Source organism: Nicotiana tabacum, chromosome 19 (genome assembly GCF_000715075.1).
Source record: "Nicotiana tabacum cultivar K326 chromosome 19, ASM71507v2, whole genome shotgun sequence".
Classification (NCBI taxonomy): domain Eukaryota; kingdom Viridiplantae; phylum Streptophyta; class Magnoliopsida; order Solanales; family Solanaceae; genus Nicotiana; species Nicotiana tabacum.
The window spans coordinates 37,146,781-37,207,728 of record NC_134098.1 but is presented as its reverse complement, the minus strand read 5'-3'; the positions used below and the strand labels follow the sequence as shown (position 1 = coordinate 37,207,728).

Sequence of the window (60,948 nt, the reverse complement as noted above, 5' to 3'; positions counted from 1 at the left end):
AGAGCTCAAAATACCACGAATAACATCAAAACCAAGAATCGACGATCAAAACCAATCTCTTAATTTCAAGAATATCAAACTTGCAACCAAGCGTCCGATTTTCAAGCCAAACTAATCTGTATTCCAACCGAACTTTGCACACAAGTGCCAAATGATATAACGAACCTACACCAAATTCCAAAATAACATCTAAGCTTGATATTATCAAGGTCAACCCTCGATCAAACTTATGAACCCTCCCAACCCACAAATTTTCAACTTTCGGCAAATAGATCCAATACATCCTAGGAACCTCCAAATCCAAATCGGAACATGCACCTAAGTCCAAAATACAATACGAAACCTATTGGAATCGTTAAATTACCAATCTGAGATCGTTTACATAAATTTTAAATCATGGTCAACTCTTACAACTTAATCTTCCAAAAAATGACACTAAGTATTCCAAATCACCCCCGAACCATCCTGAAACAAAATCAATCATCCTCGTAAGTTACAAAATAACAAATAAATATACAAAAAATATCAAATGGGGGAACGAGACTCAAATATATAAAATAACCGGTTGGATAGTTACATACGTAAAATAAGTGTATGACAAGAAATGAACAAAACAGTTAGTAATGGATAGTTACATACGTAAAATAAGTGTATGACAAGAAATGAACAAAACAGTTAGTAAGCACTATCAAGTCATGTTTTTATTTGCAAAAGAGGTACATATTCAAAGTTTCAAACCTAAATTGCAAAAGACACATGTTCAAACTCTTGAAAATTGTGTCTTTTGAAAATGATTGTTTTTGTGACCCTTAGTTATTTATATAAAAAAATATCAAAAGGGCTTTGATTATTCTTTAACCAGTACTCTAGTCTCTATCACTTGAACACATATTGCGAGTAAATGAAGAATATTAAGTTGAATTAGCATCATTAAAAGGTGCCAATGTAGGTAGATATATAAATTAATAATAAAAGGAAAAGAAAAAAATTTAATGCACGGGATGCTTCCGGTAGCGATACTTTAACTACGTTTGTGCACATTCTTTCATCATTTTGTGTATTTGTTTGTACACGTACAATTTCATTTTTTGTTGCGGTTAAACATCAATTAGGTCGAACACTTGCTTATACAATAAATTCCTTAAAGATTGTGTCTACTAGAATACACACCTATTTACGCAGGTTCTATCTTATGTAAGATGACACCTATTCACCCCTCAAATCAATTCTTTTCGTCCTCTTATTTATTCGTAAAACGGTACAGTTGAATTTGTAATGTGGTTTATAAACACGTAAATTAAATTGATCTGAGAAATAATATAATAAAGGACAAAAGTGAGTAAAATAAGAATAATTGAAGAAAAGACAAGCCTGTACTTTTGAATTGATCTCTCTGGAGACAAGAACAATGCCAAAAACTTAATATTAGCATGATAGAGTTTTTTTGCAGAATAAGAGAATAGTATTAGCCTTTTTTCATACAAGTAATTCGCCTCCTTCAATTAATACAAATTTTTCTATTTATAGCTAAATTAGGGGAGATAACACCCTCAAATCATGCTCCTTTTTAAGGCGAATAAAGACCCCTCTTGATAGCTGCATAATGATTGAGATTAAATGCCATGATTCTCTGTAACGGTTGCTCCTTTAATGCTGCCGTCTTCAACTGGTGCCCTGATTTCGAATCCTCTTCTCCGATTTTACTGCCTTCAGAGCTTATCCTACACCAGTCATATGTTTGTATCCGGTGTCAGCTATTTACTGACTTACCTCCTATCTGGTTTATTGCCATATGTCAACTCGAAGAACATCCACTTGTCATCTGTTAATTTTACCCAATACGGATAGTCCCCATACTTTTCGGTGACTCAACTTGATGTGACTAGAAAGTATATTAGACCTTCTCTGTTATTGGTGGGAAAGTTCTTGAATGGTTTCTAACACTTGAAAGGACGCACGTCTCTTTGCATTTAATAAACTAAACACGTGTTGTCCTACGATTCAATAAGTATTTTCGCAGTTACCTAGGTAATGATATCATTGCATTGTGCCACCTATAAACTTCTCCCCTTTTCAATACTTTCTTTTGTTTTTAAAACTTTCTTCTCCGAGTCTTCTTAAAGCTTTCCTGCAACCCCCATTTTCTCAGTAAACAAATTTGCACTTTTCATCATCATGTCTTCTGTTATTTCTTCCACCGATAACACATATTCTACCCCCAAACAACATGACTTAATTTTAACTTTTTCATCCATCAGCACTGGGACTTGTGTAGGTGGCGGCCCATCATATAAGAACAAATTTAAGAAACATGATGATGGACCTCCCTCTACAAACACAATCATCACTTCTTAGTCGTCTTGAAAAAGATCTTTATAATCAAGGAATCATGTATTCCTATTGTAAAAGAAGATTCTGAATACCCTTCTTCTATTCGCCCAGCCAGTATTCCTATTGTAAAAGAAGATTGTGACTGGAAGAACATTGAGGTTTAGCCTCTCGTGAAGTGGAGAGGATAACATTCAGCAGACTAGGGTATGTTTATATTTAGACATACCCTTTTACTTTAAGACTTGGCAAGGAAATAGACCCAATCATCTTGAATTTTTGCTGTAACTACCAAGTTTGTTTAGCTCAAGTGGGATCAGAAATATGGCGCACGGTGGATTACCTTCGATACCTGTGTTCCCGGGTTGTTACTCTTGCACATATGATCAATCTATAAGCCCCTAAAATTTTTCGTGGGGGCATGATCAAACTCAGCAAATGCGGTCAGCATGCCATCATCATCAGTGTTGATGATAAATACGATCATGACTGGATAAAGAGCTTTGTTGTTGTCGCTCTCGGGGATATTTTACCGGGGTCAACATCTCCCATCCCCGAAGCTTGAAACTAAACTCGTAACCTCTCTCTAATTTCTCTTTTTTACTATTTTGATGGTATTTTATTTCTTAGTTAACCTTTTCCTTCCTTATATTCTAGCCACCCTTTGGGTTCCTCCATCAGTTTAGAACCTAACCCAATGGGTTTATAAAAATTTGGATACTTCTATACCGAATTTCTGTATGTGAAGGAAATTTCAATCAGGAAGAATGGGAAGGGCAAGAACGATGATGAGGAAAAAACATCCCCTTTCCTTTCTTAACTTTTATCTCTATACAGTATTTATTTATTGACTCCTCATATCAACATAACAGGCCTTCCGAAAGGATCTTCTGTCTATCCTACCGTTGAGGTTTCACATGATCCAAATGTGGCACAATAACGGCTTCAAGAGTCCCTTAATCGAAAGAGGGCTAGTGATGTCGCTCTTGCTTCCGGTGAAGGAGCATCTTTCCTCAGTCTCTAGCCCAAAGGCAAAAAATCAAAAAGAAAGCATACATCTAAGACTGAGGAAGGAGAAACCCCCAGTCATAGAAGAGATCCCAGAAAGATCGGCCACAATGGTCCTTGATGAAGATGAAATCGAGGATGATAATGAAATGGTTTCTCTTCAGAGAAGAAGAAAAAGAAGAACTCTCACAACTCAACCGGAGGACATATAAGGACTCTTTCAAGAATTCGAATTGGTTGAGAATGCTGAATCCCATTTCGAGGCTTCGATTGTCGCCTCCGGTCAGAAGGGTTCTTCTTTTGATACTCCTACAACTTTAATTCCATTACCAGCTCCTTCCTCGCCGCCGGTCTCCACCGAACAAGAGCATGATGTGCGTTCCCGCCGATCACTCGATCAGGGGAACATAGAAAATGCCTTCCCGACATCCATCCAGGACCCTAATGCTAAACACAGTATTACATTTTCAGTTTCTGATGAATGCCACTTACTCTCCAAATCGGTTGGGGTAGCCAACTACTTGAAGCCTCTGGCTTCAGATAAAAATTGGAGGAAAATGGATTCTCTCTCTACTGAATGTTTGATCAACAACAGTATGCATCTTGCTACTCAGGTATCATTTCATCTTTCTCTCCTCCATTTATATTGTTAAACACTGTCTTTGATAACTTCGATTTTTGACTTCACAAGCTAACCTCCTTGCCTCTAAGGGCTTACAAAAGATGATCCTAGATAAATAAGCACTTAGAGCTGAGCAGGATCAACTTGATGAGCGTCTCCCAGTTCTAGAGCCAGAGCTTGCTAACATGGGTGAACTTGAAGCCTGGTTAGAGCAAACTGAGCAAGAAAAGATGGCACATAGTTAAGAGTCCACTCAGTTACATGCTGAGCTCGCTGAATTTAAGATCAAGTGGGCAGAGCTGCAGGTGTAACGATCCGATCAGTTATTTTGAGGTTAAAGGTTCCGTTTAGTGGTCCGAGGTCTTGAGTAGCTTCCTATTGTCTTATGACTTGCGTTCATGCTCGGATTGGATTTTAGGATGATTCAAAATGAATTTGGATGAGTGATTCTCACTTTAGAAGTTTAAGTTGAAAATATTGACCGAGGTTTGACTTTTGTGACCACCGTAGCGGTGTTTTGATGGATCTAATTGGTTCGTATCGTGATTTTGGACTTGGGCGTATGCTCGAAATCGATTTCGAAGGTACGTAGGTTGATATGTGTTGTTTTGTCAAAAGTTGGCAATTTAAAGGCTTAGAATTTTTATAAGTTTGATCGTAGGTTGACTTCATAGCTATCATGTTTGGATTTCTATTTCGGGACTTGTAATAAGTTCGTTTTATCATTTGGAAATTGTCCGCAAAGTTTGGCATCATTCCGAGTTGATTTGATAGGAATCGGACGTGCGGTTGTATTTTTAGAAGTTCTTGAGTTTCATGTTGAATTCATGTATTTTGAGGTCTGATTCGTGATTTCGGATGTTATCTTGATGATTTGATCGCGCGAGCGAGTTCGTGTTATGTTTTTAGACTTGTTTTGGTGTTTGGTTTGGAGCCCCGAGGGCTCTGGGTAAGTTTCATACGTGTTCCGAAGTATTTGAGAGAGTTATAATGTTGCTGGTGTGAATAGGTGTTGCAGACCTAGCAAATGCGAGGTGGGAGATCACATTTGCGATGTTTGGCTTAGTCTGTTGGGTTCGCATTTATGAACCGTGTGTTCGTATTTGCAAAGGTGGTCTGGGTTCAGCAGTGATCGCATTTGTGATCAGCTTGATCGCTTTTGCGAAGGTCCAAAGTTCGCATTTGCGATGACAGCAAGAATGGGAAGAGTTTCTCTTTTGCGATAATTACTTCGCATTTGCAAACTCCATGTCGCATTTGTGACACCTGCGACTAGACAAAAAGCTGAGGGGCGGGGTTTTTAGTCTCATTTTCATATTTTGGAACCCTTGACTCGGTGGGAGGCGATTTGGAGAGGGGATTTTCATCTACAAACTTTGGGTAAGTGATTCTAATTTATTTCTTATCATATTCCATCAATATATCTTAGATTTTAACATCAAAATCATGTGAATCAAAGTGAAAATTTGTGAAACTTTATCAAGTTTTAGAAAAATAAGAATTTGAGTGTTAAGAGTCGATTTGGACTCAAATTTTGAAACTGATCACATATATGAAATCGTGGGGTCATGGGTAGTCGGAATCTACCATTGGACCCGGGTTTTGATCTGGCGAGCTCGGGGTTGACTTTTGTTGACTTTTGAGCAATTGTATAAAGATCATAGCTTTAATTATTGGAATTGGTTTCTCTTTCATTATTTGATGTTATTGAGTCGATTTTCGTTAGATTTGAGCCGAGCGGAGGTGAAATGTCAAGGAAAAGCTACTTTAGAGTGTTGATTGAGGGCTTTTAAGGTAAGTTTCTTGATTAACATTATGTGGGGGAACTACTCCGCTGGGATTTGTTTGTTGTACTATTTGAACTACGTGAAAGACGTGTACCTGAGATGACGAGTGTGTACACTGCTTATATGTAGAAATTTGACCGTTTAGACTCTTAGGTTTCTTATTCACATTAAAATGAAGTTGCCTTAGCATGCTCTTTCCTTCATTGCTACATTTACCCGTACATGTCTTATTTGAAGTTGATTGATTCATATCTTACCCTTTATTGTCAAATATACCCTTATATGCCTTAATCGAAGTTGTTGCCTCTATTATTGCCATGTTGTCTCTTCCGTAGTTGATTATCCTTAATTGAAGTTATTGTTATCTCTTTCATTGTTCACTTATCCTTTTTTGATATCATTGTTATATGTTACCTCTTCCATTGTTGAAGTTACTCTTATTGGAAATCATTGTTACACGTTACCATTTCTATTGTTGAGTTATTCCTGGTTGTTGTCGTTGTTACATGTTATCTCTCTCATTGTTGAGTTATTCTTATTTGAAGCCATTATTACTTGATGTATCATTCATTGTGAGCTAATTCTTCTATTTCATTGTGTTTTCGTAATTCTTGTACTTTTTTACTTGCTGTACTTTCGTGTTATTGTTGTTATTGTTGTACTCAATGTTATTGAGCCGGGGGCTATGTGTGGTTGTGGTATTGGAATTATCTTGTGGAAATGTTGTGGCATATGGGCACATAAGGTTCGAGTGTTATATTGTGTTATTATGTTTCTGGCACACATGATATTGTTGAGAGGATTGTCGGGGAGTTCGCACGTGAGTTGTCCGTGCTATTGTTCTTATTGATATTTACACATGCGGCGTGACAAGGCGGGCTATATATATGTGGGTTTGTGCATGTGGCGAGACAAGGCGAAAATATTATTATGCGCGTGTGGCGAAACAAGGCAGGCATTTACTTTATTGTTGTGCACGTGGAAAGCCAAGGGGGTTATGTCAGGGATGATTTACGATGACTTGTGATAGCCTGGGGGCATTGTTATTGATGATATTTGTGTAGTGGTGTGTCTACCTTATGTGAGTTATGCATTTTATGTTTTGTTGTGTTGTTTTCTATGTGCCATTCGTTGTCTCTGCTCTTACATGTTGACTCGAGTTGTGATAGAACACTTGCACAAGCATACACATAATTAATCAGCCATATCGGTTTAAGATGATGAATCCTGATGTCTATTAATCATTTACATATATTCTCGTTTACTTGCCTTCTGTGTGAGAGTTGTACTATTGACACGTGAATTGTCCATGCGGTTATGAGTTATTGTTATTGCTGGCATATGAGTTGTCCGTGCAGATATGAGATATTGTCACTCCCTTAGCACGTGAGTTGTCCGTGCAGATATGAGGTATTAATAGTATTGACACATGAGTTGTCCGTAGAACACATGAGTTGTCCATGCGGTTGTGATTTGTAATGTGGGCACAAGATGCCAAGTGATTATGGTTCGTGAATTGTGACCCGTGATTTGTGATTATGAGGTATGGTACCTCGAGGAAATTCTTGAATAAATCTTGTGTGAAAGCGGTTGTTTTTATTTAGTTGTTACTTGATTTTACCGGACATAAACTGTATTCAGCTTACTCTACGGTGTTATTACCTGATGTGCCTTGTTGCTAATTGTTGCTTCTAGTTTTCTATTGCAAGTATTGTTTTGTTATTTTTACCATGCTTAGCTTTATATTGATATTGTTCCTTGTTAGTTTCACATTCATACTTGTACAAGTTATTAAGATTAGTAGGTGTCTTGACTATCCCTCGTCACTACTCCACTGAGGTTAGTCTTGATACTTACTGGGTACCGCCGTGGTGTACTCATGCTACGCCTTTTGCATATTTTTGTGCTGATCCTGGTACTTCGGAGTTTGTTGATCATTAGCTAGCTGATCGGGCATTGCTGTGGAGACTCAAGGTAATAAAACTTAGCAATCAATCTTTTAGTTGATCAACATATTCATTTCTGCTAGCTAAGATAGCTCTTTAATTTCTATCATGTAATTTACACAAATTGCATTTTATTCTAATAATAAAAATAATTTCCTTATTAAATGCACTACTATTACCAATGGGGTTGATAACCAAGTGTTCTAGAAGAACCAAATCATCTTTTATTGGATGGTCTTCTTCGTTTCCGACACAAAGCAAGAAGTCACTGAATGTTGGATTTGTTCTTACTTTTATATTTCTTGTCATTTGAATATTTTTCATTTGAGGTCATAAGTATAATTTTGACAAGCTAGCTTTTACAGTTTTCGCTTTGGTCAATTTTGGAACAGATGATCGTACTTGACAGAAATCACCTCCCAAACTCTTACTTTTCCACCAAACGGTTCATCGATACCCAATATATCTCTAAAACTATGGGCGATTATTTCAATCATTTGGCACTTAGCCAAAAGAGCTTCATCCCATATTATCACTTTTGAATTTCTTATAAATTTTGCACTATTGCTCTGATTTGATATATTTGTGATGGTTATTTTAGTTATTAGAAGAGGTATATCAAATCTAAAGTGAGTTGTACGACCTCATAATAAAATCGTCGCTGGTACACTACTTGTTCTTGTTGCTAACAATATCATGCCTCTTGATATGACATTTGCAAGTAATACATGACATATGAATATTTTTATTTTGATTCCGCCGAAGGCATCTACAAAGGATAATCCCGCTATACCACAGTCGATTTTCTATATATAGTCTTGAAAACTTATTCTTGTTCAGAATTTAGCTTTGATTGTGCTTCCTCAAACACTTGTATGACCTTCTTAATATGATACTAATCTTTTTTACTTTGTGATCTATTTTTTTAAATCTCTAACACTCTTTTTATGGAATAAATTTATGTACCCTGTGATTTTTTTTAAACTTGAAAAATAATTTTACTCATATGATGAATTTAAAAAATAATTTAATTGGTTTCTTGCTAAATAATTAATTGAAAGATTTGATTATTTGGTTTTAACATAAAATATAATTTATTTTCTATTGATTTAGATTCTTAAAATTAGTTCATCTCATGTTTGAATATTTAACCGTTATTATAATTTTATCCACCGTAAATTTTATTTTTAAAGAGTAAAAACATCGATGACATTCCACTTTTAGATCTTTATGATTGCAAAATCATTAGTGGTATTGGCTCTTACCAACCTTTTTATTTCTTTTCTCACACATTTATATTCTTAAAAATTTTCTTAGTTGTTCTTTAATAATTGGGTATAGTTTTATATATTACACGAAAAATTAATAATAAAAAAATATTATTTGGATAGGAAAACAGTTCAAATATAATATAATAATATATTATCTTGGGGATTGTTTTCTTAATTTCAAAGATTTATGCAATCTGTTTAGCATTACTTTTATTTTTCTTGGTATTGAATATTATAAAGTGGTAGTGTATTACCAATATGGAGGATTCTTATGAAATTGATTTTATTAAACATTCCTACATATTTTTAATAAGAATTCAATAGACAAGATTGTATTAAACATTCCTACATATTTTTAGTTGTTCTATAATAAGAATTTACTTAGTTGTTTATTTTTATATATTACACGAAAAATTAATAATAAAAAATTATTATTTGAGTAGAAAAACAGTTCAAATATAATATAATAATATATTATCTTGGGGATTGTTTTCTTAATTTCAAAGACTTATGCAATCCGTTTACCATTACTTTTAATTTTTTTGGTATTGAATATTATAGAGTGGTAATGTATTACCAATATGGAGGATTCTTATAAAATTGATTTTATTAAACATTCCTACATATTTTTAATAAGAATTCAATAGACAAAATTATATTAATTTTAAAATTTTAAATATTAAAAAAAAACATTTAATTTATTATAGTCCAAAAAAATAAGTTATTACAGCTATGTCATTTTCCTAAGAGTTCTTCTGTTTAATATTTTAGGGTTATTTTGGTCTATCAATATTATATTCGTGCTTTTATAATAATATATAGGCTCTCCTGTTTTTAAATGGATTTGGACAATATAATACGTTTTCAAATTAAATAAGTAATGGAATTTCTTCAAAAGTATATCCTAAGAGTAATAGGATTACAAGGATAATATCTATGCCCGAAAATAATTATACTAATAGGATTCCTAAAGATAATCATGTAGAAATCCTAACGTGTAGTATTATGTCCTAAAACTAATAGGATTACAAGGCTAATGTCTAGAATTCTGATTATGTCCTGTTATTGTGAGTTATTATGCTTAATATTAAAAGGTTATTTTTGTAATCCAACATTTTATTCATGATTTTATAATAACTAGTATCTATAAACGTGCTTTGCACGTTAATAATGACACGTGATGATTCAAACATTTATTTCTATGAAGGAACAAAACAAATTAATTAATTGGAAACATTTCATGTATAATGATACAATAATCTTTTACATTAGCATAATACATGAATTTAAAATAAAAGGACATCATCAAAATTTACACAAATGATAAATTTTGTCGTGTTAGTTAGATAATTATGTATTATAGTGTAAAAGTATTTAATGTGATGGCATCTTAACGAATACTTCTTTGTGGACAATATAATTTTTGTGTATGTTTCCTCCTAATGCTTTGGTTGCTCAACCTTAACCAAAATTGTTGTTGTTGTTCTCGATATCCCTCTTGAAAGTGCAATATACGTTTGTTGGTGCAAGAAAATATATTGCGGTAAATATAGTTTAATATTCAGGATGTTTGTCCTTGTGCTTTATTTGTTATATTTGCAAAAAATAAACATACTAAAAATTATTTTCACACAAATTTAAAAGGATATTCCTTAGTTTCGGAAGACGAAAGTTCAATTCAGGGATTAGAATATACTTAGAAGCACATTGACTAGTATCATATTTTTTGCATGTATGACGTTATTGTCAAAACTTCTATATATCATATGTGTGCTATTACATAAGCTATTCTGTGTATCTAAGTTTTTCAGTAGCATGACGGGCATAATATTTTTCAAAATTAACCTATATACAATAGAAGTTCAATTTTAACTTAGTCTATTATATATACGGTGACACTAACATATGTAAGAAATAATAAACTTGACAACAAATATGTATGGTAGAAGGCCATTTGGTATTAAAGTATTTAAGTATTCTTGTTGGTAGTAATTATTGGTATCATTTTCTACTGAGTCAGAAACTGAAAAATATTTTATTTTTATTATAATAAATTAATCTTTTATTTAGTTGATCAACATATCCATTTCTTCTAGCTAAAATATCTTTTTAATTCTATCATGTGATTTGCACAAATTGCGTTTTAATCTAATGATAGAAATATTTCTCTTATTAAATGTATTATTATTACAATTGGGATTGATAACCAAGTATTCAAGAAAAATCAAATCATCTTTTATTGAATGCTCTTCTTCGTTTCCGACACAAAGCAAAAAGACATCGAATACTGGATGTGTTCTTACTTTATATTTTTTGTTAGTTGAATCTTTTTCATTTGAGGCAGAAGTATAACTTTGGCAAGTTAGCTTTTACAGTCTCTGCTTTTGTCGATATTGGAACTACTGGTAGTACTTAATAGAAATCACCTCACAAACCATTAATTTTCCACCAAACAGTTCATTAATAAGTGCCCCGGACAATTATTTCGATCGTTTGACACTTTGCCATAAGTGCTTCATCCCATATTATCAATTTTGCTTTTCTTATAAATTTAGCACCATTGCTCTGCTTTGATATATTTGTGATGGTTATTTAAGTTGTTTGAAGAGGTATATCAAATCTAAAGTGGGTGGCCTCACAATAAAATCGTTGTTGGTACACCACTTGCTATTATTGCTAACAGTTTCATGCCTCTTAATATGATATTGCAAGTAATGCATGACATAGAAATATTATTTCGATTCCGTATGAGGCATCTACAAAGAATAATCCCATTATACCAGAGTCGACTCTTTATAATATAATCTTGAAAGCTTATTCTTGATTAGGATTTAGCTTTGATTGTGCTTCCTTAGTCACTTGTATAGCACTTTGATTCTTAATAATATACTAACCTTTTTACTTTGTGTTCTAACGCTCTTTTTATGTAATACATTTATGTATCCTAAGATTTTTTTTAACTTTGAATAAGAATTTAACTCATATGATGAATTAAAAAATAATTGAATTGGATTCTCTTGCTAAATATTTAATTAAAAGATTTAATTATTTGGTTTTAACATAGAAAATAATTTATTCTATGTTGATTCAGATCTTAATATTAGTCCATCTCTTATTTTGAATATTTAATCTTAATTATAATTTTATCCACTATAAATTTTATTTTCAAAGAGTAAAAGATTGATATGACATTTCACTTTTAGATCTTTATGTTTGAAGAATCATTAGTGGTATTGACTCTTACCAACCATTTTTTTTCTCTTTCTCACACATTTATATTCTTAAATATTTTTTTAGTTGTTGTTTAATAATTGGGTATTTTTTAATATTACACGAAAAATTGATTAAAAATATTGTTTGAGTAGGAAAATAGTTTAAATATAATACTACCTCCGTTTCAATTTATGTGAACCTATTTTCTTTTTAGTCCGTGCCAAAAAGAATGACCATTTTTCCTATTTGGAAATAATTTATCATTATACAATGATTTATAGCCACACAAAATATGTGCCTTATTTTACACCATAAGTTCAAAAGTCTTCTCTCTTTTCTTAAACTCCGTGCCCAATCAAATAGGTTCACATAAATTGAAACGGAGGGAGTATAAAAATATATTATTATGGGAGTATTTTTTTTCTCAATTTCAACTCTTTATGCAGTCCATTTAATATTATTTTTTTGGTATTAGACATTATGGAGTGATAATATATTGCCAATACGGAGGATTCTTATGAAATTAATTTTATTAAACATTCCTACATATTTTTAATAAGAATTTAATAGACAAAATTTTATTAATTTTAAAATTTTAAATATTAAAAATTAGCAAAGAAGGTATTGTAGTCCAAAAATAGGTTATTACAGTTATGAAGCCCTATGAGTTCTTCCGCTTAATATTTTAGGGCTATTTTGGTATATTAATATTGTATTTATGCTTTTATAATAAAATAGACTCTCCTTTTTCTAAATAGATTTGGACAATATAATACATTCTCAAATTAAATTAGTAATAGGACATTATAATACATTCTCGAATTAAATTAGTAATAGAAATTTTTAAGAAGTATATCCTAAAAGTAATGTGATTACATGACTAAAGATATTTACTTGTTCAATTTTATATGAATTAAACCGCCCGAAACTAATTATACTAATAGGATTCCTAAAGGTAATCATATAAGATTTCTAATGTGTAGTATTATGTCCTAAAACTAATAGGATTATAAGACTAATATCTAGAATTCCGGTTATATCCTTTTATTATAAGTTATCATGTTTAATATTATAAGGTTATTTTTGTAAACTGACATTGTATTCATGCTTTTATAATAATATAGATATATAGATAACAAACAAACGCTCATGTCCTAGCAGTCCTGTACCTTGAGGCTAACGTCCTGCTTCACAACAAATTACACGTAGTGCCTAGCAAACTCGCCCTTTAATTAAGCAGTAGTATTTCATTAAATGTTTGAAACATTTGGAGGAAAAACACCTAAAACATTTTAGCTAAATTATCTAAAAGTGAAAAAAGGAGTATAATTTTGAAATGCTAAAACTAAATCTTAAAAGAGGAAAAAAATTGATCAATCTACCATCTCAAACATTGTACTCCAACTTGTACAACAATACAAAGATTACCTCTAGAATACTAGTAGAAAAATCATAGACTTTGTTGGGGCTTGGTGCGAGTAGACTGTGCTGATAATAAGGCCATCGTATGCATATCTGGGCGAATAAGTCTGGTTGATGGACGAATAAAGGGTTAAAAAAACAAGGGCAATGAACAGTTTCTAAGGATCCTAAATGAATGGCAGCCAACAAAAGATAGAAGCTCACGAGATATGTCAAAGATTAGTGTTCTTCAAAGTGCATCATGAGAAGGTAACAATGAATGACATGACAGTTGCAAACATATCAAAATCTACCCTACCAATGTACAAAATACAGTATAAACATTTAACTTGTCCCAGTCTGAAAACACACCAATTTGCACATTATCTGGATCAAGTTCAATCATGCATCACTGTATTTTCACAAACAAAAATCACAACAGTAATCCAAACACATTGCAACATCACAGCCCCGATTGACAGGGTCTTCATCATCTTATCCAAAAGATGTTTATTTATCCTACAAATGCTGAAAATTAAAGTGCATTAAGGAGCGCCTCTTACCATCCATGTTGCTCGATAGCAATAGAATGATAAGAGGCAGCCTTAACGCTAGCCAAGGATGAACTGCCCCATTGATAGCCAAGGATGACTGCCTTCAAGCAACCAAATGCTGGTAAGATCAAATTCCGATGAATTTGCATTAGGTTGCAGCAAGGACGAGGTTAGGAACAACTTGTGACACCTAACCCCGTTCTCAGCCAAGGCTATCAAACTTTGAGGTTGCAGCAGCTATCTGCTGCTGAAACCCACTTACCGGCCATGAGAATACCATGTCCAGTATTCATCATGTCAGGTATTGGCTGGACCGAAGGCCTCAGGTCCTGAAATGGAAAAGGATCAAGATTTCTCCTAGAGTACATGTTAGTGACCTCTGATGAATGGCAGAGCCTGCTGCCAGTTGTTTCTTTAGGTGAGCTCAAATTGCTACTATCAGACTGCAGCACTTCAGAATTCTGGGATCCAATGGGGTAAAAACTGTAAACGTCACCCGTCTTAACTGTATCTGTGGTTTTTCCACCTTTCATAGTTCCATTCATTTTCCTCGTGTTCAAGAAGCGGCCACCACAGCCCCTAGGTCGGCGCATTGCATGGAGATGGCGAGAGAGGTGCAAGTATGGCTGTAAGCATTAAGCAGTGGAAAATTCAGCAACCACATTGTTTACACATGCTTTTGACGAAAATCTGAATGTCATCTGTGAATGCAAACTTAGCAACCCCAACATTGACAAGGAATGTGGTCAAGAGTTAGAGTACTACTTGAAAAATCCATAGCTTGTGAAATTTTGAAGACTGAACACAGAATAAATATCTGACCCATTTCGCAAAGAATTTTTGCTTCCGTGCTACTGCCCACAGGCTTATGAATAGAGAGGTAACTGTTGGCTAAAATTTTGTATCAGAAGCCAGGACTGCTGCTCTTCATTTAAAAACTTCCTTTCATATAATTGTATCATGCATATTATGCGTGGTGGTCTTGCAAGTTAAAATAGTTGATGAAGATTAAATAAAATATCATGATTATATGTAGATCCACTGTCCATGATCGTAGAAATAAAACATTACCTTGCGTGGTTTAAGAGCTTTTTTCTCCATTTCCTTAGCCCGGGACTTACGACGCCTCAGTATCCCATGATACTGCTTGGCGTTTACGAATATCGGGCCTTCATCAGAGGCCAAATTCAACGGCAGCATAACACGGCCCTGGAATGTTTGAGAAGTGAACTCTATGAATATCAGAGCCTCAAAATTATTCAGTATGAAGGAGTCTGATACAATATGCATGACTAAGGGAGATCTACAGAAATGAAGCACAAATGGGAGTTAAAAATAAATTACACTACAATTGCCAACTACGTTGCCTAGGTACATGATCAATTACATTTTATCAGAAGACGTGTTTTCCGTTACTGCATATCTACCAGTAATTGTGCATTAACTCGAAACAAATTTCAGGTTCCACCTTTTAATTTGTTATTCCATAATTGTGCCAACTATTTGAAACTGCTACTGCTGTAAGATGATTCTCTGAATTAATCCAGGAAAATAAGTTCAATCAGTTGACAAGTTACCCTTCCAATGTTTTCAAGAACGGTGAAAACTTTCCTCCAGAGATATTTATCCTTTACCACTTCTCCCACTATACTTGACGCAATGGGTGAATAATCCCAGTCTCTTCTTCTTTACTCCTTTGCTAATTAGTATAAGAATACCTTCATTACAAGGTTATGATGCAAAATAAAATACCATTTGAACAGAATGACACAACATATTATACTCCTTTAATTATAGAGAAATGATAATATAGCAAATGAACTTGGTTGTCATTTATTCTACTTTGATATTTATTCAGAATCAAACATAGTGACAACATAATATACTGTGAAGATAGCAGATAAAAGCAATACAATTCCATCTGAATCAAACTGGCTTACCAGCTGAATGTTCAGTATCTGTGACACACCATATATAACATGACCATTTTCCTAGTGTTCTACCAAAACAATTGAAAACTTATAATTAACTTAAGTAGAGCTCGCCGGGGCAATGAGGAAGAGGTCACCAACAAATAAGGATAATATTTTCTGGATAAAGAAAATACTTTGATCAAAACGACAGTTCTCGTCAAGATGGTGGCCCGGGAATTGTCATTAGCGAATAATTAGAGGATCTCACCCATAGTTCCAAAGAAATAGCTATGCCCTATCAGTTGTGACAATTTGGAAGCAAACATTTTGAGAATGAATTTGGAAGCAAAATTTTCTTTCCAAATTCAACTCAACGGGCGACAAATGTGATTCCAATAATGTTTCTTTGCAAAATAAAATTATCAATCTTTCAATTTTTGATGCCTTTTATCTAATAAAGTATTTCGCCAAACGCTGTACTACCCCAACTAAAACAGGTACTCTTTACTTCAATACAAAAGGTAAGTACGTTTTCATACAGTAAGGCAAATGAATCAAGTCATAGAATGCTTTGACTTCCATAACTCCTTACAGTTGAGTTCATCTCCTCTATTAACAAGTAACCCATTCTCGTCTAAAGCACCCTAAATTTCATCATGAATGATTAGTTTTTAAGGTAGGGCAAGTAGCTGTAATTTGACTCACCATATTCACATAAAGAGTTTGTGCCCCATTCACTGTTGAGTTTTGTACATTGCGCTGGTAAAGGAAGATTTCTCATATCAAATAGCTAAACTGACACAGATAAATTTTAGCAATTAAAATTCTTGTTGCATGCTCGAGAGGTATTTAAAGGGCTCTCCTCTCTACTGACTCAGAACGCGGCAAGGTCATGACCACAAAAATTTAAGTGAAAGAGATAAAAAGCTAAATCCTTTGTTTGCAAGTACATAATAGGGGGACAATTCACAAAAACCCCAAAAAGACCGACTGTAGTTGAGCGAAATGGAAACACTTCTCTTTTAAAAGTCTTATCCTCCAACATTGGATGGTAGAATCTGTTTGCTGGGAATGTATAAATACAGTGGAGCGACTTCTTACGCACTTTCATCTATTTAACTGCTTACAAGTATGAGATGTATCTCTTCAGCCAAAAGAAATACTGAGGTGAAAAATTGGACCAATTTTCTTCAAACTCTCAGATTATGGAATGTCTACAGAGGTGGCTTCTTCTACACATGAGGCACATTATAACATCTCTATTTGTGAGAACAAACTTCATCATACCAATTATATCAGATGTTAAAAGTTACACCCATTGGTTACCATTAGTGCCCAACTTACAGTGCCATCTGGGAAACATCTTAGCCCAACCAGCATTTACATGCTTCTACAGACATTCAGTTAAAAGAAGCGAATATGAGACCCAAGGACATTACTTTGCTCTTTATCAATCAATTGATCCAACTAACTTGCGAAATCAATGGGCATAAATCAAGATTTCTTGAACTTTCTAGTGTCTTTCAAAAAACATTGTCAACCTTCTTCTTAGTCAAGCAGAAAGAAGAATTTTGGCAACTTTTCCAAATCCACCACATTAAAGAGTCCAACCACGCTTACATACGATGTGCTAAACAAAATTTGGGCAATTTTATCAATGATGGAAATATGATCACATACTGTCACATAGTTAATATTGATTACCATTGTAAGTTTGAAAAGATCTTACAAAGCTGAAGTTTGTTACTCCATCAAAGTAAGTTATGGAACAGCAACGCAGAAATGTCTACAGTAACAATGTTATTTCATTTTTAGGACTACAACTAATTCCGAAGAAAGCATATAACACCAAACCATCATAACTCTAGTGATTGGAAATTGGTGCTATCAGAAAGAAGCAGTACCGAAAGTTGAGGACCATAAGCTGAAAATAATCCGACGGATTGCTCTCCTCCGTAAGGATATTTTGCAGAAATCTACAACATATAAGAACACATCAAATAAACAGAACGAGTAAGCACAAAAATTGAGATTTAGTGATGACATATGAGATTTTATGATGAAATCTTTTACCAGGGACTGACCAAACCCTAGCTCAAATCGACCTCGATAGTCCATATTAGCAACAGCCTGAATGTTTGATTGGTTTTGCCCATATCCTGAAGATTTCCAATCACCTGAAGGAGATACTGTCAACATGTTCTTTATAAACGTGTGCTGTAAAAGATAAATCCTCCCAAATTGAATATTTCACTAAATAAAACGAAAAAAGTTTACTCAGTCCTCCCAAAGGTTTTGGCTTATTCTTAGTGATTGAGTCTGTTATTTTAATGATTGGAAAAGCACTACCAATTCTTTTTCTTTCTTGCCAAGTTCTGCATTTACATTAAATTCTAAGTTAAGAATTTTGTTACAAGAACTTTATCGACCAGAAGAAAATTAAAATAAGTGTTTTCTTTTTTCGGAATAACAATTGTAATCTCACGTTGGGCAAGAACTGAGTGTTTCATGAAAGAAAGCAAGCTAGCATATTTGGAACTAAATATCGTTTTGTCAGATAATACATAAATTAAGAAAGAATTGGATTTCAAAATTTGAAGTTACAAGGCCACAATGCGAATGTTTTAACTAAGTCACCACAAGAGTGGGTTGCTCTAGTGGTGAGCACCCTCCATTTCCAATCAAGAGGTTGTGAGTTCGAGTCACCCCAAGAGCAAGGTGGAGAGTTCTTGGAGCGAGGGAGCCGAAGATCTATCGGAAACAGCCTCTCTGCCGTAGGGTAGGGGTGTAAGGTCTGCGTACAAACTACCCTCCCAGGGTTGTTGTTGTATTTAGATTGATGTTTCTTAAAAAAATTCTTGGTGTGCCTATCAAGTTCAAAAGGAGTATTGGATTTGTAAACTAAATTCAACCCAAATGCATAGTATATTTTATCTGCTCAGTTCATGGAGTAGGAGATAAGAAGTACTAACCTAAGAATTAATGAATTTCTTTGTGACTTTTTTTGATAAGCAAAAAAGAAAGTCCTAAAGAAATACATGAATTATTAAACAATAACTTCCAACCCTGTATCGCGGTACAAACGGCAAGATCATCAAGTTCTTTTCAAGATGCATTCTTAAAAGTATTGATTATCAAAAAGAAAGATCTAAATTTCTCCTTACTATTAGAAATGCTTTGAGATTACCCTCCATTGTACATTCAAGTCATTGTTATTTCTTGTACTTGCTTTTGGTCCTAATGAAGCTCCAATGTAAATTGGTGAGCTTTGAACACATCAAACTCTTGACATAATGGATTCTACGTGTCAAAATACTTCAAGGAAAGATCCAAATTTAACCTCTAACCTTTATTTTTGTTTTAAAATTACCCACCATTATAGGAAGCTATAGTTCTATTTATTGGTTCGATAAAACCTACTAGCTTTGGCACATATCTTACATTCATATTAAGAAAAGCCACTTAATATGTATGAATAATTATCCAAAATTTAGTAAATTGTTCTTCTTGAATTCAGAATTCATAAACTTAAAATTTTAGTTGCGTCTCTAATTATACTTAAATAAAAATAAAAGTAGAGCGGCAAATTTATACCATTTTCTGACATGCGGAATTCAACGTGTCAAAATTTTGACCTGGTTGAATGATCATCAGATCATGCTAGAATTTTGTTAGGATCAAAGACAAATGCGGGATGATTCGCTAATAATAAAGGTATATGTAGTTTAATTTCCTATTATCAAACAGCAAATCATACAAAGAACAATTTGCCTATTAAGACATGAGTCATGACCAACATGCAATAGCCCAAAGCCAACCTAGTGATTAGTTCCGCGGGATAAGAATTAAGATTAGCCACTCGCACATTTATCTTTTGGATATTCTGTTCAGTCAATGATTCATTAGCAAGGGATCTGAAAAAAACATAATTCAGTTGTGAAAAAAGGATAACACGACTAAAAAAAGGTACTCCCTCCATCCCGTTTTATGGAGCATAATTGAACTGAAAATAAAGTTTAAAAAAGAAATAAAGACTTTTAAAGTTCGTAATCTAATAAAGTTATAGATATTTATGTGTTATAAATCATTTCATTAATGAAAATTTAAAAGTTAGATTATTTTTATATGTAGAAAGGTAAAAAGTTTTTGGAAATAAATTTTAAAAAAAAATGAGCCACATAAATTGGACAGGGGAGTACAAGTTTTGCATAAAGATTAGTTTTTGTCTAGCCATTATTTGATCTTAACAACTTTGGTACACATTAAAGGATGCCATTAATTAGCTAAACTGCCATGTCTTTGTGTAAATAGCAATGTCAAAAGTAAAAGACTGTACAACTATTGAAATAAGCTCTCACAATAAACACTTCATACAGAATTGGTGATAAGACCAAAGGCCTTCTTTATTGTGCTTTTGTTTTTTTCCCATGTGGACATTTAATGTAAAGCTCAAACGGAGTAAGAAAAAGAAAAGATTGCTACTATGTTCAAACAAGAGGTTGCTGCTTGTCTTTATGGCTAAGAAATGGTACATCAATGACAATATAAATAAAGTAATGAAAGCAAATTTTCAAAAGTCTTACCTAGCATGTTTCTGTCTCAAACAACCAACCAAATGATTGGACTCCAAGAAACAAGATAAATTTAACAACATTATTAAGTTGAAATACTAAAAAGAAATGGAGCATTAAGTTTTCAAAATATTAATAACATTTTTTTTTAAAAAAGCAATTAATCAAAAGTCTTTTGCACACTAACTATTTAGATAAGATATTATGTTTGTTTACATATCAAAATAAAATGAAATAGGAGTATTAAGTTTGTTTTAGCCCAAACAATGAAGTACGTACATCTTAACATGCCAAATAAGAAGACAATAATTTTATGAACAAGAAAGATCCTAAAAATTAGAGAAAAGAAGGATAAATTGCAGAGGAAAGTACCAGAGAAAATAGTGAACTCAGTTGCATTCCCCTTTGGCAACTCAGAGTGTTCCGCCGATGAAGATTGAGAGACAAGGCCACTACTCCACCAAGGAACAGTAGTGGACAATGTTGCAACAGGATTCTGAACAATCCCTTCATTTCCTTTGGAGGAAAATAGAGTATGCATGATGGTCATAAATGCAAACCTCAAAAGCAATTAACACCTTTTTCTTGAAAATCTAAAGGGAAGTTCCTGCAGCTCAATTATTAAAGCAAACAATATTCATTAATTTCCCTGGAAAATAGAGTTAGCCTTCCTCGAGATAAAAAGAGAAGTTCTAGAATTTTATCCATAATTTATAAAATAATATAACTCAACCCCACTATTCAATAATCTTATTCGGAAATAAACAAATCATCAAGGAGGACAGAATGGAATTAAAAGCTACTGCATTTAGCAAAAAGAGTTTTTTTTTAAAAAAAAAGAACTTGAAACTTGCTATATGTAAAATAGAATTTCTTAAAAATAAGCTTGATCTGTTTCTTCATCATTGTACGGACAGAAAAAAAAAAAAAAAACCACATAAACAACTAAAATTATCAGATAAAAGAACGAAACGGTATATGAAGACCCAAAAAAAATTAGAATATGTAACCATCCATGAGTTGTAAAGCATGAACCAGGAATTGGCAAAAGAAGAAAAGAGAGAGAGAAAGTGAATATTCTTGAAAAAGAAGGGAGAAGAAGTAAGAGTGTCATACCCAGAAGTAGTTGTAATACGTAGTAATAGTAGTAGTAGGAGAATTAAGGCGTCTGTAATTGTACGGTCAAGAAGACAAACCCCATTTGGTAGGAGCCATGTCGGTACAATTTCAAGCAGAAAGAGAGATAAAGAGAAAGAGAGGAGAGAGACGGCAACAGGATGGTTTACAAGTGGAATGGAATGGAACTACACGCCACTGACCAATCAAATATACCCTTCATGCTACCACTTTGTTTTATGTGCTCGCAGAAAATAAGTTTGGTACGTTTTTTTTAATCTAACTTAGAGATAACTTTATCGTTCAAGACTTAAATCACCTAATATTTTTTATTTTTATTGAAATTTAAATTTTGATTTATCATAATTTCACTCATCTTATTGATGGTCGGACGACACTCTTGTATTAATCTTTATATTTTTTCCAACCTTTTTTTGGGCCTAATATGAATTAAGCATTGTGAGTTTGGAGCACTTACTATGACTCCCACTTCTACCCATTCTCAACTACAAAAAGTGGTGTGTATATTTACAAAAAAATGAAAGGTTGGATCACACCATCTTAAAAAGTTCAAAATGTTGTCAGTGCAATTGTTGTGTATTAAATATTGTATCATATGCTTTTAACACTTGTACCTTAGAATAACATACTCAACTCCTTTTGACATTATGAACTTTAGTATAAAAACAAAAACAAAAAAACAAAAAGAGAGAAAAGGAAATCCACTTAAGTGGATAGTACTTGATATTTGTTAGTGGATGGTAAAAGGATTAACCATGGAAATCTCGTAAGTGTGTACTTTTTATGACATGAAAATTTATCTTAACTGTTTACAAAGCCAAGTGGAACATTTTGAGGGTGGGGGATGACTAGGGCTTTGGATGATTGAGGTGAATCTTTTATTTATCAGACAAATTATGCACAACTTTCCAACTATGGCAAGTGGGTTGCTATTATTAGTATTTTCTTCTTTTTAGGACGATTAGAGTATATATTTTAATTCGGGTAAAAGGAAGGGTACCTGGATTTTGCTGGATAAATGATATTATGAAGACCAGTATAGAAGCTAGAAGTAGCTGGTCTATACTAATCGCTTTTTTGATATTTGTAGACATATTTTGTGTTAGTTTCACCAATTATAATTTCAATTTTATTGGAAATGGAATAATTCATCGAAAAGTACTAAAGTGGATGATAAAAGTTCTCTTGCAGAAGTTACTTAAAAGCTAATATGCATTAATTTTTGGATTGCAGTACTTAATAAGAAGAAAGCTTTATTGTAGCGAGTAGTGACTATACTAGCAGCTAGATTACTCTACATGAGACTACTAAAATGTATGGCGCGATGGGTTGAACTCTTTAGGTACTCTTACTCAAAGGTTTTGGGTTCGATCCAGGATAGTAAAGAACTTCGTGATAGGAAACGCTTTACCCTTTAATTGGCCTATCGCTCGCGAATCAAAATTATTTGGGTCATTGAACTTTTGATAATAATTAAAGAAAAACTCTATATGAGAGAGGGAAGGGAGTAAAAGAGTGGTATTTGTGAATTGTGACGAAGAGGAGGGGTGATAATGGTGCCACAAATGGTGCCATGAGCTAGGAATGGTGAAAACTGTCCATGGTAAGTGGTGCGAGCAGTTAAATAACATTGACCATTGTGAATTTGCAAAAATAACGTTGAGTGAAGCAACTCACTAGACCAATAGAATAAATTGAAAAACAATGGTTAATTAAGTTCATGAATCTAACTTTGTCCAAATTTTTGAGACATATAATATGCTAAATTAGATTTTTTAATGATTTCAAATAACAGTATCACCTAAAGATTTGCATTAGTCATTAGATGTTTATATTATTATCGCAACCATTATATTATATATTATACATGTCAAAGAGGAAATGATATGCTACCACCATATACAATTTGTGTATGACCCAAAAAATAGATTTCGGTTTTATACAATTAGATTAGTAAAAATATTAGGTTAATCATAGTCAATAACAATATTTAAGGACAGATCTAATATTTTACAGTAAGTACTTTAATGTGTAACACTAAAGAAGACAACTTGAAATAATAATGGAACAATAAATGATAATAAATGACTTCCAAACAGTAAGTGAGACAAAGATAACCCGACAAGGATGAGATCCTCATATGTGTTTTCTGACAATGATGGATGATGATAAGCAATCGTGTATTCCAATCTTTCTTGGATCGAGAGAGAAGAATAAAAGAAGAAAAGTATAAAGTAAAGCTTTGTTTCTATTCAATAAAGCGAGAATCTTGTATAGGAAATGTTGATGAAATTCTTTACAAAAGGTGAGTACATGGGCCACAAAATCTTAGATAGTACAACAAAAGGGAATATCCACTAGAATATTCTCTAGGGAATCTAAATCCTAAGACTGGTCATCACTTCATACTGAAGATGGATGCTCGTCCTTGTCCTCGTCTTCTGCCAAGCCATTTCGACCTCGGCACCACTTTATCTTTCACATATGACCTCGGTATTTAGGAGTCATATCGACACGTCATATCCATCAAAGGCTTTATTACCGTTGACTAGGTCAAACACATAAAATAAAGTTTTCGCCCATACAGTTAGTCTCTCCGCTTGTCGAAGTCGTCCTTAGGGACAGACTAGATAAGTGGATAATGATGGATATGGTCGTCGTCAAAGGCGGACGACATGGCATTATGAGAGCCGCATATTTCGAATTCGTGCCGTCTTGGTTTTCCTAGTGACTTTTGGAGAGAACCTGATGTGGCTGAGACGTGACGTCAAGCATCATGATGATGTCCGTTCCGGATGCGTTACGTTAGAACAAGCATAGATTGAGGATTGGTTCTGTCATTTCGACTGCGGCTGCCGTAATGATGAGTCGCTTCGAATCCTAAGGTTCCTCCTTTAAAAGGGTGGATGACCACCGTTATTTGAATCCCTTATTCATTTTCGCTATCAAGATCTTCATCTTCTCCAAATCTTCTTACCTTGCCCATCATTTTCTAAAGTTCTCTTCCATTCTCTCAACTTTCTTCCTTCCTAAATTCCATATCTTTACAACCATGTCCAGCTCTCCTTCTAGTGTTCGTAGTTGAGATGTGCCTAGTATAAATGAGGAGATTCCGTCCACCCCACTGACTATTACGGTCTCCATCTGCGGGGGAGACGTCGTCGCGACTATTAAAGCAGAGGTTCTTCCATCGATGGATGAGATAGTTCCCCGCAATCCTAATGCGAAATCAGACTTGCAACGACAGCCGGAGGCGGTGGTTGAGGCTTTTCGATCTTCTTTAAAGGTGAAACATTTGTCGGAGTTTAAGGCCAAATATGATATTCCCGAACAAGTGGAGCTCGTACCTGCAGAAGACAACTAATTGTATACTCACCATCCAAGATACTGCGCCCTTATCCCTACCCCTTCACCATCGGCTATTCTTTTCCTCTTCCCCCTTTGGTGGAGGAATTCTGTCGCCATTACCGGGTCTGTCCGGCTCAACTTGCGCCCTTGGTTTACAAAATAATCAAGATGCTATCTAAGTTCACCGAGTTGGCCGACGTCGAGATCACTCTGCGGCATCTTGTACATCTGTACATGCCCAACTTCTATCAGGCCACGATGTTGAACGTTCGCCACCGAGGAAGAAAATCCTTGATCGTTAAGACAGACGACAATGCTAGTCGACAGATTTGGCTCGACTTTGTTTTTGTCAATACTGAGTCTGTTGTGGTTGATGTCACGTACTTCCCGGAGTCTTGGAACCACGCTCGTTAGTACTTTTACTTGTCTACATTATCTCATTGATCATGCATATTTGACTTTTTTGACTGACTCTTCTCGTCTTGGCTACTGCTTGGAGCCTCCAGTTGGTGTCACATCTTTCTGACTGGGTCGGGCAGATCCTCCCTTGTACCGTGGGAAACCAAGATTGACCTAGATTTTGGCAAAAGTTCAAACCGGCTTCCCCTTCAAGAGGTAATGTTAGTACGTCATCTTCAGTTGATGTTGCATTCAGGATCATCGGTCTTCAGTTGATGTTGCATTCAAACCGGCTTTTGGTCAGGAGGGTTGTCAGGAGGAATCTGGTGCCGACACTTTCTTTCAGGAGAAGGAGTGTCGTTCCTCTTCTACTTCTTCCTATGGTTCGACCACTGCATTTGTTCTCCCTTCGGCTCCTTCCCAGGTTGAGAATAACGAGGTTTCCCCATGCGGTACGGACTTGAGGCCCCGAAAGAGGAGGGCAATAAATGGGGGAGCTGGTGTACTAGCGATGGTTGTCTTATCTGAAGTCTCCCCCGAGGTCGAGGTGCAAGATAATGTGACAACCTTGGCCGAGGGAGGTGTTGGGGCAGCCCTAGAGGTGCCTCGGTTGGAGGAAGCCGACGCTGCAGCTTCTTTGGGCTTAAAAGGGAACGAGGCTACCATGAATACCTCTAACAAAGATCCCGCACTTCCCGGGTGCGAGGAGGTTCTGTCCGCCTAACTAGCTCAGGAATTTTCCCTGGCTGATAAGGGGAAATGCAAGATGCCCACTGGGCAGTGCGATGAGCGAGCTGAGCCCATTTGAAATGAGTTTGACTCTGACTTCGATCTCGAAGAGTATGAGATGATTGGCAGCGGGACAACTCAGATTGAAGTGAGAGTAGAGGGAGGGTCAAGGACGATAACGATCCCGGTACATCACGACCTACTTAAAAACACCGAGGACGTGATTCAGGCCTTCAGCCCTTTCTGTTCTGATGTCGAGCATCAGACTCTCGGGGAGTTGAGTGATAACACTCTATCCAAGAGTATCGCCGGTCTTGCTCTCAGGGTAAGACATTTCCTTTTCCTCTCTGCTTTGGTTTTCTTTTGAATCTTATCTTATTTCCTCTTTTTCTTTTTCACGTGTAGGTCGTTATCCTGGAGATCGATAGTGTTTGGAGAGAGCAGAGGCAAAAGTAGGGAGGCTGAGAGGAGGCTCCGCGAGGGGGTGACGTGACCACCCTGAGAGAGGAGCTGAAAAAGAAAGATGAAGAGCTGCTCACATCCGTGGAGTGGCTCAGCGCTCTGGAAGGGGCGTTAAAGAGGAAGGATGATGAGCTTTAGCTGAGCAGGGGTGTTGAGGCTCAGTGTCGCGACCTCCTAAGTCGGGTCGACCGATTGCAAGATTAAATGGATAAGCGCCAATTCAAAGTGGATGGGCCCAGGGAGGAGGCAGCTGATAAGTGGGGATTTTGACTATTTATTAGCACATTTTTGCTTTTGTTTTAGTCCAAAGTATTGATTTATGTTCCTAAAACTAATGAAAGTATGCAAATTGCAGGAATGTTGGACATTTGGTCTCCCATGATGAAATATGACTTAAAAAGGAGTGTTCTGAATCACAAGCCAATAAAGGGCGCAGAATCAAAGAAGTGCAGTCCGCAGAAGGATTTCTGTGGCCTTAGAAAAAAGTGCGGACCGCAGAATTCCATCTGCGGTCGCAAACCAACTGAAAGAACCCAACAGGACTTTGGCCAATGTGCAAACCGCACATGAATTGTGCGGCCGTAGAACAAGGTTTGCACTGACAAATGATTCAAAGTTCAGATAGTGTGAAAAAGACCAAGACCTGAAGCCTTGCTGAAGTGCGGACAACACAACAATAGTGCGGCCGCAGAAGATGCTTTGCAGCCGCAATCCAGAAATGTGCGCCTGCAAAATCCAAGCTCCTGCCAACTGAAGAAATCTGCGGACCGCACATGGAATTGTGCGGCCGCAAAACCTCCCGAGGGGCATTTTTGTTAGCGAATTTTAGGCCACAATAAATAGACGAGTTTCACATTTTTAGGTCAAGTTTCGAAGTTTGAGCTGCTGTAGCTATTACATTTTGCCATTTTAGGAAGTTTGTGATTATTTTAGTGTTTAAATATTATATTTTATCATTTTAATCTTTGATTATGGGTTTAATTATCATTTTTTCTTTATTTTCTTCAATTCCTACTATGAGTAGCTAGATTATTACTAGGGTTGTGACTCAACCTTAGGGTGTAAACCTTATGGGTACTTAATTTAATGTTTTTTTTATGATTGGGTGTTAATTATTTAGCTTAGTTCATGCTTCAATTTTAGAATTAATGGTTGCAAACATTGATTCATGCCTTTTGACTTAATCTCTACTTGAGAAAGAGGGACCTAGTCTAGGATAACTTGGCTAATAATGAATTGGGTTAATTGAGAGTTTGATTAGCCTAATTAAAGGGTTCAAACTAGAGATAGAAAGAACCCGACTTGAACTCATATTAACTATTTTGTTTGATACCCATTTGGACTTGAGAAAGCCAAATTGGGCAAAATCACTATTTGACCGAGAGGTATTGAATGGGTGACATAGAGTTGAGAGCTATAATACACCCCAATCAACAAAACAAGTATTAACGCACTTAACCTATTAGGTGAACACCTAGGTTATGGTCACATCCCTAGGTTTTTTAACTATTTGAAAAAAGACCAAAAACAATCATTCGCTTCTAGATTCTTATCTTAACTTACAATTGTTAGAGTAAAAGTAGAATTAGAAATCAAAACCTTTTGTGGAAGAGAAAATTTAGTTAATCCATTCGATCTCGTCAAGTGTATACTCCTAACACCCATTGTAACTCCCTGTGGAAATCGACCCCGACTCTTGTTGGGTACTATTCTTCCAATGACCGTTTCCACTCACTATTGAGTGCGGATTAAACGTAGATCAATTTTTGGCGTCGTTTCTGGGGAGTTAAAACGGTATTAACTATATATTTGGGTTAGTTTTTGGAATATCTTTTTTTTCTTCCGTGTTACTAACTTGTATGTGAAATCTTAGGTACAACCATGGTGAACAATGAGCTCAAAACTTTGCCTTTGGGGGATTTGGATGCGGATGTCGAGCAAGTAGAGGAGGTGCCTCATGCGCCACAAGCCAATCATAGAGGTGGGGTACCTCATGATAATGTGCCCGTTCCACCCCACCTCCACCGCGATGGCTCCACACCTGATATTGCCCAATGAAGGTTATGCTAGTGCAATAGTCCCTCCCCGTATTAGGGTAGGCAACTTCCAAATCACCAATGTGATGCTCACTTTACTTGAGCAACGAGGATTCTTCACCGGTGCTCCAACACAAAATGCTTATAAACATTTGAAGGAGTTTGTGTACACTTGTTGGGGGAGCAAGCAAACAAATGTCTCCGAAGATGCATTGAGGCTAAGGCTTTTTCCCTTCTCTCTACGGGGGGAAAGCTTTAGATTGGTTGGAATATTTTCCGAACCATTCAATTCACACTTGGGATGAGTTGGCGGAAAAGTTCAATGCTAAGTTGTTCTCTCCCGGCCACATGGATACACTTCGAGATGAGATCTTGGCATTCAAGCAAAAGCCGAATGAACCACTACACGAGATATGGGAACAATATAGAACTATGGTCAAGGAATGTCCCAACAATGATATGACGAAAAAAATGATTAAACAAACCTTCTATCGTGGGATTAACATGACCAACTAATATGTAGTGAATCAACTAGCCGGTGGGAACTTTATGACTACGCCTTATGCGGAGGTGTGTGAGATTTTGGATGAGATGGCAGAAACATCATCGGCTTGGCAATCCCGGGCCAATGTTCCACAAGGTGACCCGAATATTATCCACATTCAGAAAGAATTGCAAGACCATAGGCAAGCCATTACCGTATTGACAACTACCATGACTCAACTAGCAAAGGCCAAACTAAATCAAGTGCAAAATCCTAAGCAAGTCAATGCTATGGAAGGAGTGAACATGATGGTGAACAAGAGGAGGACCAAGGGTCCACAAGTGCAAAATTGAGTGGAGAACTATGTGCAAGAAGATGGTAGTTTTGAGCAAGATAATTCCTATAATGAACAAAAAGAGGAGGTTCAATATGTGAACAATTTTCAAGGGCAAAGAAACAACTTCCAAGGCCCAAGCCAATAACAATGGCGACCTCAAAACAATCAAAGCAATTAGAATTCTAAAAATCATGGAAATTGGAGTGGAAGCAACAATCAAGGGAATTGGCGTAACAACAACAATCAAGGAAATTGGACTGGAAACAACCAAGGAAATTGGGGAGGTAACAATCAAGGCAGATGGAACAACAATCAAAGCAACCGGGGGTCGGGTTTTCAAAGGCCCTCAATGTACCGACAACCAAGCAACCTACCTCTTTATACTTCCCATGGTTCAAGTTCTTCAAACAATGAGATGTGGCATGTTGAAAATATGTCAAGCAAATGATGGAAAAGAATGTCGATTCGGATACTCAACTTGCCTCACACAACACATCAATCCGCAACCTATAAGTTCAAATGGGGCAAATCTCTCAAGCCTTAAATTCTAGTCCTAAGGGGGCACTACCAAGTGACACGGTGGTAAACTCAAAGGGTAGTAACAACACGGGGCATGTCATGATGGTTATCACAAGAAGTGGAAGAGGTGGGAATGCACCCACCTCAAGTGGAAGGCAATTTGTTGATGATGATCAAGTGATGCAAGAAGAAGAGATCCCGAATAATGTGGTGCAACCTAATGATGAAGTTCAGATTGATATTGATGATAGTGTGGAAGAGACCCGAGAGGAGGTAAACCCGTCTAGGGAACACATTGTTGACATACCGGAGCCGGTAGTGCAAAAGGCTAAGGCACCATTGCCTAAGCCCCCACCTCCATACCCTCAAAGGCTTTCCAAGAAAAATGGTGAGAATCAATTCAAGAAGTTCATTCAAATGATGAAGAGTCTCTCAATCAATATGCCATTAGTTAAAGCTTTGGAACAAATGTCCGGTTATGCAAAGTTTATGAAAGATCTTGTGACAAAGAAGCGGTCAATGAACTTTGAGACCATCAAAGTCACCCATCAAGTGGGTGTAATTGTGCATTCAATGGCTCCTAAGTTGGAGGATCCTGGTGCTTTCACGATTCCTTGTACAATTGGAAGTGTCGAGTTTGTTAAAGCTCTTTGTGATCTTAGGGCAAGTATTAATTTGATGCCCTATTCAGTCTTCAATACTTTGGGAATTTGGCAACCAAGATCCACCTCTATGAGATTGCAAATGGTCGACCGTACCATGAAGAGGCCCTTGGGAGTGATTGAAGATGGTTTTGTTCGTGTTGATAAATTCATTCTTCCGGCATATTTTGTCATTCTAGATTGTGAGGTTGATTATGAAGTACCGATTATTCTTGGGAGACCTTTCCTTACTATGGGTAAGGCTCTTTGTGATGTTGAGGCCGGAGAACTCACTTTCTGGGTTGGTGATGAAAAAGTGGCATTCCATATGTGTAAGTCCATGCGGCAACCAAATAGCAATGCGGTGTGTTCTTTTGTGGACTTGGTGACCGATGTTATTATTGATGAAACAAGTGCTACAATCAATGTTGGTGATATGTTGGAGGCCGTCTTGCTCAATTTTGATGATGACGAGATGGATGGCTTCATGGAATGTGTGAATTCTTTGAAAGGAGTGGGGTCGTACAACTATGCACCCCGAAAATTATCCTTGGATCTTGAAAATAGGACAATTCCTCCGACAAAGCCTTCTATTGAAGAGCCTCCTACCTTGGAGTTGAAGCCATTGCCTCTACATCTTCAGTATGAATTTCTTGGTCCTTGTTCTACTTTACCGGTTATTCTTTCCTCTTATTTGACTAACGTGTAGGTAGATTCCACATTGGCGGTGCTACAAAAGAGGAAGAAGGCTATTGGGTGGACCTTGGCGGATATTCGGGGGATAAGCCCTGCCTTTTTCATGCATACGATCAAGTTGGAGGATGGTGCTAAACCATCTATTGAACATCAAAGGAGACTCAATGAGGCTATGCAAGAAGTTGTCAAGAAAGAGATTATCAAGTGGTTGGATGTCGGGGTTGTCTACCCCATCTCCGATAGTTCATGGACTTCTCCGGTTCAATGTGTCCCAAAGAAGGGGGCATGACGGTGGTCACCAATGACAAAAATGAGTTGATTCCTACAAGAACGGAGACCGATTGGAGGGTGTGTATGGACTATCGCAAGCTCAACAGAGTCACAAGGAAGGATCACTTCCCACTTCTTTTCTTAGATCAAATGCTCGATAGATTGGCCGTCCATGCTTTCTATTGCTTTCTTGATGGGTACTCGGGCTACAACCAAATTCTCATTGCTCCGGAAGATCAAGGGAAAACAACCTTTACATGTCTCTATGGTACTTTTGCTTTCAAGCGGATGCCATTTGGTTTGTTAATGCACCAGCGACTTTTCAAAGGTGTATGATGGCTATTTTTATGGACATGGTGGAGGACTACCTTGATGTTTTCATGGATGACTTCTCGGTGTTTGGAGATTCTTTTGATGATTGTCTTCCAAATTTGGACAAGTGTTGGCTAGATGTGAAGAAACAAATTTGGTGCTCAATTGGCTGAAATGTCATTTCATGGTCGAGGAAGGTATTGTCCTTGGCCATAAAATCTTAAGGAATGTAATTGAAGCTGACAAGGAAAAGATTGAGGTAATTTCTGAGCTTCCACCTCCAACTTCGGTGAAGGGTGTGAGGTGTTTCTTAAGCCACGCGAGTTTTTACCGGCGCTTCATCAAAGATTTCTCTAAGGTGGTGAACCTGTTGTGCAAGCTTCTTGAGAAGGATGCTAAGTTTAACTTCAATGATGATTGCATGAGAGCTTTTGAATTATTGAAGCTCAAGTTGACAACTACTCCCATCATCACCGCTCCAAATTGGAGTGTCCCTTTGGAACTCATGTGTGATGCAAGTGACGTAGCGGTTGGGGTTGTTTTGGGGCAACGCATCAACAAAAAATTTCATCCGGTCTATTTTGCTAGTAAGACCATGAATAGTGCCCAAATTAACTATACCGTTACGGAGAAAGAGCTCATTGCTATTGTGTTTGCAATTGAGAAGTTTCGCCCGTACTTGATGGGTGCAAACGTCATTGTCCACACGGATCATGTGGCGTTTCATTACCTTATGAGAAAAAAGGACTCCAAAGCTCGGTTGATGAGATGGGTGCTCTTGGTACAAGAATTTGATATTGACATCCAAGATACGAAAGGTAGTGAAAATCAAGTGACAGACCACTTGTCTCATTTGGAGGAGGAGGAGGGGAGGCCACATCGTGGCCTAGAAATCAATGACTCCTTCCCCGATGAGCAACTCTTGGCAATTTCAATGAAAGAGGTGCCATGATTCGCGGATCTAGCAAATTTTTTTGTGTGTGGAATCATTCCGGATGAGTTCTCTTCAAGCCAAAGGAAGAAGCTCAAAAGGGATTGTCAAGATTATTATTGGGATGAACCATACCTTTTCCGGATTTGTACGGATGGGGTGATTAGAAGATGTGTACCGGAAAAAGAGCAAGGTGAAATTCTTGGGGCTTGTCATTCTTCTCCATATGGTGGTCATCATGGTAGAGCAAGAATAGTGGCCAAAGTGCTTAGTTACGGTTTCTATTGGCCTACTCTTTACAAAGATGCTAGTGTGTTAGTGAAAAGATGTGATGAATGTCAACAGGGCTGGTGGAATCTCAAAGAAAAATGAAATGCCTCTCACAACCATTTTGGAGATTGATATTTTCTATGTGTGGGGTATTGACTTCATGGGCCCATTTGTGAGTTCTTGTGGAAATACCTACATCTTGGTCGCAGTGGATTATGTGTCCAAATGGGTTGAGGTCGTTGCTTTATCCAACAATGAGGCGAGAAGTTTGATGGTTTTCTTAATGAAGAATATCTTCACAAGGTTTGGTACACCACGTGTAATTATAAGCGATGGTGGGTCACATTTTTGCAACAAGGCTTTTGACACTTTACTTAGCAAGTATGGTATTACTCACAAAATCACGACTCCCTATCACCCAAAAGCTAGTAGGCAAGTGGAAGTCTCCAACCGGGAGATAAAGAGTATCTTGTCCAAAACGGTGAATGCTAATCGGACGGATTAGTCCAAGAAGCTTGATGATGCATTATGGGCTTATCGGACGGCTTACAAAACACCTATCGGAATGTCGCCATACCGGTTGCTGTTTGGGAAAGCTTGTCATCTTCCGGTGGAACTAGAGCACAAGGCCATATGGTCTCTAAAGAAGTTAAATCTTGATTGGGATGTAGCCGCTAACTTAAGGGTTGCACACTTGAATGAATTGGATGAGTTCTGGTACCATGTTTATGCAAGTTCGTCCTTGTACAAAGAAAAGATGAAATATTTTCATGACAAATACATTTGGAACAAAGAATTCAAGGTGGGAGATCTTGTATTGTTGTTTAACTCGAGGTTGAGGATGTTTCCCGGGAAGCTAAAATCTAAATGGAGTGGTCCTTTTGAAGTTGTGGGTGTGACACCGTTTGGTGCATTAGACTTGAAAAACAAAAACAATGAGGTATTCCGAGTCAATGTTCACCAGGTGAAGCATTACTTGGGAAAGGTTGGAGATAGCCACGTGGTGGTAGTCATTCATCTCACTTGATGGTATTTTTGCATTGTGTCGCGACATTAAATTAGGCGATTCTTGGGAGGCAACCCATGTTTCTTTTTATTTTTCTTTTGTTGTTAGGTGCAATTTTTATTCTAACTTGATTTGAAGTGTGATACAGGGTGAGTGTGACTTACAGGAATTGTGGACGAAAATATGGCTAAGTGTTCAAAAGAGTGCGGACCGCACATTTTTAGGTGCCATAGCAGATGAGCATTGCGGACCGTACATTTGTCTTGTGGACCGCAGAATTGTAATGTCAAAAACACCAACTCTCTGAAGTTTAAGCTTGTCAGTACAGAGGTCAATCTGCGCACGTGAAATCTGCGGCTGCACCCAAAAATATGTGGAACGCAGATTGGTTTCCAAAAGTGATCTCCCGGGTTAAAGAGTGCGGACCGCACATGAAAATGTGCGGCCGCACTTGTATCTGCTTCCTTGTCATTTTGAAGGGTATAAATTGAATAGTAGGTCTAATTTTACTCTTTTTCTACTTTGAACAAACATTGTTGCCCTGCTAAGTTTTCTTGAAGATTTCACTGTCCACACACACAGCCACCTAGATTACTCACTCAGTGCATTCACTCTATCTAGTATGCTTCAATTTCATATTAATCTCTTTAATTAGTTTAATTTTTAAATTTTTAGTTCTTTTTAGCCATCTGTTATTAGAGTTCCATTATGTGTCCATATATGGTAGATCTGGACTGGGTAACCATGATACATGCTCTAGTGGGGTTGGGTTCGTACAATTGCATGTTTTTATAATGTTGCCATGTCTATTTTTGTAAGAAATTGAAAAATCTACTAAGAAATAAAATGTATGTTCGTAACTTCTTCTTCTTTTTTTTTTGAATTCTGTGACCGCATAATGCATTTTGAAACACATATGTGAGGCAGGAATCTGCGGCCGTAGGTAAAATTGTGCGGACTGCAGATTTCCTCTTGCGGCCGCAGATGAGCACATTATTTGTCATCGGAGAGTTAACATTTTTGGGACTCAGAGGTGCGGCCGCAAGTCAAATTTTGCAGAACGCACTTCCTTTTTACGGTCGCACAACAAAAATGTGTGGACCGCGAGTCCCCATCTACGGCCGCAAGTGAAATTGTGTGGACTACAGATCCCTTTCCCTGCAGGTATGACTATATTGTACAACCCCACTGTGTTCTATGGTTTCTTTTTTACTTACATGTCTCCTATATGTGTTTGAATATCGAATTGCAACTAACAATATATTCTATTTGATACAGACAATGATTCGATCAAGAGGACGAGGCGACACTTTAAAAGAGAGAGGTGAATCTTCTTGGGGTCGAGGCAAAAGTGCCTTGCCCCTTGGCCAGCCAAAGACGATAAGAAAGAAAGCACTAGCAGGCAGAGGGAGAGGTGCAAACCTCTCCGAGTCTAGCTCATATGTCATGTCTAGGGAAGTGTCAGAGGGAAACTCAGCCTCTGTTCAAAAGGAGCAGCCGACGACACAGTCGAGGCCGCAGGGGAGATATCAGCTCAGGGACTAGCCATCTTCATCTCACAGCACCTCCGAGGGGTCAGAGAGTGCTAGCCAGGCTTTTGAGCCATCAGCTGCACCAGTCCCTGAGGCTCCCGTTATACATGACATCCTCGATGATGGCAGATGGGGTGATGCTATAACTTCAGGCCTTGAATGATCAAAGAAGAAAGAGGTTTGGGAGGATCATTTTGTCAGCCTAGCCGACTTTAGCAGTTTCCGTATGTGGTGGCCAGTGAGGTCGCTAACTCTTGAGTGACAGTTTTTGTTGAAGGATTTGGAGAAGTACAACCCAGCTATATTGAGATAGTTCAGGGCATGAAAGGGGTGGATGTGGTTCACCGAGAGGGTAGAAGATACCAAAGAATACCTCATTCGTGAATATTATGCCAATGTCGCTCATATCAAGAAAGGGACGAAGGTGACCAAAGTGCGCGACCTCAAGGTGAGGTTTGATCAGCATACGCTAAATACGTATTTGGGCCTTGAGGATGTTGAGCCGAAAGAATATCTGGAGAAATGCGCACTATAGGATGAAGTCCGACCTTGGTTGGCTGAGATTCTAGCACCACCAGGGCCACCACCACCATGGATCGCTATTGGGGTTCCCATCCACCGGAACACTCTGAGTTTTGAGGCGAAGGGGTAGCAAACCTTTGTCTGCAGTAGACTGGATCCAAGCCAGAATGAGACTCACCTTCCTATCCCTAGGGCAGAGCTTGTGGCTTCCAATCATGGCCGGTTACCCAATCAATGTGGGTGCCATAATGTCGGCCAACATTTCAGTGATTGCCCGGCAGGACAGCTCGGCCTACCCTTATCCCAACACTATTATAGAATATCTCACTGATGCAAAGGTAGAGCCGAGGGACTTTGACACCAAGGTAAAGGCGAAGAAGCCTTTCGATTGGTATTCACTTATGGATGCGAGCAACCCGAAGAAAAAAACCCAGCCTTCTACCACCACAGGCCAGTATGATGAGCCAACAGTGGTAGCTTTTGAGGCAGTTGATCTTCCATCCACCGATGTTAAGCCTTCTACAATTGAGAATTTAGCTTAGATTCATGAATTTGGGAATACAACTCCTACCATAACTCCTGCTACAACTCCGAGGCTAGTTCCCATGCCCACTGCCCCACTATCTGTGCTACGAGTCTCCCAGATATTGGCGAGTATTAAAAACTGGATGCAGACAGCTACTTCAAAGTTGTCTGACTTGTCCAATACTGTTGTAGCGCAGTCTACTTCACAGGCATCACAGGTTCATTTTGACATTGAGGAGACATTGAAGAAGATTATGGAGAACCAGAAGACTATCATGGTCACCTTGGTACAGCACGAGTCAGTGATTGAGGTGTTAGGAAAGGAAGTAAAGAAGATGAGAAAGTCCCAGGTGAGCAAGAAATTAGTGGACAAGCTCCGGAGGGAGGTAACTAGACTTGCTACAGCTGGAGACCTTCCTTTTGACATGCTGCTTGACCCGCACCAGTACGCCCCATATCCTTCAGCACTATCTGCACCGGTAGCACCAGTTGGCCAGTCTGACGAACCAGACCTTACTACCGACACTGTTGAGGCAGTGCTGAGATGTTCGCCAACCCAGCCATACCTAGATTTGATGATGATGAGATTCAGTTGGCTGATCCTGAGGGAGATGCCATTACTGGGGACACTGAGATATCCAAGGATCCATAGGGAGTTTTCTCTTCACCCTCTCCTCTTTTACTCTTATTTTGCTAAGCATTGGGGACAATGCTTACTTTTATTCGGGGGGAGGGGGGGTGGAGTTTATTTGACACATTGGTACACTTTGATACATTTAGTCTGTAATAATTTGATGATATTCTCTCTTTTTTATTTGTATTTATCTATATTTTCTCTCTCTCTCTCTCTCTCTCTCTCTCTCTTATTATGTATATTCATTCTATCTTTAGTAGTTGTTGCTCATTAGCTTCTTTATCTTTGTTTTTGCTTATTAGCTTTTTTATCTTTTCCATATTAGTTCTTGTTTTGTTAAGTAGATTCTTTTTATGCTTTAGTAGATAATAAGCTTTTGGTTTTCTTAATGTCGCGGTTCTTTCCAAAGGTAGTTATTGTGTGAACCGGGTGACTCATCCCAACGATGGATGGCGTGACAACCTTCTTAAGGGAATGAGTCTATTTTTGTGTTTAGGTAATAATAGTAGTAGTAGTAATGAATAAAAAGACCTAATCAAGTCATGCTCGAAGAGTCGACCATACTTCAATAGGTACCAACACACTTAACTACGTGCTTATGGTTAGAGACAAGGTTTTTGAAAAAAATAGCTCTAGTTAGTGACTTTGTGACTCTTGAGTTGACTTTGGAAACCATCAAGTGGTTTAATTGGACCATAGTGATCTTTAAACTTAAATGTGGTAATGGTAGGCCCTCGACTCTATCCTCTTTTACAATCTAGTTGCGTCAGGGGTGAGATGAATTGTTGCTAGTCCAAGTATACGCGTGAAGTGTCTAGAACTTGCCCCGAATATGTTTCAAGGCGAAATCCTAAGTTTTGCTTGGTTTGAGAAGTGTTTGTAGGCTTTCCTTGGCCCGTTCGAGTTTTCTATTGCCAACCAACATCATTATCCCTAGTTAACCTCTTTGAGCCTCTAGCCTTTCTCATTTGATAACCATGTTATAAGCCTTTACCCGTTTTGTCGTGACCCTCTCTTGGCACCCGGACTTTCCTTAACACTCTTGTGAAACAAGTGGCTTAAAACATAAGTTTGGGGGAGAGATGACGAATTTGAAAAAGGTATCAAGGTACAAAAAGAGAAAAGAAAGGATCTCTATGAAAAGAGAAGGCAAGAGAAGAAAAGAATAGAAAGAAAAATAAAAAACGCGAATAAGTGGAAGAGTTGATGGTCTCAAAAAGAGGTAATGATCCCTAACATGAGCAATAAAATAAAGGGAGAAAAAGAAAAAAATGAACAAAAAAGAGTGATGTTAAGTCTCTCTAATCCCCAATGAAAAGAAAATGCCTCTAAGAATTGGCAATTGTGAGCCGAGAAATGAAAGTGTGAAGTGCTTAAGGAAAGGTGTAACTAAGTACCCATATAGTATTCTATCCTAATCCAAAAGCCTTCATTACAACCCGAAAGAAGTCCTACTTGATTTCAAACCGAGTGATCTTACATTAGTGGTGATCTACTTGAGGGGCAAGCCTATGGTACTTGAAGCCGTACTTGTGACATTCTCTTGTGAGAGACGAGTGAACCTTTCATGAATCCTAAGATTGAGTGCTAATTTCTTAAATGAGCTTGGCAAATGGAAAGTATAGGAGGAAGAGTTTGGAGTCCACCATGACTTACATGATAGAACAAGAGTCCTCGATGAGTAAAGTCAATTCTTGAAGCGCAAATGTCACATTATAACTATATGTTCATGAATATTTGAAGTGTCACCTTGTTGATAATGCATGAGTAGTGTGGGTAATTGTTGGTCCCAACTGATGTGTGAATGGCTCACCTTTGACTCGCTGAAATGACCCTTAACTCTAGGAGGTGGGAACTAATTTATTTGCTTGAGGACAAGCAAAGACTTAAGTTTGGAAAAGTTTATGAGTGGGGATTTTGACTACTTGTTAGTACCGTTTTAATTTTGTTTTAGTCTGAAAGTATTGATTTATGATCCCAAAACTAATGAAACTATGCAAATTACAGGAATGTTGGAAGTTTGGTCTCCCATGATGATATCCGACTAAAAAAGGAGTGTTCTGAATCACAAGGCAATAAAGGGCGCAGTATCAAAGAAGTGCAGTCTGCAAAAGGATTTCTGCGCCCGCAGAAGAAAGTGCGGACCACAGAATTCTATCTGCAGTTGCAAACCAAGTGAAAGAACCCAACAGGACTTTGGCTAATATGCGAAACGCACATGAATTGTGCTGTCGCAGAACAAGGTTTGCACTGGCAAATGATTCAAAGTTCATAGAGTGTTCAAAAGACCAATACATGAAGCCTTGCTGAAGTGCGGACCGCACAAAAATTGTGCGGTCGCAGAAGATGCTTCGCAGACGCAATCCAGAAATATGCGGCTGCAGAATCCAAGCTCCTGCCAACTGAAGAAATCTACGGACTACACATGGAATTGTGCGGCTGCAGAACCTCCCGAGGGTCATTTTTGTCAGCGTATTTTGGGCCACTATAAATAGACGAGTTTTATATTTTTAGGTCAAGTTTCGAAGTTTGAGCTATTGTAGCTGTTACATTTTGCCATTTTAGGAAGTTTGTGAGTATGTTAGTGTTTAAATATTATATTTTATCATTTTAATATTTGATTATGGGTTTAATTAGTATTTCTTCTTTATTTTCTTCAATTCCCACTATGAGTAGCTAGATTCTTACTAGGGTTGTGACCCAAGCCTAGTGTGTAAACCTTATTGGTACTTAATTTAATTCTTGTTTATGATTGGGTGTTGATTATTTATCTTAGTTCATGCTTCAATTCTAAACATTAAAGTCAACTTTTGTTTTATGTGTACCTTTTTCTATCCTTGCATATTTTTGTTTTTGTGGTTGTGTGCTTTATTTATGCACTTCTTCCTTTTGTTGTTGCCAACTGGGTCGCGATGGTCGTGGGGCTGGGAGACCCTACTCAAGCGGGTTGAGTGAGTGCTTTTTGTAGGTATGGAGTGGCCATGGACCGAGGAGTTTGGTTCGAGCTGCTCGAACATACGTTCTCTTTGTGGAGATATGGCCAAGGGCCGAGGAGTTTTGTTCGAGCTGGTCGAATGTACAACTTCTTAGTTACGACGTGGCTAGAGGCCAAGGATCTTTGTTCGAGCTGGTTGAATGTACGTCTTTTTAGTTGAGACGCAGCCAGGGGCCGAGGATATTTGTTCGAGCTGGCCGAATATACGTCTTTTTAGTTGAGACGTGGCCGGGGGCTGAAGGAGGAGTTTTGTTCGAGCTGGTCGAATGTACCTCTTAGTTGAGAGACTTAGGAGAACATTTCTAATAAACATGTATCTCATTCATTTTAATAACGTTGTGTTGATTATATCATTTTGCCCTGAGGCATTTTTGGAGAAAATTACAAGTTTTTGGTGTTGGTTGGCGTTCCAGTCCCAGTATATCTAGTCCCTTTATTGTTTGATTCGGAGATTCTTGAGGTGTCGGGAAATGAAATATGGTTGTTCCCGCATACTTCACCTAGAAATGTCCCGGCTGTTGCCTCGTTAAAAACCTTATTGAGAAAACCCTGTGGGACAAAACTCAAGTGAGGGAAAAAGAGTGCAATTTACGGGGCATTCCTTGTTTTTCAGAAGTTGAAGTACTTGAGGTGGATGATATTCCAATTGTTCAGTAGTAGCTTTCCTTCCAATGTCTCCAATTGGAAAGACCCATTGTCTTCCTTGCCTATGATTTTGTACGGTCCGTCCCAATTGGCTTCTAATTTCCCTTCTCATGGGTCTCTTCCTACTTGGGTCTTGGCCTTGAGCACGTAATCCCCGACGTTGAGTAACCATACCTTGGCCTTTCTGTTGTAGTAGCGCTCTGCTTGTTGATTCTATGCGACCATTCTTACATACGCGATGTCTCTCCGTTCTTCGACTTTGTCAATATCCTGTCGTCTATTCTCGTCATTGTTATTGTCGCTCTTGTTGGTGTACCTTAGACTGGGTTCTCCCACTTCAACTGGTGTGACTGCTTCAGACCCATAGACTAAGGAGTAAGGTGTTTCTCCCGTGCTTGTTTTTGGGGTTCTCCTATGTTCCCACAATACTCCTGGGAGTGTCTCAGGCCACAGTCCCTTAGCATCTTCGAGTCTTTTCTTTAGGATATTTAAAATTGACTTGTTGGAGGATTCTGCTTGCCCATTGCTGGCTGGATGGTACGAGGTTGAGAGTATTCTTTTGATATGCCACTTTTTGAAAAACTCGGTGATTTTTCTCCCTATGAACCGGGGTCCGTTGTCGTAGCTTATTTCTTTGGGCAGGCCAAATCAGCAGATGATGTTCTTCCATATGAAGCTGATTACTTCTTGTTCATGAATTTGGGTGAATGTGCCTGCTTTCACCCATTTAGAGAAGTAGTCAGTCAAAACTAAAAGTAATTTAACATTACCTCATCCCGGCGGGAGAGATCCCACGATGTCCATCCCCTTTTTGATGAACAGCCATGACGAGGTGACGGAATAGAGGTGTTCGCCTGCTTGGTGGATTATTGGGGCGTACTTCTGGCACTGTTCACACTTCTTTATGAATTCCATAGCGACTTTATTCATGGCGGGCTAATAGTACCGTGCTTATATGAGGCATCTGACAAGTGCTCGGTCACCGGAGTGACTGCCACAATGGCCTTCATGGATTTCCTCGAGGATGCATTGAGTTTGGTTTGGGCCAAAACACTTTGCCAAGGCTCCCCCGTACGTCCTTTTATACAATTCATTATTGAGGAGGCTGTATCTCACTACTTGCATTCTCAACTTCCTGGCTTCTTTTTTATCATTTGGGAGAACACTGTCCCGCAAGTAATTTATAATGCAATTGCGCCAGTCCCACGTTAAGTTTATAGATTTTACCTCGACGTGATCTAAGGCTGATTTGAGGAGATGCACAACAATTTTGTCCCCAGAGGTTATGCTTTTTGTTGTGGTGGCCAATGTTTCGAGGTTGTTAGCCTCGACGTTCTGAGTCGTGAAATCTGGTCGAGCTGACATTCATCAAACTTGGGCAACAGTTTGTAGATCTCGGTATGGTATTTCTGTAACCTCTACTCTTTGATCTGGAAAGTCCCAGTAACTTAGTTGACTATGAGTTGGGAGTCACAACGTAGTCTTAAGCTCCTTGCTTCATAGTCGAGTGCTAGCGTCACTCCTGCAATTACTATCTCATACTCGGCCTCATTGTTAGTCATATCTAGGCACCTTATAGATTGGCAGATTATTTTGCCAGTGGGGACTTCGAGCACGAGTCCTAGTCTAGACCTGCATGCATTAGATTAGCTGTCAGTGTTCAAGAGCCAGAGGTCTTGCATCAAGCCGGATGTTTGTGTGGATTCCTTTTCGACCTCGGGCATTACCTTGGCACTAAAATCCGCGATGAAGGTTGGTGAGCAACTGTGACTTTATGGTTGTCTGAGGTTGGTAAGTGATGTCGTGCTCACTTAACTCTATTGCCCATTTGTCCAATCTCCCTGACAGTTCGGGTTTATGCAGTATGTTCCTTAAAAGAAACGTGGTGACGACCGAGATTGGATGGAATTGGAAGTATGGCCTAAGCTTTCTTGAAGCTATGACAAGGTCCAGGGATAATTTCTCTAGGTGAGGATACCTCATCTCGGCATCGATAAGTGTCTTACTGATATAGTAAATTGGAGATTACGTACCTTTGTCTTCTTGAACCAGGACTGCACTTACCGCTACCTCTAAAACGGCGCGGTAGACGAGGAGACATTCTCCGGGCTCAGGCTCTGAGAGTAGGGGTGGTGATGAAAGGTATTCCTTGAGCTCCTTCAGTGCTTTTTTGCAATCGGGCATCCATTCGAGGTTATTTTCCTTTTTGAGTACATTGAAGAATCTATGGCATCTACCGGGAGACCTCAAAATAAATACGGACAGACTGCAATTTGACCCGTCAGTCATTGGACTTGTTTCTTAGTAGTTAGGTGTTTTGATATCTCGTCGATAACCTTAATTTAATCTAGGTTGACCTCGATTCTGCGCTATGACACCAAGAAACCAAGAAACTTACCCGAAGTCACACCAAACACGCATTTCTCGGGGTTCAATTTCATCCCGTATTTCCTCAATATTTCGAATGCTTCCTTCAGATAGTTGATGTGATCCTCAACTCTCAAGGATTTGACTAACATGTCGTCAATGTATACTTCCATGGGCTTACCGAGCTAGTTTTCGAACATTTTTGTGACCAGCCTTTGGTACGTGGCCCCTGTGTTCTTTAACATGAATGGCATGACCCTATAGCAGTACGTTCCCCTGTGAGTGATGAATATAGTTTTCTTCTGGTCCTCCTCCTGTATGCATCCAGAAAACTCAGCAATTCGTGTCCCGTTGTGGCATCGATGAGCTGGTCAATATGCAGCAATAGGAATGAATCCTTTGAACAAGCTTTGTTCAGATCAGTGAAGTCCATGCACATTCTCCACTTCCCATTCTTCTTTTTGACCATTACTACATTAGCAATCCACTTGGGGTACTTTGACTCCCTCATAGAGCCGTTTGCCAGGAGTTTCTCCACTTCTTCGTGGACGGCCCCGTTGATGACGGGGTTGAACTTTTGTCGGGCCTGCCTTACTGGAGGGTAGTAGGGGTTGACATTCAATTTGTGCGTAGCTATTTCATTGGGGATGCCTGGCATATCTACATGGCTAAAAAGAATAAGTTTGTGTTAGTTATTAAGAATTGACTGAACTTACCTGGATCCTTAAGCTTGCTGCCTATGTAGGCCTTTTTGTTGGGGTCGCTCGGGTATAGATGGACAGGTTCGAGGTTCTTTATGGTTGACCCTGCGGCTTAGAGCATTTCTGGATCCATAATGGTATATTTGGCTTCGACATGAAGGGACCTCGACCCCCTGCTGATTGCTATGCTTCTTTTTCCTTTTCTTTCTTTTGTTGAGTGGTTGTACTATACAGGGCGATCCAATAGCATTCCCGGGACGTGCGATGTTCCTCGCGTATGCTGAATATTCCCCAAGGTGTTGGGAACTTTATCACTTGGTATAAGCTGGAGGGGACGACTCTCATGGGATATATCTATGGTCCTATGATGGCGTTATATGCCGTATCCTCATCCATGATATGGAATATGGTCTTTAAAGTGACTCCGCTGGCCAGGACGGGCAGTGTAATTTCTCCGGATGTCCGCTCAACTGCGTTATTAAAACCTATCAATGTGATGCAGCGTGGCACTATCTTATCCTTGAGTCGCATCAGTACGAGAACTCGGGGATGGATAATGCATCCCCCGCTTCCATCGTCGACCATAATCCTCCTAACATCATTATCAGGAATGCGTAAGGTAATAACAAGTGTATCATTGTGAAGGAAGGTCAAACCGTTGGCATCTGAATCATCGAAGATGATACTTTCTTTGAGGCCATCATATCGTTCGTGGGTGATCGATCTCTTAAGTTTGTGAGTGGCGGTAAACCTGATGCCATTGATGAATGTGTCATCTCTGCCTCCGCTTATCAAGTTGATGGTGCGAGCGGGAGACGACGACTTTGGCGAGTCTGGGCGTTCTTGCCCCTTTACCAAGGTGATCTTGAATTTATTACTGAGCAACTCCTTGAGGTGTCCTTGTTGCAGTAGAGCCACCACTTCTAACCTTAGGGCGTGGTAGTCCTCTGTCTTGTGCCCTTAGTCTTGGTGGAATTCACATAAGGAGTTCGAGTTCCTTGTGTTCCAATCGAACCTCATCTTCGATGGCCACTTCACCTTCGGCCTGAGCTTCTCGAGCGCTTAGACCACATCTGTAGGTGGCACACATAAGTTATGAGCAGATAGTAAAGGAACCATACCTTGGTCGCCTCTGGGGATGTCTGATCATGGCCTAGAGGGGCCATCTTCGCGGTGGAAATTAGGGACGGGTGGCCTGATATAAGGTTGATACCGATCTCTACCCGGTCGCAGCATGGGAGGGCCTCTCCTCGTATTATCCCTACGTTCCCTCTTGGGTTTGGATTGCACTGAGATAAGTCATCGAGTCGGCCCATTGAGGTCTTCGTTGTCTGCCCTAACCTCAGCACAATAGGCGTTATGGATCTCGTCCCAGGTGGCCGGTGGGTATTTTATCAATCGGCTCAGCAGTTTTCTGCTCGCCCTCGACCCTTCTCTGTTTAGCTTATTCTGGAAGGCTGCTACGACCATTCCTTCAGAGACATTTGGTAAGGTTATCCTTACTCTATTGAACCGAGCTAAGAAGTCCTCAGTCCTTACCCTGGGGATTTCCTGATGGTGAAGATGTCTTTTACACTAATTTCAGCCTTTTTGGCTCCGACATGAGCTGTTACGAACTTGTACGCCATCTACTCGAATGTTTGTATGTCATGGGCAGCTTTCCAACCATTCCCCATGACCCCTTGGACACGCCCCGTGGCGTCCTGGCCAGCCTCCCAACGCCCGTCGCCCCTGTCGGCCCCGTGGTCTCGGCAGCTCCAAGTGACAAGCGCGCATGTGCCTCTGTCGCCCCACCGATAGCCATCGCCAGCGCCCAGCCACAGGCAGATGCCAACAGCGCCGCGTGCGTAGACAATGCCACGCGCGCAGACCCTGATGCTAAAGACAAAGTTGCTGCCAACGGACTTGTTGCTGCTTTGTAGAAGACTAAGTCCTTTTCATTGTAAATATAGAGTAGTTTTGCTGCATTTTCTTTAAGTGTGATTTTTCAGCTTTCATAGATCTAGTCATGTAATATTGGTTTATTTTTTTAAGCATTATTAAGGGGGACCAAGCAATCAAAACTTTCAAGCAAGCAAACAATTCTCTGTACTGGTGTCTCTCCCCCCGACACCGTCTTGTTTTCTGTAATAGCTTTCATTCAATGCAATCAAGCTTTCTTTCATTCTCAATTCTGTTTTCTTCTCTCTTTCAATTGCTCATGACATTGGTTTTCCCGTACGGCACTGACAATCTAGTCTAGCATACGGAGGGGACCTCGGTTGGCGGACATCAACCATACTGACATCGGTTGCTTAGCCTTACGTCGCCCTTCCAAGGAACTTCAGGAAGGCGCCGCGTAACAATTGGTATCAGAGACTAGGCTCGACATCGGACGAGGGATTACATTGCAATTACCGCCATTTCTGACCATGGTGAATTATGGGGATCGCATCGCGACCCTTGAGGGAACGGTTGACGCATTACGGCCCATTGTGGAAATGGTGCCCGATCTAAAGACCAGCCTAGTGCAAAGGTTGGACGACCTGGACCGCAGACTCATCCAGGCTGAAGTTGACATAGAAAACATCAGTCGCGACTCTGAAGGAGACCTGCAAACAGCAGCCACAGAGGCAGCTGAAATTTTTGGTAAATTTGAGGTCCTCCAGCAGGAGCGTGCTGAGGATTTAGCCAACAGGGAACAAGAGACAGACAGGGTGACTGCCATGCAACAAACTATAGACAACTTGACAGGCCAGCTCAATGTTGTCAATGCTGCTTTACAACGCCTACTTCGAGGAGGCGGAAACCAATTTGGGGGTGGTGTGAACCTCGCCCCTATGGCACAAAAGCTGAAAATTCCTGAGCCAAAGCCATACAGTAGAGCTCGGAATGCCAAAGAAGTGGAAAATTTTATTTTCGACATCGACCAATACTTCGATGCCGTGGGAGGCCTAGAAAAAGCTAAGAAGGTAGCAACTGCTACCATGTATCTTCAGGGTGATGCCAAACTCTGGTGGCGGGTGAAGCATGAAGCCATCAAGGCTGGTGAAGATGCCCTCGAGACATGGGCAGAACTGAAGGCAGCCATACGCCTACAGTTATTCCCCGAAAATGTTGAGTACAATGCTAGGAGAAAGTTGCGGGAGCTCCGCCAGACCAAATCAGTGCGAGATTACGTGCGGGAATTCTCCGCGCTCATGTTGAACATCCGTGACATGGGGGACAAAGACAAACTCTTCACCTTCTTGGAAGGGTTGAAACCTTATGCCCAGATGGAGTTGCAGAGACAAAGGGTAGACACGTTGCCTAAGGCAATCCAAGCAGCAGAGTGCCTTGGGGATTACCAAGTGGAAGCCCGGAAGGATAGGCCTCAACAGCCTGTCCGAGGAGGATACAAAGGGGGCCAACCAAACACTGGTGGCCCTAGCAGAAGTGGAGGAGACCGGAGTGCACCCAAATCCAAGGCTCCCTCTCCCGGCAGTACTAGTGCTGCATCTAACAACAATGATCGGGGGAGGAAGCCCCCCTCAGGATGTCGTCATTGCGGCGGACCACATTGGAATAATGAATTCCCACATGCACAGATGAACGCCCATCAAGCTTTTGAGGATGGGACGGATGATGATGCCGATGATGCGAACCAGACCGAGCCAGTAGGTGCATTCAATGCAATTATTGGCTCCATTTCTGAGCCCTTAGCGGGAACCAGTGCCGGTATCCGCAAGAAGAAGGACCCCTGTCCAATTGCCAGGAAAGGAAATAAGAAGGCGAATTTGAGGACTCCTCCTCATCAAGAGAGGACCTTAATGTTCGTTGACATGAAGGTAAATGGCAAGCCCATTCGTGCAATGATAGACACGGGTGCCACCCACAACTACTTAGCCTCGACTCAGGTGGAGCGTCTTGGACTAGTTGTAGGAAAGGGCAAAGGTCGTGTGAAGGCTATCAACTCACCACCTCAACCAGTGGGTGGAATAGCCAAAGAAGTACCAGTGAAGCTTGGCCCTTATGAAGGAAAGTTCAACCTGCGCGTAGTGATCATAGATGACTTTGAGTTAATAGTGGGGTTGGAATTCCTGAGACAGACCAATACCATGCCCGCACCGTATGCAGACATGCTACTGATGATGGGGGCAAATGGGGCCAAGCCCTGCATTATTCCGTGCATTCCCATGAAGATGGCAGCCGAGAACATCTCGGCCTTGCAGTTGAAGAAGGGGGTAAAAAGACATGAACCCACGTTCCTGGCTACCCTCTGCATGGAAGATATAGAACGCTCCTCGGGTCCCATTCCTGTACCCGTGAAGGAGTTGCTTCTGGAATTTGAAGACATCATGCCACAAGAATTGCCAAAGCGCCTTCCGCCTAGGCGAACTGTGGACCATGAGATTGAGTTGGTGCCGGGTGCGAAGCCACCTGCCCGGGCGCCGTATAGAATGTCACAACCCGAACTCTCCGAGCTTCGGAGACAATTGACGAAAATGCTAGACACAGGGATCATCGTGCCCTCCAAGTCCCCATACGGGTCCCCTGTGTTATTCCAAAAGAAACATGATGGTAGTTTACGACTCTGTGTGGATTACCGGGCTCTAAACAAAATCACCGTGAAAAACAAGTATCCTGTTCCGCTAATGGCAGACTTGTTTGATAGACTGGGTGGTGCGACGGTATTCACCAAAATAGACCTGAGGATAGGTTATTGGCAAGTTCGGATTGCAGATGGTGATGAGCACAAGACGACCTGTGTGACAAGATATGGGTCGTACGACTTCCTGGTTATGCCCTTTGGCTTGACTAACGCGCCAGCCACATTTTGCACCTTGATGAACCAAGTCTTCCGAGAATACATTGATGAATTTGTCGTGGTTTATTTGGATGACATTGTGGTATATAGACAGACACTGGAAGAACACCTGGAGCATTTGCGGAAGGTCCTAGCCCGATTGCGGGAGCACAAATTATATGCGAAGCTATCCAAGTGCTCCTTTGCTCAGAAACAAATTGACTTCCTCGTACATGTCATCGAGGAAGGAAGGATCAAGATGGACCAGCAGAAGATTCAGGCCATTACAGAATGGCCGCCTCTTAAGGATATACATGCCTTGAGGTCGTTCCTTGGTCTATGCAACTTCTATTGGTGTTTTGTGAAAAGTTACTCCCTCATTGCAGTGCCACTGACAGAACTTCTCAAGAAGGCCACCCCGTGGGATTGGGGCCCCAAGCGGGCAGAGGCCTTCGACGCATTGAAGATGGCTATGTTTAGTAGCCCAGTCTTGGCCCTCCCTGACTTGGCCAAGCCATTCGAAGTGCAAACGGATGCCTCCGACTATGCACTTGGTGGAGTATTGCTACAAGAAGGGCATCCCGTAGCGTACGAGAGTCGGAAACTGAAGGATGGAGAGCGGCGCTATGCCGCCCATGAAAAAGAATTATTGGCTGTCGTTCATTGCTTACGCCTTTGGAGGAATTATCTACTGGGAGCCCCATTCGTGGTCAAGACAGACAACACAGCCGTTAGCCATTTCATGACCCAGCCAAAGCTGAACGGTCGACAGGCTAGGTGGCAGGAACTCCTAGCGGAATTTCACTTCAACCTGGAGTACCAAAGTGGAAAGACCAATCATGTTGCTGATGTACTCAGTCGGAGAGCTGATCTAGCATCGATGTGTGTACTCGCCGCCCTAAAGGGAAGCGAAGTAACCACCACCATAAAAGACCAGATACATGATCTACTCATCAAGGATCCTGCTGCACAATATTTGGTTGATTTGGTAGGACATGGCAAGACTCGCCAGTTCTACACCGAAGATGGTTTCCTGAAGGTGAAAGGGAACCGACTTTATGTTCCTAAAGGAGGAGATCTGCGACGGGCTCTTCTTGCAGAATGCCACGATACTTTGTGGGCCGGTCATCCCGGCGAGGAACGCACCATGGCATTACTTCGCCGTGCATATTATTGGCCTCAAATGGTCGATGACGTCGCTCAGTATGTGAAGACTTGTCTAGTATGCCAGAAAGATAAGTCAGACCGCTTGATGCAGGCAGGGCTCTTGGAACCACTAGCTGTACCAAAAAGACCTTGGGAAAGCGTTTCCCTGGACTTCATCACCGGATTGCCCAAGGTCGGAGATCTCACAACTATCTTGGTTGTGGTGGATCGGTTTTCCAAGTATGCTACCTTTATAGCAGCCCCACAATATATATCAGCAGAAGATACAGCTCGACTATTCTTCTCTCATGTCGTCAAATATTGGGGCTTACCTAAAGACATTGTTAGTGATCGCGACTCACGCTTCACTAGCAATTTTTCGACCCAACTCTTTAAGTGCCTCAGGTCAAAATTGAGTCATAGCTCAAGTTTTCATCCGCAATCTGATGGCCAGACGGAGCAATTCAATGGCATGCTAGAGGAATATCTCCGGCACTTTGTGACCGGATCGCAGAAGAATTGGGTGAAGCTTCTGGATGCTGCTCAACTGTGTTTCAATTCACAAAAGAGCTCAAGTACCAACAAAAGCGCTTTTGAAATTGTTACCGGACAGCAACCGCTACTCCCACACACAGTGAACGCACCAAACATGTCAAAATCTCCTCGGGCTGCTAGCTTCTCAAAAGAATGGAAGCAAAATTTGGAGATAGTGCGGAGCTATCTTGTCAAAGCCCAAAAGCGGATGAAGAGGCATGCTGATCAGAATCGCCGCTTTGTTGAATACCAGGTGGGAGACAAAGTGATGGTCAAAATCCCAAAGCGGTACTTGTTTGCAGGGGTCCATGACCCTCGCCTATTGCAAAAATATATTGGACCCTTGTCCATTGAAAGGCGCATTGGGAAAGTTGCATACCGGGTGGATACCCCAGCTTGGTGGAAAATCCTTCCTGTTTTCCATGTCAGTCTCTTGAAATCTTTTCGGGAAGATATGGAGGATCCTTCACGAAGCCAACTCACAATACCAAGTATTCGAGGCCCTAATTCAACCGGGAAAAGGCGTGGTGAAGCTATTCTTGATGATCGAGTGATTCACGCCTCAAGAAAAGATCACCAGGAGTTCTTGGTGAAATGGCAAGGATGTGATGCAGAGGAGAATACTTGGGAGAGGGGAACAAACCTCAAAGCCTACAAGAGCCTGATTGATGATTACCTTGCAAGGAAGGCGCCGAGGACGTCGCCAACTCAGGTGGGGGAGAATGTCATGGGCGGCTTTCCAACCATGCTCCATGACCCCTTGGACGCGCCCCGTGGCGTCCTGGCCAGCCTCCCAATGCCCGTCGCCACGGTCGGCCCCGTGGTCTCGGCAGCTCCAAGTGACAAATGTGCATGTGCCTCTGTCGCCCCACCGATAGCCATCGCTGGCGCCCAGCCACAGGCAGATGCCAACAGCTCCGCACGCGTAGACAATGCCACGCGCGCAGAACCTGATGCTAAAGATAAAGTTGCTGCCAACGGACTTGTTGCTGCTTTATAGAAGACTAAGTCCTTTTCATTGTAAATATAGAGTAGTTTTGCTACATTTTCTTTAAGTGTGATTTTCCTAGCTTTCATAGATCTAGTCATGTAACTTTGGTTTATTTTTTTTAAGCATTATTAAGGGGGACCAAGCAATCAAAACTTTCAAGCAAGCAAACAATTCTCTGTACTGGTGTCTCCCCCCCCCCCCCCCCGACACCGTCTTGTTTTCTGTAATAGCTTTCATTCAATGCAATCAAGCTTTCTTTCATTCTCAATTCTCTTTTCTGCTCTCTTTCAATTGCTCATGACATTGGTTTTCCCGTACGGCACTGACAATCTAGTCTAGCGTACGGAGGGGACCTCAGTTGGCGGACAGCAACCGTACTGACATCGGTTGCTTAGCCTTACGTCGCCCTTCAAAGGAACTTCAGGAAGGCGCCGCGTAACAGTTTGTATGGAGTAGGCTGGCAGCTATGAATACCACGTCAATGCTCCCCCTGTGAGAGTTTCATCGAATGTTTTTAACAAGATAGAGGATACCTGCTCTTTGGTGAGGTTGTTGCCATTTACTGCGGTGATGTAATGGGTCACATGGTCCTCGGGATCAGTTCTCCTGTCATAGATTCTGAGGTAAGGGGGCATCTTGAAAGTTTTCGGTATGGCATGAGGAGTTGCGTCTTCCATAGGTTATGAACGTCGTAGATCTGAATGAAAACTAATAGTTCTACTATGAAAAACCCCATAGACGGCGTCAAACTGTATGACCCCAAAAAAAGATTTCGATTTTATACAATTAGACTAGTAGAAAAATAGAGTTAATCATAGTCAATAACAATATTCAAGGACAGATCCAATATTATACGGTAAGTACTTTATTGTGTAATATTAAAGAAGACAACTTAAGATAATAATGGAGTAATAAATGATAATAAATGACTTCCATATAGTAAATGAGACAAAGATAACCCGGCAAAGATGAGATCCTCATATGTATTTTCTGACAATGATGGATGATGATAAGCAATCATATATTCCAATCGTTCTTAGATCAAGAGAGAGGAATAAAAGAAGGAAAGTATAAAGTCAAGCTTTGTTTCTATTCAATAAAGTGAGAATCTTGTATAGGGAATGTTGATGAAATTCTTTACAAAATGTCCAATCCCCTTTCTGATCTACATCTCTTCCTATTTATACGAGCACACGAGCCACAAAATTCTAGATAGTATAACAGAAGGGAATATCCACTAGAATATTCTCTAGGGAATCTAAATCCTAAGACTAGTCATCATTTCGTACTGGAGATGGATGCTTGTCCTCGTCCTCGTCTTCTGCCAAGCCATTTTGACCTCGGCACCACTTTATCTTTCACATCCGACCTCGACCTTTTGGAGTCATGTCGACATGTCATATCCATCAAAGGCTTTATTACCATTGACTAGGTCAAATACATAAAATGAAGTTTTCGCCCATACAATTTGGACAAAAGAAAATGACTATAAAAATTTCCTGCATGCATTTTATTTATCGATCTCCTGTAAAAAAAAATCTTATAACTGAAAATATTTACAGTGCCCGATAAAACCATTTCCTTGCTCAACACAGAGATCGCAAAATTGACATTTTATTTTAACCAATATCTATTAGTACAAGGAGAAGATATATTCAAGGGTTGGTTGGCCTATTGGATATTCTTCAAATTATCCAGCAAAACAAGAGACTATCTGCTAAACAGGCCAAAACCATTCCTGCATTGCTGGGATCACCATAAACTTCCTCAAGAACTTAGTGATTTGTGTTTTTGTTCTTTTTTCCTCTCTTTCTCTCTCTCTCTTTATTGTCAGAAAATATTCCAACTAAAGTAAGATATTTGGGTTTCTTATGAAAAACATTCTTACCATTCGTTTTTGTAATAAATGATGTCTTGGAGCCAAAAGGAAAGAAGGGATAGCCTTAACATACCTGAGCCGATTCTCCTGACAATCCCTCTAACACACGTCAATCGCAACAAAACACGTAACGGTGAGATCGAAGTAGCAAAAATTCGTATGATATTCTTGAGAAAGGTTATACCGGGCTCCCTTAGAATTGTAAGTCACGTTGTTGTTGCATTAGATAGTTTTGTATGAATTTTTGTTGAAGCTCTCATCCATTACTTTTGTTGAAGCTCTCATCCATCTCCCTTTAATGAATTAGGGAGGTTCTTATTATTGTGGTTGTGGTCCCCACTTGAAGAAGATTAATTTACCAACATCCCCCAAATAATGCCACCTAGCCAAAGAGTCACCATTAGGTTTTTGATCCATATATTCACTTGGTGCCACGTAGGGGTAGTGTTTCCACCAAATATTTATCCACAAATTTCTAATTAATTTTTTAACCTCCCACTCAAATCAATAATTAACCCATTATGACATAATTAGGTAATATCTTAATTTACTTAAAATACTAATCACTTTTAACATACTTTATACACCTTACTATCATGGTCATGTGGTACCTTGTATAGTACTAGTCCGTAAACACGGGGTATTATAGCTTGGACCGTATTTTATCCCAAATTGACAAACTTCAACGATTACTCATTCTTTGATTTGCTTACCCTTAATCTTCACGGCACTCACGTATCACTTGTTACAAATAACATAAATACTTATAACCTCAAAAATAATCTCGTTCTCGAGCTTACGTCGATTAACTTACAGCGAAACTTTAATGTACGAAATGTGGGATGTAACAAAGGGATTGGCCGCAGGTGCGATACCGCATATGCGTCTGAATTTGCGCAGGTACGATGCCGCATATGCGTCTGAATTTGCGCAGGTACGGAGCTGGGCTGGCCTTGGGTTGGACGCAGGTGGGAGGGGGTAACCGCATCTGCGAGCCCGCAAGTGCGAGCAAGGCTCCGCAGATGCGGAGTTGAGGGGTGAGGTCTGTTTCCGCAGAAACGGATAGTGGGCCGCAGAAGCGCCTACGCAGTTGTGAAACCTGGAGATTTAAGTGATTTTTGCATAAGCAGATGATTTAACCGCAAAAGCGGTTCCGCAGGTAAGGTAATTTGGCCGCAGGTGCAAAAATCCTGGGTAGTGTTTTATAAACGAGGGTTCCGAGATTTTCACCATTTTAAACATTTCACTCTCGGGATTTGGCGATTCTAGAGAGGATTTTCGAGGGATTCCTTGAAGTAAGTCACTTGTGGTCTAATTTATTCAATAATTATATTTCCCTATTGATTTTCCCACCTAGATGTGTGGTTTTAAGGTGTAATTTGGGGGTTTGAGGCTAGGAACTTGGAGAGTTTAAATTGGAGATTTGGGTGTCGAATTGGTGTTAGATTTTGAAAAATTTGGTATGGCTGGACTCGTGATTGAATGGGCTTCCGGATTTTGTGAATTTTATCGGATTTAGAGACATGGGCCCGGGGGTCGGCTTTAGAGTGACTTTTGACTTTTGATTAAGAACTTGATATTTTCTTATGAAATTGATTCCTTTAGCTCGTGTTGATTGTATCGAATTGTTTATGGCTAGATTCGAGGCGTTCGTAGGCCAATTCGCGAGGCAAGGGCTTGCTAGCAGAGTGATTTGAGTTTCTTGAGGTACGTATCGTATTTAAACTCGGTTGAGGCACTAGTTACCTAAATTGTTTTGATAGACACGTGCTTTTGTGTGCGCACATAGGTGTGGATGATCCCATGTGCAGGGCACCGGGGTTGTATATTCATGTTTGGGTTGTGATCGCGCTCCTATAACCCTAGAAATGACTGTTAAGCTTCGAGCTTCGATATCTAGTATGTGATAACAGTTTATGTGATCTAATTGAGCCATGATGAGTCTTCTTAGAGGTTTAATCCCTAAACGAAGTTGATATATGTTTTGCATTGATGAAATTTTTGGATTTAGCTACGATGGCACACTTTGCACATGCCTACACTTTAGCATGTTATTATACCAGTCCAGGGATAGGAGAATCTTATCTCATTCATTATATGCTTGTACACTTGCTTCATTGCTTATGTATGATATTTTGGACTGGGACCTGTGGCTATGCCGGGCGGATTATGTTATTGGCACGTGAGTTGTCCGTGCAGCACGTGAGTTGTTCGTGCAACACGTGTGTTGTCCGTGCGGATCCATATGTTGATATTATTGGCACGTGAGTTGTCCGTGCGGATCCATATATTGATATTATTGACACGTGAGTTGTCCGTGCAGTGTGTGAAACTTGTATTTGTTTTTAATCATTTTTCTAATTTACTTGTTTTCTCTCCCCTATATGCCATAATATTGTTGAGCAGGGTAGCTGAGAACCAGTGCACATGCACACACAGATATTCGTATCACGAAGCCTTATGGGTTAACTTTAAATCTCATATCATGTTAATTAAAAAGGATAGAATTGTATTGATTTTACTAGTGACTTCAACAAATTAAGCTTCTCTTACCTTGTCTTGTTTATTTGCGATACTTATTGAGTTGGTTGTACTCACACTACATCCTGCATCTTGTGTGCAGATTCAGGCATTTTCGGGTACGGAGGTCATTGATCGTGGAGTGTACCTGTTCGGAGATCTTCGAGGTAGCTGCTTGGTGTCCGCAGACCTTGATCCTCCTTTTCCTATCTTTCAGTTTTATGTATTTATTCTTACTGTTTAGACAATGTACAGACTAGTTTGTTATCCAAATAATGTACTAGACTATGTTGTTATATATATATAATGCTCATGTACTCCGTGACACCCAGATCTTTTGGGAGGATTTTGTATTTAGTTTCGAGGTTCATATCCGGTATTTTGGGAAATTCTTAATTATTTAAACTTTCTTCCGCATATTTGAGTTTTAATAAAAATGTTGGTATGTGTGAGATGTCGGCTTGCCTAGTACTACGATAGGCGCCATCACGACAAGTCGATTTTTGGGTCATGACAAGTTGGTATCAGAGCCTAGGTTACATAGGTCTCACGAGTCATGAGCATGTTTAGTAGAGTCTTGCGGATCGGTACGGAGACGTCTGTACTTATATTTGAGAGGTTGTCTAACCCTTAGGAAACTTCACATTCTTGTCGTGCGAATTTGTTGATTCCGGTCACTAAATTTCTGTTGTTCTATTCTCTCACAGATGGTGAGGACACGTGCTACCGGACAGGACGGCCATCCACCAGCACCACCAGCTAGGGCCACGAGAGGCCGAAGTGGCGTTAGGGGCAGAGGCACAGCTCGTACAGCAGCTAGAGTAGCACTTGCAGATCCACCAGTTGCTCCAACTCAGGAGCAGGTACCAGCTATGGTTGAGCCAGTGGAGCCAGCTCAAGCATCAGCAGTGCCCATCTGATTCCAGGCCTTTAGGAGGCTTTGGCTCAGATTTTGATGGTGTGCACCAACCTTTCTCAGGCCCGAAGAGGTACTCAGACTCCCGCCACCCATATACCAGAGTCGGTGATGCAGGGACTTCAGACACCGGGGGTACCACTAGCCCAACCGGTTGCAGATGCTCAGGCCCAGGTGGGTCCAGTCATGACTGATGATGAGCAGAGGAGACTAGAGATATTTGAGAGACTCCAGCCTCCATCATTTAGTGGGGCTGAGTCTGAGGATGCCAAGGACTTTTTGGACAGGTGGCAGCGGATTCTTCGCACGACAAGTATTCTGGAGACCAGTGGGGTCTCATTCACTACTTTTCAGTTTACTGGGGTTGCCATCAGATGGTGGGAGGCTTATGAGAGGCGCAGGCCAGTCGGTGCAGCACCACTTACATGGCGTGAGTTCTCCGTTCACTTCTTGGAGAAGTTTATGCCACAGTGTCACAGGGAGGAGCTGCGCAGACAGTTTGAGCAGCTATGTTAGGATGGCATATCTGTGACCTAGTACGAGATGAGGTTTTTTGATTTGTCCCGTCACGCAGTTTGGTTGGTTCCCACGGATAGGGAGAGGATTATGAGGTTCATTGATGGCCTCACATACCAGTTGCAGGCGCTTATGACTCGGTATAGGGTATCCGGTGCTACTTTTGATGAGGTAGTTGATATTGCTCGGTAGATAGAGATGGTTAGTAGTCTGGAGCGTGAGGAGAGGGAGGCCAAGAGGCCTCGAGGTTTGGGGTGATCCTAGTGGTGTTCATTCTGGGGGACAATCTTACCATAGCAAGGGGTCGTTCTCATAGGCCCTCTCATATGACTCGTCCAACTCATCGTGGTGCATCCGTTAGCCTCGGTTCTTACATTGCTCGCTCAGGCTAGTCTTCATTCAATGCACTACCAGTGCAGAGTTCTCACCATGACTCGTTTGCTCAGGTTTCTACAGGCAGTTCCTCGGGTTATCAAGAGCAGCAGTTCCGTCAGAGGAGGGGTTGTTTCGAGTGTGGGGACATGGGTCATATCAAGATAGATTACCCTAAATTATTGAGTGAGGCTCCACAGTAGAGTTCTCGGCCGATAGTACTAGCACCAGTAGTTACACCACCCACTCAGCCAGCTCGGGGAGGGGCTTAGGCAGCTAGGGGTCGCCCAAGAGGGGGAGGCTGATCAGGTGGCGGTCAGGCCCAATTCTATGATATTCCTGCCAGGACAGATGTCTTTGCTTCAGATGCAGTGATCATAGGTTGTCTCAGTGCGCCACAGAGATGCTTCCATATTATTTGACCCTGGTTCTACTTATTCCTACGTGTCCTCCTATTTTACTCGTTATTTGGATATGCTCTGTAAGTCTTTAGTTTCACCTGTTCATGTATCAACACCAGTGGGCAATACTATTGTTGTAGACCGTGTGTATCGGTCATGTGTAGTGACTATTAGGGGATTGGAGACTAGAGTTGATCTCTTATTGTTGAGTATGGTTTATTTTGACGTGCATCTTGGGTATGGATTGGTTGTCTTCATGTCATGCTATGCAAGATTGTCACGCTAAGACAATGACGTTGGCGATGTCGGGTTTGCCAAGGATTGAGTGGAGAGGTTCTCTAGACTATGTTCCCAGCAGAGTGATTTCATATTTGAAGGCCCATCAGATGGTTGGGATGGGTTGTTTATCTTATTTAGCCTTTGTGAGGGATATACTCCTATTATTGATTTTGTTTCGGTGGTGCAAGACTTTCCGGATGTGTTTCCTACAGACCTGTCGGGCATGCCGCCCGATAGGGATATTGACTTTGGTATTGACTTGGTGCCGGGCACTCAACCTATTTCTATTCCTCCGTATCGTATGGCACCAGCTGAGTTGAAAGAATTGTAAGAGCAGTTTCAGGAACTACTTGATAAGGGGTTTATTAGGCCTAGCGTGTCACCTTGGGGTGTACCTATTCTGTTTGTGAAGATGAAGGATGGTACTATGCGGATGTGCATTGATTATAGGCAGTTGAACAAAGTTACAATCAAGAACAAGTATCCTTTGCCACGCATTGATGAGCTATTTGACCAGCTTCAGGGAGCGAGGGTGTTCTCTATGATTGATTTGAGGTTTGGGTAACACCAATTGAAGATTCGGTACTCGGATATTCTAAAGATGGCAATCAGGACTCGTTATGGTCATTATGAGTTCCTCGTGATATCTTTTGGGCTGACCAACGCCCCAGCAGCATTCATGCATCTGATGAACAATGTGTTTCAGCCTTATCTCGACTCGTTTGTCATAGTATTCATTAATTACATCCTGGTGTACTCTCGTAGCCATGAGGAGCATGCCCAACATTTGAGGATTATGTTGCAGAGGTTGAGGGAGGAGAAACTTTATGCCAAGTTCTCCAAGTGTGAGTTTTGGCTTAGTTCAGTGGTGTTCTTGGGGCACGTAGTGTCCAGTGAGGGGATTCAATTAGATCTGAAGAAGATAGAGGCGGCTCAGAGTTGGCCCAGACTGTCCTCAGCTATGAAGATTCAAAGCTTTCTCGTCTTGACCGGTTATTATCATCAATTCGTGGAGGGGTTCTCGTCTATTGCATCACCCTTTACTAAATTGACCCAGAAGGGTGCTCCTTTCAGGTGGTCGGATGAGTGTGAGGAGAGCTTTCAGAAGCTCATGACTGCCTTGATCACAACTCCAGTTCTAGTTTTGCCTTCAGCTTCAGGTTCTTATACAGTGTATTGGGATGATTCTCGGATCGGTATTGGGTGTGTCTTGATGCAGGAGGGTAGAGTGATTGCTTATGCTTCGCATTAGTTGAAGCCTCATAAGAATAACTACCATGTTCATGATTTGGAGTTGTCTGTTATCACTCATGCATTGAAGATTTGGAGGCACTATCTCTATGGCATGTCTTATGAGGTATTTACATATCATCGGAGTCTCCAGCACTTGTTCAAATAAAAGGATCTAAATTTGAGGCAGTGGAAGTGGTTGGAGCTGCTAAAGGATTATGATATCACCATTTTGTATCATCTCGGGATGGCTAATGTGGTGGCTGATGCCTTGAGTAGAAAGGCAGTGAGTATGGGTAACCTTGCATTCATTTTTGTTTGTGAGAGACCTCTTGCAGCTGATGTTCAGGCCTTGGCCAACCAGTTTGTGAGATTAGATGTTTCGGAGCCCAGTCCGGTTCTAGATTGTGTGGTTTCTCGGTCTTCCTTATATGATCGCATCAAATAGCACCAATATGATGATCCCCGTTTGCTTGCCCTTAAGGACACGATCCAGCACGGTGATGCCAGAGATGTTACTATTGGGGATGATGGAGTATTGAGGATGCATGGTCGGATTTGTGTGCCTAATGTAGATGGGCTACATGAGTGGATTCTTAAGGAGGCCCATAGTTCGTGGTATTTCATTCATCCAGGTGCCGCGAAGATGTACCAAGACTTGAGGCAACACTATTGGTGGAGAAGAATGAAAGGATATAGTGGGGTTTGTAGCTCGGTGCCTTAACTGTCAACAGGTATATGAGCATTGAAGACAAGGTGGGTTGCTTCAGAGGCTAGAGATTCCAAAGTGGAAATGGGAGCGAATCACCATGGATTTTGTAGTTGGGCTCCTACGTACTTCGAGGAAGTTTAATGCTATTTGGGTGATTGTGGACCGGCTGACCAAGTCCGCACACTTTATTCCAGATGTGACTACTTATTCTTCGGAGCGGTTGGCTAAGATTTACATCTGCGAGATTGTTCGATGTCACGGTGTGCTAGTGTCCATCATTTCAGATCGGGGAACACAGTTTACCTCGCAGTTTTGGAGAGCAGTGCAGCAAGATTTGGGCACTCGGGTTGAGTTGAGCACAGCATTTCACCCTCAGATGAACGGACAGTCCGAGCATACTATTCAGATATTGGAGGATATGCTACGCGCTTGTGTCATTGATTTTGGGGGTTTATGGGATCAGTTTCTGCCGCTCGCAGAATTTGCCTACAACAACAGCTACGAGTCGAGCATTCAGATGGCTCTGTATGAGGATCTATATGGGAGACAGTGTCGATCTCCAGTGGGTTGGTTCG

The 60,948-nt window shown here is 40.0% G+C and overlaps 1 protein-coding gene across 8 annotated transcripts; it reads right to left on the bottom strand.

Annotated features, from left to right (window-relative positions):
* Window positions 1-13,967: 13,967 nt before the first annotated feature.
* LOC107815042 (nuclear transcription factor Y subunit A-10) lies at window positions 13,968-21,962 on the bottom strand. Of its 8 annotated transcripts, none has more exons than XM_016640550.2 (7): window positions 21,731-21,962; window positions 20,987-21,221; window positions 18,117-18,220; window positions 17,948-18,019; window positions 16,749-16,802; window positions 15,202-15,339; window positions 13,968-14,756 (listed from the first exon to the last, which is right to left on the bottom strand). In XM_016640550.2, exons 2-7 carry the CDS (start codon window positions 21,162-21,164, stop codon window positions 14,346-14,348), a joined length of 957 nt encoding a protein of 318 aa, XP_016496036.2. In that variant the 5' UTR covers window positions 21,165-21,221; window positions 21,731-21,962; the 3' UTR covers window positions 13,968-14,345. The 8 variants fall into 8 exon arrangements, with proteins under 8 accessions (XP_016496036.2, XP_016496034.2, XP_075095942.1 ...); XM_016640548.2 differs by having other exon boundaries at window positions 18,117-18,232; window positions 21,731-21,938; XM_075239841.1 differs by having other exon boundaries at window positions 20,987-21,227; window positions 21,731-21,914.
* Between the last annotated feature and the right edge of the window lie 38,986 nt (window positions 21,963-60,948).

Bases quoted from the DNA above. Each gene is read 5' to 3' on its own strand.
- LOC107815042 (XM_016640548.2), bottom strand. From the start codon at position 21,164: ATGACCATCATGCATACTCTATTTTCCTCCAAAGGAAATGAAGGGATT. The intron at 16,803-17,947 runs GTACTGCTTCTT...TTCCTTTACCAG, and splicing joins CTTATGGTCCTCAACTTTCG to CGCAATGTACAAAACTCAAC. The intron at 15,340-16,748 runs GTGAGTCAAATT...CAAACATTCCAG, and splicing joins AAACTCTTTATGTGAATATG to GGCCGTGTTATGCTGCCGTT.